This window comes from Xiphophorus couchianus, chromosome 11, assembly GCF_001444195.1.
Source record: "Xiphophorus couchianus chromosome 11, X_couchianus-1.0, whole genome shotgun sequence".
NCBI classification, from domain to species: Eukaryota; Metazoa; Chordata; class Actinopteri; order Cyprinodontiformes; family Poeciliidae; genus Xiphophorus; species Xiphophorus couchianus.
The window spans coordinates 1,026,680-1,098,768 of record NC_040238.1 but is presented as its reverse complement, the minus strand read 5'-3'; the positions used below and the strand labels follow the sequence as shown (position 1 = coordinate 1,098,768).

At 38.6% G+C, this 72,089-nt stretch overlaps 3 long non-coding RNA genes across 3 annotated transcripts; 2 read left to right on the top strand and 1 right to left on the bottom strand.

Annotated features, from left to right (window-relative positions):
* Window positions 1-30,311: 30,311 nt before the first annotated feature.
* Window positions 30,312-31,098, top strand: LOC114153674 (uncharacterized). Its single transcript, XR_003597381.1, has 3 exons — window positions 30,312-30,502; window positions 30,584-30,877; window positions 30,958-31,098. It is a non-coding gene; the product is annotated as an uncharacterized LOC114153674 (long non-coding RNA).
* Window positions 31,099-45,188: 14,090 nt separating this feature from the next.
* LOC114153673 (uncharacterized) lies at window positions 45,189-70,752 on the top strand. Its single transcript, XR_003597380.1, has 4 exons — window positions 45,189-45,198; window positions 49,863-49,871; window positions 55,002-55,005; window positions 70,009-70,752. It is a non-coding gene; the product is annotated as an uncharacterized LOC114153673 (long non-coding RNA).
* LOC114153672 (uncharacterized) lies at window positions 46,069-46,793 on the bottom strand. Its single transcript, XR_003597379.1, has 3 exons — window positions 46,664-46,793; window positions 46,409-46,595; window positions 46,069-46,137 (listed from the first exon to the last, which is right to left on the bottom strand). It is a non-coding gene; the product is annotated as an uncharacterized LOC114153672 (long non-coding RNA).
* Window positions 70,753-72,089: the final 1,337 nt, after the last annotated feature.

Here is a 72,089-nt window from a genome sequence, read left to right as displayed (position 1 = left end):
ATAATACATATTAACCAATAACATAAAAAACTAGACAATCATTACAGTTGGCATTACCCAAAAAAGATGTACAAAATTAAAACTAAAACACACTTTCAGACCCAAGATAATGCCACTTAAAAATATATCATGCCCCTCATCAGTTAAATGAACATTTTCTCTCAGAAATAGCCCCGGCTTGTCAAACACCATGCTTGAATGATGTACAGTTATCCCATTACGAGCCAAAACAAAAGTATCCATAACACTATTTACAAACTTTCTTGCTTTTTCCATCTTCCCAGGTGGGCCATAGCTCCAATGACACCTTTGGTTGATTAAAGAGAACATAATCTTCATCAGGGGAACGTTTTTGTGAAGGTATTGCAGGTCCTTCTTCATTGGTTTGACAAGCAGAACACTTTTCACATGACCCAAGTCATTGCCACCACAGTGAATTACTAGAACATCTGGAGCAGTTCTTCCTGGTACTGGTGGAAAAGGTGAAGTAGGAAGTTCCAACACACACCCTGAACTAAAGGGAGAGGTCATTCTTGTTGGAAACACTTGCAGGCATCCGGTCAAAAACGAGGTGTCTTTATTTGTTCTCGCTCAAATTGCAATTTCTTGGTGCATGGTTCTGTTAAGTATACAAACAAAGAAAAAGTTCAACAATCAGCAATATACTGTATGTGCCATGCACTTGTGGCAACCTGGGGTGGATTTTCTTTATTATGAAACCCAAATGTACCATACCATACCAACTTTATTTATAAAGCACTTTAAAACAACCACAGCTGATACAAAGTGCTGTACATCAAAACACAACATAACAATAAAAAAAAAAACATAAAATAAAAACTTACAGTTTAAAAACAAAAACATACAATTTAAAACTAGATCCCGCTAGAGTTGAAAGCCAAATAAAATAGATGGGTTTTAAGACGAGCTTTAAAAGTATGTAACATGTTAAAGTTTACAATATGGGAAACCAACAGCGCCACCTGGAATCACTCCAGGAAAAATAATGGTAATAAGGACACAGGTACGTTCTACTGGAAATGAGACAAGATTCAGACAGTTCTACAAAAATTTATTAAACTTCAATATGCTCCTTTTGTTTAAAAAAATATTAGCAATAACCTGAAATTGAATAATTAAAACAGTGAATGCATTTTTAATTAAACTGATTATAATACAATGTCTAAATTCCAAAGGAAACTGAGGCTTACCAGTGGGGAGGAAGTAGTGAGGAAAGGGGCAACATTCAGTGAAGAAAAGGGACGACCCTGGACACTACACAACCACGGTGCTCCAACAAAACACACAAGACAAGACACCACCACCACAGAAGCCTCAGTCCCTAAAAGAAAGATAAAAATGAAACAATACAAGTAAAACAGTGATATAATAGCACTACAATATTGCACTTTATCCTGTTAGTAGTGCCATCAATGGACCTTACCAGAGGGCCGCTTTTCATTGGCTGATGCCCATTCTATGTGGTCACGTGCGTGGCCGTCTCACAAACACACTTAGCTTCCCGTTAGCTAAGTACAGCATAATGGCAGCAGTGATACAACTTCTACACTTTGAAGCCTGTCTGCTACACAGTCTGACGTTAGCTAAACAGATCAATATGCAATGTGTTTGTATCTGACATACACTAAAGATTTTATTTTAGCAGAAAAGGCTTTGGACTAAACTTCTTACTCGTGTTAGCCACTCTAGCACCAGGTACAGCTAGTCAATCAACCATCACTGTGTTCAGGGAAGCGCTGATTAATAATCGAGAAATAAATATCAAGCCTGGAAACTTGATATCGTAACGGAGTGAATGTTATGTCTTTAACGTAATCTTTGCTCGTCTTGCGGGGCGCAGGCGATTGCCACGGTAACAGGTGTGCTTAAACTACAAAGAGAGAGAGAGTAAAAAGGTAGGAGTGGTTTTGAGTTGATCACCTGTTCAGGTTATTTTACCTTTGTTTACCTTTGCTGTGGCGCATTGTAGTTTCTAAACGTTGGACTAATTATCTCGTTCGTTTGTGAGTTTACGTCATTCACAACAAACATCAAATAGAACAAATATATTTCATAAAATTTTAACAAACAAATGGCTTCTACCGCGATAATTATGTGAAATTAAATTAATTATATCCCAACTTCAGAAGATTTGCCTTTACCTTTACAGAGCTCTTTGGTTCCCATCAGTCTGTAGCTTCTCATATTGAGGTCATCAAACCAAATTTCAGATCTACCATAACTGACTGACCTGCTGGCCTCAGGTTTGCAACCAGCTTGTGACTGAGAAACCAGTAACCTCCTCCCAGATGATGACATGAACTTGTTAGTTCCTCTGTCCATTGTAGTAGATGATATATTGTGAAAATCGGGTAGAAATGATGCACTAATCAAGTCATGTTTACATAGAAACAACGCGCCATGAGGCTTTGTTGTGAGACTTGCGGTCATGTGGGTCGGTTGTGGGCGGAGCTTGGTAAGGTCAATGCTCCCGACAGCGGGGAAAGTTCAGATAGGTCTTTTAAAACATTTCTTTATAGGCAAAACAGCAGCGAGTATCAATCCAAGTATATTGCTGGTCAGAGACTCATCAGGAGGCTAAAAAAATAGAGCAGATTATTAATACAACTGCTGACGAAAACAGTAACTGCTTACCTGTGACCTGGTAAATTACCACACCGCCAGATAAACAGATCCACAATTCTGCCTATGCAGGGCAGCTGTAACAAAATGCTACGTAAAGGCTTTGTTTATATGGGGTGGATGTTACCTAGCCACGCTAGCGCTTACCTTCCCGGCAGCAAACAAACAAACGGATAGATCGGTCCAGATGTTGGAGGAGCAGCAAAGGAGGCTTAACAGATCAAACCAGTTTGCATTTATGGCTACAATTAAAGCTAACAAACAAAGAAACAGCCACGCTTACCCAGCACAGTTAGCAAACAAAGGAAGCAGAACGATTCGACATCATGACACAAGTAGCCGTGTAGCAGGTGTAGACCTGCTTATATGCAGCAGCCGAAATTGGCCTTAAAGTGGCAGCCTACCATTTATGCTGCTACACACTCATTAAACATCATGTAAAATATTAGTAAACAGTTGAACTTTGTCATTAGTAAACTTTAAGCTAACAATAATAAAAAAAAATACTTAAATATTATCTACTGACAGTTAGCTGCACACGTACATCAAGCCTCCCTGAGCAGCCTTTAACTACTGGAAGCTACTAAAAAGATAGTTCTGCTACACTGGAAAGTTCCAGAACGTTGAAGTTCTAATTTGCTGTCGTTGACCACAATCCAGATCACCTTGCAATAGACAGTCTAGCAAACTTCTAGTGTTTTCCACATGCCCTCTCTGCCAAACCACTCAATATGGGCGCAGACACCAAGGTTGTTCCCCATGGTCTCCCTTGTGCGGTCTTTACTGAGTCGGACATAACTAACACCCAGAATCCAGAATGTGTTCGCTGTTGATAGACAAAAAAGTAACATAAATACTTGTGGAATTTGCATTATAGGTAATGTGTGATGATCATGATAGTTCCAGTGTTTCATTTCTCATTCATGAATAACATCATAATTTACATTAACAAAATGTACACCAAAAAGACTCATGACAAATTTCAACAATTAAACTGCATATCAACTACCAACCACTGTTCAGCTACTGAAACTGTAATTTTCCTTTCAAGATTAAACTTATTCAAAAATATTGTCCAAAAACACATCTTTCTTCAACTGTGTGAATGTTCTGCTAAATTGCAGTTCTTGTTGATTAGGAAGACCAATTTGAACCACTGACTTGACTAAAAAAAAGAGGATTAGGAAGTAAGACATTTTGGCAACATGCTAGACATTTTCATAGGAACCATTTTAAGTATATGTGGTTACTGGTTTCAACATTTTTATACTCTATATTTGTTAACATTACTGTCAACATACAAAGCATTTACATTTGAACACTTACCTCATCTTGTTGAGAAGATCTTCTGTCTCAGAAATTACTTCCAAATGCCACCCAGGATACAGTATGTGTGAACTCTGAGTGGGGAAGCCTATCTGTTTTTATCCAGGTCTGAACAGTTCCAATTAGTATGGAGTATTCAGTCAGTCCCATCACCCCAACACAAAGCCCCATCCAGTCACACATAGAAACCTTTTTGACCTCATCTTGGAACAGCAGCTAGAAAGCTACCAGACACAAATGATTCAAATGCAAGTGAAAGAAGCCACGCCTTTTCACTGTTTATTATTATCATCCTTTGATAATGATAATAAATCATTATTAAAAGATTTGATAATTTATCAAATCATTATCAATGATTGATAATAATTGATAATTGATAATGATCATCAATAATGATGATCAATGATCTCAAGATATCTCTTGAGATCTCAATGGGATCTCAAGGTAAATCCCATTGAGATCTCATTTTCAACGGAGGCGTGGAACTCAAAGCAACTTTTGAATTTGAAGAAGGTTATAAAAGAATTCTAAAAAAAAATTCTCATGAAGTTCTCTGGCATCTATATGGGGGATTTTTTCTGCCATAATCCAAGAGCACACATTTTCAGTCTGAGAGTAGGATTTCATGTCTTTTGTTCTCAAAACTTTTAATACTTTTACTTACATTTTCATTTTGAAACCAGGACTTCATGTCTTTCTTCTCAAAACTTGTAATGATTGTACTCAAAACTTCTCCCCTCACTCAGATTTAGTCTCTGCTCAGACTCTCTGCTTGCTTATGAAACATTGAACTGCCTTTTTGGCAAAGTCGCCTAGCAACCTCTCAGCCAATAAAATGGAAGTGTTGTCCAAGGTGTTTTGAACACACTGTTGGAGGGTAACACAGGGACCCACAGGACAAACAACCATGGACACACACACACCAAAAGGCTGATTAAATTAACAATCTAGTTTCTTTATTGTAGATGCCAGAACTTGACCTTTAACCCTCCTGATGTGGAAACATTCCTCTGACTGGTAAATTCTGGTAAATATTTTAATGCCCGTTAGTAAAGAATAATTTAAGTAATTATTTGAGTCAAACTTTGCAGCAGTTCTTCAAAGTTTGGGTAGTCAGTTCATTTTGTTTTAATAGAATGTGAACTCTTGTAGAATCAGACGTAATCAGCCGTCTTCCGCAACGAGCTGGAGAGGACAAAGAGAAAAGATGAAAACAAACAAAGAAGACTAGTTGTGTTTCCATGACAAATGTGTGCAAAACATGTTTGATTATTTGGTAATGTCAGAAAACCCAGCTGTGGCATTTCCATTAAATAAGAAATGCAAATAAAATCAGATGCAAATATGTCTGTTCACGCAAAAGGTCTTTAAAATTCATAACAGCATTGAATGTAAACACTTACATGAATTATATGAATAATTCAGCGATGGAGATGACTCTCACCATCTACCAGCCATCAGAGGATATGTTGGCGTCTTATTTAGGCAGGCATTGAAGCAACAAGTCCAGAGGACCCCAAAGCACTTCACACTCACCCAATCACACACACATTCACAACCTGATGGTGGTAAGCTACTGGACAGTAGCCACGGCTGTCCTGGGTCAGGCAGACAGAGGTGAGACAGCCATGCTCAGAGCCACCAGGCCCTCTGACCAAAACCAGCAGGCAAGGCAGGGGAAGTGTCTCAGCCAAGGACAAAAAGGGACAGATGTCCCCTTGGGTGAGACATTAATAAAATTACCAACATTTCTTGAATTTGTATAAAATTTATTACTTATGAAAATTTTTAGCATGAAATACAACCGCATATAACAAAAGTATTTATTTATTTATTTTTACCCCTCAGGGGGTCTTTTGTGGGCTCTAGTGTCACTTATATGATAGTAGGCTGAAAGGGGGAAGAAGAGGGAGGAAGACATGCGGCAAATATCACCGGGTCCGGGAGCTGAACCCGCGGCGGCCACGTCGAGGACTCAAGGCCTCCAAGCATGGGTCGCGCTAACCACTACGCCACCACGGCACACCCCACAAAAGTATTTTTTAAAGAAACTTGATATCACATAGTGGTGTAAAGAAAAAATATTTTATTTAGAAATACAGTATGTTCTGATATATTTTCAACATGTGTTTTCTGAAATCTTCACACTAACTGATTATAAGGAAGCGGGTATGAACCTTTGCACCCCCCTGTGCCCCCACCTTGAACCTCAGAACCTTTCCAAAGCGGCCCATAATGCACTGCAGAATATGGGCCTTTGTATTTAGAAAATGTTTCTTACCGACAGGGTCCAGAGCATCAAAAACATGCTGCTATGAAGAGCAATCTTGTTCTCCTCTGTTTTAAAACACTGTATATCTACTGCACATATGTTTTATTTTCCCTTTTTTCATGTTTCTAGTTAAAGCCAAGTGGAAATGAGGTCAAATTCCTTGTTTTGTGCACAAATTAGCTGAAAATTATATAATGTATTTAAATATTTGTTATGGTTAGCCTAAAGAGAAATCAGTGATTGAAGCTATTTATCCAAGTTTAGGTGACTCAGAGCAGTTCCGCTTTTAAAGTACCCCGCTTTGCCTCTTGCTTCCATCCGTAACTGGTCAAGTCTGAATCGAGCCATTAAAATTTACATAATGGATGCCTATGACAAGTAATTGCTTCAATAGACAGATGAAGGCATCAAAAGTGTTCCCTTATTTGAAAGACCTTTAATCTTCTTGTTTATAAGACTCCCACTCATCTAATTATCTGTTATTACCTTCTCTGAAGCGACGGTTTTGCTTTGGTTTGTTTGTTTGCAGCAGAAAAGCAGGAGAAGAGTCCCGCTAACGTCGCCTCGTCAGAGACTTTTTACATATCCTTCAAGTTTAACCTGACTGATTTCCTTACCTCTGAGAAACATTTTTGTTTCAAACATTCTGTAACGTTCGAACATTAAAAAATGTTCAAACAAATATTAAAGAAACTGTTACTTTGTTAATTTGTTTTCTGATGTATAATGATACGGCAGATATCTGAACTCCACGTCCCTAAATATAAAATATTTTAGTTAGAAATCTTTTTTTGATATGTTTTATACTTGACAATGTTTCTCTTTGGAAAAAAAAGAAAAAAAAAAACAGTGGTGGGCCGGAGGAGACAGGTGGTTTGGTTTCATCCAGAGTTTCATTTTATTTATTTATTTGAATCCTCAACGTGAGATAAAAATTGTATCCTACCAATTTTTTAAAAATTGAAACTGGAATAAGTTAACACTATGAACAAACTTAATTCTATAAAATTAGACCATTGAATATCTAAATGTCACATATTTAATCACAACAGGATGAAGTGAGCCATAAGGCTCATTCCTATCTTTATGCTTTACAAATAGGAATAATAAACCTTTAAGTGCTTTATTAGTTATTACTCTTTCATATTTTTACTTAATAGTTTGAGTATTACTGACTTTGTGAGTTTATTAATGAAAGTATTTTAACTGGAAGTTTGATTTATTTTTGTTAAAGTCTATTTTATAAAGCAGTTGTTTATCTTTACATGGGCACCGCTCGCTGTTGGAGGACATTAGTGCTGGACTTATTCCTTCATCTATTGTTGTTTTAATGCCTCTGTTTTATGTTTCTTATTTCTTGCACCTGTTTGGTTTACCATAGCTGGTATTTGTTTTACTTGTAACTTTTTCTGGACAGCCTCCATACGGCGCTTAAAAACAACTATTGACGATTCCTTCTGTCATGTTCTGGAAAAGCCTTGCTTGTTTGAAATGTGTTAAAATTTTTATTTTCCTGACTATCTCATTCCTTAGGGGAAAATTTTTTTACTAGAACATACTTTAAGCAGGTATTAAACATACCTTTAATTAATATGTTTTGATTTTTTTCTGATGTAACATGTTTATATTAACCTTATGCAGGGAATCATCACAAAAATTACAAAACATCTCTCAGTGTGTATTTAATCTGTGTATTTGATAATGTAGTGCATTTGAAAAAGGCTTCATCAAGCCCAAGGACTACAAAGCACTTTACAGTATGGTCAGTCATTCTCCCTTTCACATATTTACATTGTTGATGGTGGTAAGCTACATTGTAGCCACAGCTGCCCTGGGGCAGACTGACAAAGTTTTCAATGAATTCCAACAGGGATGTATACTTGTAAAACATTCTCTTGGCAAAGTAACATCGTTTGCTGTTTTCTTTTGTCTCTCCTCAATGAATAAGTTCTTTCTTCGGAGCCCATAATCTGGACAAACCAGGCATCATTGTGTGGTTCATGATTTGATTTCTAAAGTGCATTGAATTTATTCTCTCAGAAAGTCTTAAAAACACAGGCGGATTTCAGGTGATGACCTGGGTCAGTGACTGCTTGGCAAACAGATGATTTGTGAAACAGTCAGGATGATCAGCATTCCTTGGTACTCTTTACATCTAAAACTTTTAGTATTTTGGTCCTGACGTGCAGAAACACTCACTCTGCTTTCTGGTGTAGCAGAGTCTACAGAGAACAGAGAGCAAAAAATAAAGAACATTTTGAAAATTCGATCTGAGAGAAGCATATGATCATGTCAAAGTCCTGAGAACTTTAATCTTAACATGCTTTCAAGCTTTGCTCTGTGAAAAATGTATTTAAATGTAGTAACAGAGTCCTCCTCAGACATCAGACAGCATCCAGGTGTCTGAGCTTCTACCCAGCCCCATCACAGAGGTGTACACCATTTCATGCTGCTCGCTCTTTCTTTTTGTATTTTCTAATGAAGCAGAATCATCATTGCTATTCTGATCACAGCAGCTGACAAACAAGCATGACACAATCAACTTTGTCAAATAATGAGGCATGAAATATAGTAAGCACAGTTGGCATGATGTAGTTTTTAAATGTGGCACTTGATTTAATTACTTGCTCAATGAGGTGCTCAAATAATTTTACACTCACTAGCCAGGAGAATTGTCAAAATGTACAAGATTTAAGACTCTCTTTCTTGTGTAGCAAGGTAAAGATTTATGTATCTCTGAGTGTCAGGAGGATCTTCTTGTTTGTTCAATTTAAATGTGATATTTCAGGCTCCGGGTAAGACTCTCTAGTTTGTCTAGAGTCCCAATCAGTTGTTCAATTTTCTTTTTAATCATATAAAGCATTTTGAAATTCCCTGTCAGTGAAATTTGCCCTTCAAATACACTTGCCTAGACCTAGACCTATTTGAGTTTAGATTTTAATTAGATTTTCACCAGAGCTTTATATCTTTGTTTTTAAATTCGAGATGTAGAAGAGGGTGCACTTTCTTTTTCCATGACTGTAGTGATCGTCATTCTTCCCCCATATCAGCAACAATATGTTTGATTATAATTGAAATGTATCACTCATAAGTTTTAGACATTAAAAATTATGCATATCATATGAAGGAAAACAAACAAAAACATGAAGCAGCAAAAAAAGATGCATTTTTCCTGAATGCAGAACTTTAACAATCAGCACACAAAACTAGCTCATTAGTAAATATCTAAAAATAAAAAAATGGAGCATATTTAGAGGCATAATTTATCACATAATATTCCAAACAGCGAAGACAGGTGTTGACTTTCTTGAAGCTGACCCATTGTTGTTGTCGCCAAACAGTGTCAATCATGACATTCTGAAAGAGTGTTCTTTCTGAAAGTAGAAAACTGGTTTTACACCCAACTGGCATGTGATTCTTTTCCCCAGATGTTCTCAACTAATATCTAAGCTCTGAGAATAAAGTTGTTTCAAATGATGTGCTTGTACTCACTTCTTCCCTTCTCTTGCTTATTGATATATACTGAAAGCAGCATTACGATTTTACTACAGAAGTTGATTGGGAATCTTATTTCAAATAGTATGCAGTGCAACAATTCCACTGCATATTTGCAGTGATTTTTAAGGTAAAATCCCTAAGGCATGTCGAGAAGTCTTATTGTGCGTCTGAAGCGTTTCAAACATTCCGAGTGTCCAATCCATGTCCACAGTTTTACTGGAGTTGGAAAATCTGAACTTTTGTCACTGGACACAGAGTGTCAACCAATCAGAGAGTCTCCGTTATGTGACGGTGTCCTGCAGGGAGATTTAGGCACCAATGCAAATCATCAGGTCATCAAAATGGGCTTGGGTGAGATGAAAATTGCACTGAAAAAGACCCTGAGCAGCGAGCAGCTAGGTTGTAAAATTCACAACACCTCTGAATTATCTGGTGGATTCAAACCAGAATCCAGAACCAGGATGTGTCTTGTGAATTGTCTTGGTTTCAGCAAATAGATCTGTTAGGAAAATATTATTAAGTAAACATTCAAGGCGCCCTGCGACAGACTGGTGACCTGTCCAGGGTGTACCCCGCCTCTCGCCCGGAACGTAGCTGGAGATGGGCACCAGCAACCCTCCCGACCCCATTAGGGACAAGGGTGAACAGAAAATGGATGGATGGATGGATGGAAACATTCAAGGCAGAATCAAATCAGAGACATACTCACAGGTGTTTGTTTCAAGGCTTTAATTGATAAAAGAGAAGACAATGAGGTACAGTATGTCAGTCATCGAACTTCTAACACAACAATCCTCTCACTATTTATCCTTCTTCAGACATGTTTATAGATACGTTAGGGTGGTGTAGTGTCCTCTCCTCATCATCAGAAACAACCCATGAACTTTAACCTTTATACATACCACATCTGTCAGCTTCCACTTCAACCATCTAAATGTCCATTGCTCTAAACCATGTCTGGAAATAAAGGTCAGCAGCAACAAATAAGTAAATGTTAATTCATATCAATGTAATCAATAAATGCAAAATAATTCCTAGTATAATAAACCAAATGAATAAATGAATGTATAGTGAAGAAGTATTAGATAAGTAAAACGTTGATAACAATTCAATGAGTAATATATAATAATATAATAATGGTAACATTTTCTCAACAAGACTCAAGACTCTCTCATTCACCATTGGGAGAGGAAAAAAGGCAAGAGGCTCCTCCCAAATGCACAAACATTCTGATGTATCCACATAGACTTTAGAAATGATGAATCCAGCAAAATCAAGCTGACTTGCACACAACTTCAATGAAATACTCCTGAATTTGGATGATAAATAAATAAAAGATAAAAAGGCATTTCTCGTATTGGTTTTGGCGGCTTTCACAAGGAAAAACTATCTTTGATTTGTTGCTATGTAAGTAGAACTTTAACATATGTCTTAAAGCTGCATCTCTAATTATCTTCATTGTGCTAAAATGATCATGCAGAGGCAGTAAATGTTCTGGAATTTACCAAATGACTCCCATTTTTTGTCAGATATGGAATTGCTTTAAATGATTTCAGTCCAGTGACTTCCCAAACACAGGGCAGCTCCTCCAACTGATATCCTACCCCATCTTCTAATGATTGCAGGGCTCATTGTGACTGTTGGTTCCCAGCTGCAGGGCTATTATCTTTCACAGAAACTGATGTTCCTTCAAATAACATCCAGCAGTACACACATGCCCGTGTGTGTGAATCGAAGCAAATTAAAGTATGTTTATGAGAGGTCATGGGGGTTGACAGAGTCATGTTCCCACATAGCTATTGACTATCACTGGGCTTGTCTTCCTGTGGTAAATGCAACATTAATAAAGCTTTAGCACAACATCATTGCAGAGATGGTAATCTGAAAGAAAGGGAGGAGGAGGGGGACAGAGAAAGACAGAACAGGTGCTTCTTATAGAGAATAACTCTGGAAATGTGAGTCAATGCAGGGCCTTTCTGAGAAGAACACAACATATATTCCTTGTCTGGAATTTTAATTATATGACATTTAGTTTTAAGTTGCTATTGAATGACCAATTCAATAAATGTCCCTGAGTTAATTGCTGCCTGTGTGTTGTTGTAGAATAGGCCAACAGGCCGTGTACAGACTGTAGCTGGCAGCTGTAGCTATGTGCAGGAATATGTGTTGGTAATGGGCTTATAATTGATAATTCTGGGGCTGCATCCACCCATGAGGCACATTTCATGAGAATTATTGCTTCAGTACATTCTAAAGTTACATTCGTAGATGTGTTCTCAACAGCAAAATATAAACAGAAGCAAACAAATAGAAAGTATAAAGTCAGTCATTAACCATTTAACTGGTTTGGTCTGTTGAAACACTTCACTGTGGATAAAAAGCTGGCAGAAATGGAAGGAACTCTACAAGAATGTGGATGGTTGTAGTCAGGTCTTCAGGGGTGTATTAAGAACGAAGTGGGCTTCTTACTATGTGTGTTAGTGCATGAAGAGAAACACGCTTTAGGGGGCCACAGCGCTTTGTGTCAAATGATGCACTTGGTGCCTTTAGCACACACTAGATGCTTCATGCTGAGTGAAAACACATCATTTGGCTTCAGCTGACGACAGTTTTATCAGAAGGGCCGACCCTTCAGAACAGAACCGGTTGGTAAAGCACTGACAATAATCTGAGGCAATGCCTTGATGCGCAACTCACAGCACTCATGTGTTGCTCTTTACAGTTTTCAAGTTCTCCTTAATATGAAAAGAACTAGGAGTTGATGTAACAGATGTCACTAGTGCCTTGCTACTCTTCCATGATCTTCTATCCTGCAGCCACTTCCTGACACAGTCCAGGCGTGTGTGTGAGTGCAACATCAAGAGAAATCATGTTTCCCTGGTAGGATGGGGATTCACTGCTGACAGAGTTCTGCGAGAAGAAAAAGAATAATGAAGGTAGTGATGTTCAGGCTTAATATCACTACTGCAAATATCAAGGACATACTCTAAGTAAGTGTATCTGTCTCATTATTGGTTTCCTAAAGCAGCTGTAAGCCAGCACCGTTTGATAATTTGTGTAAGTCGCTGAGGCCTTAGTGAGATCTGAATTCTGTAGAATCGCCTTTAGCAGCTATGCACAGCTCTTCATTTATCTTGTTTGTTCCTTTGTGACAAAATGTGAAGCAGTGCAATCAGTACCATCAGCTTAGGGAGGATCAGATATAGTGTGGATTGGTGGTCCATGTGCAGTGGCTGGCTGGCACCAGGGTTTGTAATGTTTCTTTGAACAGAGCTGTTTCACCATGGACCACATCACTCATCTGATGAGCCTCTATGGTGGGTAAAGTTAGAATTTTAAATCAGTTCCAGGGTTTGATAATAAGCTATGAAAACATATAAGCTAATTTTATTAAGACACTGGACTGCAGAGTTAAATGTGTGATGCTTTATCAACAAACTGTTCTTCCCTTCACATTTAAATATCCGTTTTACAGTTTCAAACTTTGCCATCTCCACAAAACTCTGCATTGTATTGATGATTCTGCTTTAACTTGCAGCAATAAATTATTTCCTTTCAACACAAAGTGAGTTATTATGGTGCAGTAAAAACTTTTCATACAAGCAGGAGACAGATTGAATTCATTGGACTACTGAGTTCTGAGAGGGACAAAAAGCATTATGAAGGAAGTGATGTTGAGGTTTAACCTGGGCAGCAGCCTGTAGGAGACCCTCTTATGAACAAGTTCAAAAACTCAAGCATGAACAATACAATTACAAAAAGAACATTTTCTAGATCCCTGTAAATTACATTTTGGTTGATTTACATTAGCTTTCTCTGGACAGACACATCTAGTACATAAATATATACATGATCAGTGACTATAATGTACAAAGAAGACCTGCAGCACAAAGGATAAACACCCCTTCTTCAGAAAATGAAGATTGAACAACACAATGACTAGAGCAAGAAAGCCACAGCGAGAGATAGATTAGCATACTATACAAAGATAACGCAAAATAGATGTCAGAGATTTTCAAAGGAACCTGTCTCTGGAAAGAGAACCATCTGTCTGGACCAGCTGGTTTAAAACACAGTGGTTGTTGGTAATTTCACAGCTTTATATGGGAGTTCAAACAGGGTCTCGCAAAACCTACACCCAGTGGAAAACAGAAACCACCTTGTGAAGATGATAAATATATTGCATCTAATGTTTATTATGAGAAACCTCGCAAGTTCAGCTTTTTTGCTCAGGATTTTTTGTCAGGAACCTGTGTGCATGTGTGTGTGTGTGAGTAACACATCTTCTCTAGCGAGGATCTTGGTGAGGAGCCACAGGTGGAGATCATCAGCCTCATTGGGAATTGAGGGGTTGGGAATAAAGAAGCTGCAGATTCTTCAATCAGTGCTGGAGGATTAACGCTACCGGTAGTCGCTCTCGCTCTCGTTGTTTGCTAGTTTTAGCTTATGTTTAGTCTCTCGAGCTTTGCTATCAGAGTTTCATATCCTTGTGTTGCTGTCTTCAGGTTTCATCAAGGAGATTTCCTAGAAGCAGTTGTCCATCTGTTTTCATCTTCCAAGTCTCTTACCTGCAAAGAATCTTCCTGCCTGCTCTGCCCATTCCCAGCCATCATTTAACTCCATCTGGACCTTTGGCTCACATTACCCTCACCAAACTCCACACGGGTTTCAGGACAACCTTCCCCCCACAGTTCACCAGAACCGTCATACGAGTAAGCAGTTCCTATTGCATCTAGATCAACTCACCTCTGACCACCAATAACACAGCTCTGTTCCAGGTGCCGCCGTTTGTGGATCACTTCCATTATCCAGAGACGCTACGTGGACCTGTCATTGTGTTTGATCTTTTGTTAATAAATCCCTTTTCCTAGACTTGGACTTGTTGAGTCTGCATGTGGGTCAAAAGATTAGAGTCAATCATGTCATTTTTACTACATAGCATTTTTCTATTATTATTTTCTCATTTTTCCCACACAGTTAAAATGATTCATGAAATGGGCAGAAGGTTCATTGACTCCAAGTGAAGTTTAATATTAACATAATCTTCAGCAGCTTGCAGTGATTAGCGCATGAAGGTTCCTGGGTTGTAATCTCTTTGTACGTTCTGCTGATGGATTCATGGATTTTTTTCCTGGTAATCCAAATTCCTTCTACAGTCAATAAATTTTAGGTTACCTGGAGATTCTAAGTGTCTATCACTAACATTTCAAAAGTTATTAAAGGGCTCTAGACTAGTTGAACATGTTGAACTAAATATGTTGTAACCTATTAACCTAAAAGACATTTCTAAAATAAGTTATGGTGGTGGAGGCTGACATGGGAAGCACACAAAATAAATATCTGGATTGAGTCAAACTGCCACAAAGTTTATATGTGCTGGTTAACACAAGATATTGGTTGGAAAAAAACAAACATGATCAGCTTGTGATCTGCCGTTTGATGTATTAGCTACAGCTAATACCATTAGCAGAAGCTAACATAAAATAAAAACATTTGAAGCTATTGAATGTGTGTTTATAGTGACAATGAAGCATCCTTGAGGCTTTGCAACACACCAGACTAATATATCTTGGATAATATTTCAATCCTGATACTTAACTGAAACATCTTGAGTTGGAAACTGCAGCTCTTTGCTTTCCTCATTCAGAAACATCAGCAGCACAAACACCTGCTTTCAGCCCAGCCTCTTCTGTTCAGCCGTGTGGTCCTCCTCGTTTCCACATTTCCTTCTGTTTCAACTCACTCCGTTTGAAACTGAAAGGTCTGAACTTTACTCGTTGCGATACAATTAGTGATCTGGCTGTGCAGAGCTAGCTTATTAGCTCCTCGCATACACCATGTACGCAAGAAGCATTGATTATAAACAATATGAAGACGTAATAAGCAGCTACTTTATTACTTTTATATTGGAAATAAATGTTTCTCAAATAAGATCCAGATAGGACATTTATACTTATACTAAATTTAGCATTAATGAACAATAGCTGGGTATGATAATGCTTAGACTTATATTTGTAAGAGTTATCAAAACATAAGATATATTTTTGCTAAATATTTTGGTCCATATTAGCATAATCTAGGAAAATATATTTATTACATTTCCAGATCCCATGTCAGTCAAAGGCTGGATCCAAAATTAATCTCTTCTGGTAAACAGAAGCCTAGCTTATTCTATAAACATTTATTACACTCTGCTTTTGACAAATCTGAACATGCAAGACTGAAGAGACTAATGGGATTGCACCATATGGACCTGCATATTGTGCACATTAATCTTGAGTCCTTTTTACTGTTTGTGTTTTTTTATTTTTTTTACAGAATGCATTGACTTTCTCACACAACAAAATCTCCCCTAAGCTTTCCAACCTTTTCTATCCACCAGGCAAACAAGGAAGGAGTGAAAAGGAGTAATGGAAAACATTTCTGTTTGTTGTCTTCCTCCAGCCCTGGAGGCTTGCCTGGTTTAAAGGGAGGCTGGGCTGTCTCAGACCTTTCTGGAGAAAAGGTAATGTCGAAGGCAGCATTATCGGTCCCTGCAGGCCCCAGACTGACAACAGACAGCTGAATCCAGTGCTTAAGTAAAACACTGATGTCTAATAGTAACTGGCTGTAAACATCAACCATCCTACTTGTCTGACACTTTCCGAGCTCGAAGAACACCACGCTAGGGGCTACATGAGTTTGATGTGAGGAAAAGAGCGGTTCAAAGCCAGAACTTCGTACTGATTCACCTCAGAGGCCAGAATCAGGGGGAGAAAAAGAAGACTCACCGACGCTCAATCACACCTTGTATATAAGTCTTTTTTTCACTATAAAGTGGGAGAAATGAATATTTTTATCGAGGGTAAGAGAAGAAATCCCACTTTTCTCCCCTGTCTGTGATACTTCTTATGGGCTGTCTGAAATAGAAATGAGCTAAAGTCTGCTGAAACAGACTTATAGCCGAACTGAACAGCAGCCACTTTAGCTGTTATGGTTCTTGGCCAGTTCGCTGCTATGAGTTGCTTGAAAAATGCATCTAAAATGAATCCACACAGATTCCAATTTATTCATGCCAGGGCCATCTAAAGTTCTGCCTAGAAATAAATCAATCGTCTTTAGATACAACCAGAGCTAGATAACTCCTAATTGGTATAAAAGCAGGAATAGGGACATGTTTAGATTTAGGATTTGAGTTTCTGTAAAAATGTTTTCATGTCTATATTTATGCAAATGGCTGTGACTGCTTGAACTATTAGACTATGTGGTCTGAGTGTCATCAGTTTCAAAGGTGATGGGGGGAAAAAAACATCCAACATGGAACAACAAAGCTTATTACAATGTAGTAGTATAAATATGTTCTTACTGTGTATTTCTAATATAGTATCAGATGGTGTTATTAGAACAACAGTTTGGTCACATCCTTTAGATTTCATAGCAAAATGAACCCAAACGTGGGAGAGGGTCTGAACATCCCCTGCTGCCTCCTCTTGTTGTGTGAGGTTGAGGGGAGTGATGGCTGGTAATGACTCCAGCACCTGCTTCCCTCCTCACACAGAGATAAATCTGAGAAGGGAGGCCTCCTCTGATAACACATAACGACTGATGATCATTTCAGACTGCTTGTCAAAACAATGGGAGGTAAATATATAAACATCGGCAGACACACACACACACACACACACGCCCCTCCCACACACAACCTTCCCATTAGTACAGTCTTTTTTCTTTAAATAATACTATTGATGTTTAGGAGGAAGTCTAGTGACAGATGTAGCATGCAGTAGAGATTGGCTTGGTGTTTGTTAACTATCAGAGCACTGTGATTTCTTTGGGAGTTTGACTAAACAGGAAACACATCCTGGGAATGTTGTCAGGTCTTCACACCTGTCATATTATGCCATGTGAGTGATATAATATGGATCTGTTTTATGAAGCTGGCTCCTGAGGTTTCAGTTAGGACAAACACACCACATCCACATGTGAGGAATCAAACACAGGGAGAGGTGATGCACACCAGCATAACCTGTAAAAAAACATCCGCAGTTGACAGCAGTATTAAAATTAATTGCAACATAAAAAGTCAGGACATACAGAATTGGCAATTACTATAGATTTAATAAAATAAAAACATGCTTTATTAATCTAAAAAGAAAAAAAAACTATTCATTTAGAATTTAAAGTATTCAGGAACAAGATTCAGTCAGTAAAAAGATGCAGTTTCTCCATCAGAGGTCTCAGCAGCTCCTACCTCATAGTTTACAGCTAATGAGTTCATCATGTGCAGAGTTCAGTGTGGTGATGTGGGACACAGTTACTTTACATGTCAGGCTGTAGTGTTTTACAGAACACTGTCATGATTACTACCATCAGTTATGATCAAGTCCAGTAAAACTGAACGTTAACACAAAAGGCAGTAGATATGTATTTTTGTTACAATTATAGTAAAAACAGCAGTGTAATGAAGTATGGATTTCTGCAGCAGGAATTCCTAAAAAGTACAAAGCTTGTAAAAAGTTTGTTTTAGAAGAAGCTACTCACTCTGCTTTGTGTCGATGATGTCACACCAGGCGATAAGGAATGACACTTGACAACAAAACTCCACAGCAATGCCTCTTCCTCATTCATGGAGGCATGCAGGCATTTCTGGAGGCTGTAAAATGCTGGAGAGTGAGGTGGAGGTTTTCCTTCCAGTACAACAACAACCTCAGACTCATCCTGATTGGTTCCTTTTTCTATAGCAGTTGAATAGTAAAACTGCTATAGAAGAAACTCACTGCTTAGTGAGTTTCTTCTATATTTTACAGGACACCTTCTACTTTAAATATCTGAGAGTTAATCAGTGTCACTGAGTGATTTTCACTGTCTGTCTCTGTTGAGTCCTTGGGCAAGACACTCCACCTGCCTTGACTGGTCAGAGGGTGGAGGTGGTCAGAAGGCTGATGGCGTCGGTGTGTGGCAATCTCACCTTTGTCAGATTTCCCCATGGCAGCTGTGGCTACTATCCTGTAGCTTTGAATGCGTGCCAGTAAAAATTACAGATTTTATTGTAACGTGTCTAGAAAAGCTCTACATATATCAGATGCCATTTCATTTGATTTCATTTTGTGCAAAATAACAATGAGAGACAAAGTAAAAAAAAAATGAAATGGACATTGTCAGGCTCTTGAGTTATTGATTTGATTATTGATACTAGTTTCATTATTATTCTGTATTTCTGAGTTTCTTATTTTGTTTAGATTCTGTTTTACTTTAGTTCAGTCCTCTTTTAGTTTTTCCAGTTTGTGTTTATTCCTTGTGTCTAGTTCTTTGCTTTTCTTAGTTTGTGAACTCTCTCTCCCCTCACACCTGCAATCAGTTAGTAATCAGCCACCAGTTCTCTATCTAGCAATCAAATTTGTCTGCATATAAGTTTTTCTTTAACCTCTGAATCAACCCTTCCTCTGTCTTGTGTTTTCCTGATCCCATGAGTTTTACGGTGTTTTTCGGACTTCCATTAAACCAGAATGAGACTTCCATATTCCTGTGTTTCGATCTGCCTCTCACCTCACAAAACACGACATAACATCTGTGGCAAGATTTAATGACTGACTATTACAGACAAACCTGAAGTTGGTAAAACATAACTTGAAAGATTTACCACTGTAATTGCAAAAGTTCATAGTATATTGTGTTATTCTAAAACAATAAATCACACTAAGATATGTAGTGTGGATATGACATGTGGAAATGTTGATGAATATTGTAAAGTAATGTTGCCTAAACTGAAGTACTAGGCAGTGGATTTTAAAAAGTAACTGTAGTTTATCTTTCAACTTTTATTCTTTATTGTTTGCTTCTAATGAAGGCAAGCGCATAATGCTGAATCAGTATGGGATGTAATAATAGTTTTGTCAATCTAAAACTATTATTACATCCTGTGAAGGACATCACGTTTTTTCTTCTAGATGAAAGATGGTGAGTGTTGATGGTTTCATTTGATGCAGTATTGCAGTAATGATAAGTGTGCTCAGAGCTGATAGTGTGTACTGAGTTGTCTGCCTTGTTGGTATTGCCAGAAATGTCACCACTCCTGAGGATCAGTTGGACGATCAATAGAGTATTTTTGGTGTTTACATAGTGGCATAGGAAAAAAAAAAACGCTTTTCAGGCATAGCCAGTTTAACCAGTTTAACACAAGGGATGTTTCAAATGATATTCTATTTGCATCTGTGTTTTGCTGAAATAAATGTCAATTAGAATCTGAGAGTTCCAGACTGGATAGAGACTGAGAGCAGCTGCCCACGCTGCTCATGTTGTAATTAAAGAAGATGAGAATGAGTATGTAGAGAAAAGGAGAGGAACAGCTGTGTGTCTGTGTGTGTGTGTGTGTGTCTTTATATAAGTGGGAAAAAAATATTCTATGGCATTTTGCATCTGCTTGTGCATTGCTCCAGTTAAACAAAACCATCCCAGCATCTGTCCTGTAGAGTAAAACTCTCCTCACTTCTCTATAGGGTTAGTGGCAAATGTATTACTAATGTCTAAACACACAGTTTGTTCCTGATAAAATTATTTTCACATTTTCATAATTTACATGAGCCAATTTCATGCAAGATGGTGTAAAATTCCCTTTCAGAAAAAAAAACAATCTGTTTTTCACATCATATATTTTTTTAAGTTTAACTAATTCTTGACTACTTTTGTAAAACCAGGACAACATACAAAGATAGTTTTGACAATTTACACTGTTTTAAATATTATTGGTGGTTTATTATAAGATAATAATCTACCTCTTACTTGAATATGCTACCCTACATTGCCAGAAGTATTGTGTCACTTGACCATGCATGCACAAACTTTTATGACAAACCATTCTTAATGCAAAGGCTTTAATATAGCAGTGGCTCACCATCTGCATGTAAAACAGCTTCGGTTCCTCTGGGAAAACTGTGTACAAGGTTTAGCAGAGTGTTTGTAAGAATATTTGACTATCCTACCAGGAGAGTATTACTGGCTCGCAGGCTCCACTACAATTCATTTCAAAGGTGCTCTATCAAGATAAGGTCTGGATTCTGTGCAGACCAGTCAGGTCACTCCAGACCTTACTGTGGCAGCAGAGGCTCAGGATGCTGGGGGCCAGAGCCTCACATAGTGATGCCCCTCTCACCACACTTGACACAATGCAATCAGATGAGCTGGTCTCCTGAAAACTGTCAAACCCAGAGTGGTCTACTGTGTTTACCAGGAAGAGAGGCATGACTCGACTCACTGCTACGGGCCTGGTGGTGGCATGACTTACACCAACACATTCACCTTCTCTTGGTGATGGAAGACCTGAATGGAACTTCATAACCATAAAAACCTATTTTATGAACTTGTCTACACATTGTTAGTCATCTCATCTGAAAGCCACATAAATTAGGAATCCATAGCTACTGAACTATCAAAAAGCTGCTGACCTTGAACCTATGAACTTCTCTCATGCTGCTTTCATTCTGTGATTTTACATGGCCCACCACTTTGTGGATGTGTTCATGTCATTCTCTATTCTTTTCACATCACTTTGTTCCACAAACAGCTGACATAGAAAAACTTAATGGGTGGAAATGTTATGGAAGGTCTCATGACACAAGCAGCATTGGAACATTCTGGTATCCACTGCAGTCCTGAGAGCAACTCAGTTTTTAACAACTGTTATTTAGAAGCAGTCTGGAAAGCTAGGTGTTGTTTTTTACACCTCCAACCAGGGAAATGATTGCAACAACTAAACTCAATTATTTGGAGGGCTGAACTGATACATTTGGCAATACAGTCTATGTTCCAAACAGTGAACAAGTGTTTTTACTATTCTTGGACAGTGGAAAGAAGCAGAAGTGGAAAGAAATGGATGTGAGAATACTTACCTGTTACAGTTTGATACATTATGATTTATACATATCCACTTCAATATAAGTTAGCAATGTTGAGGACACAAAAAAGTATGTGATGACTAATGGATGCACTATTCACAGGATCATGCTTTTATGACCTGAGTTTCTGAGTATCTGATATCCACTGCAGTCCTGAGAGCAATTCAGTTTTTAACAAGTGTTATTCAGAAGCACTGTTATTTGTAGAGCAGCATCAATTAGTGTTTAAATAAAAGAGAGTATATTATTTTAAACCTGTAAAATCTAATCTGATTAGACAAACAGGACTTTTATTAAGATGCTTTGTAACTCCTGTACAATCCTTCTGCTGCTGTTCCTGCTAAGAAGCTGTAGTAATTTCCCACCAAAGGTTTGTTTCAGGAAATGTTACAAAGTTCAAATTAAAAGACGGATTCTCATTCTGCTGAAGTGCACTCACTATTTTCCCTGGAGAAACATGGCATGCTATTGTAAACCCTCGTGGCATGGTGGTCAGTTGGATTAGATATCATGGAAATATGGAATTAGTATCACTGATACTTTAAAATAATCAATTATCATTGAATAATTTAGTGATTCATCTTCAATTGAATATAGGACAGAGATTTTAGGTAATTAAAACTGGTTTTCATCAACTCACTACAATGGAAAATAATGTAGTGATATAGAAATAATATAACCTTATTACCTTTTATTGCACGTTTATTTGTCATGAAGTGGTGAGGTGAGGGATGGTGAGGCAGACGCAGCGGACCCAGCTATGATGAATAATGATATTTAATGTCAAAAACACAGTCCAAAACAACAGGCAGCTCACACAGAGACGCATCGACAAAACATTGACAAGGACCCGACCAGGAACAAAGAACACAGGTGGAGTTAAATACACGGGAGGGTAATCACAGAAACGAGACACACCTGGGAACAATCAAGGGGAGGACAGGACAACGAAGAGACTTAAGGACACAGAAAACTCTAAATGAACACAGATCCTGACATTATTAGAATAACTGAGTTTGTAAGTGTAATCTGCATATAACCTAAATACTTTTTTTCTTCAATAGTTAATATTCAGCCATATTCATATTTCAGGTTTGAGGAATGTATCTTTACGTAAGTGCATTTATGTTGAGTTCCAATAAGATTTTTTTCAACTTCCTGAATAGATAATAAAACTGCACTGCTCAGGAAATTAGAGTGATTAGAAAGAAAGCAGATTTTTTGAGTGCAAATATTTTAAAAGTTATGGACTCATGCTTTCAAACTGAAAATGGAGCCTTGGCGAAAATTCAAACTGGGAGACTCGACCAGCTTCACCACCATCTAATCACTACGCCCGACCGCAGCCAATTCGGACTGGAGCTTCACGCTCCTCCAGCCAATCGCCGTCCAAAGACACCTTCAAAAGTCCAAGCTACCCTGGGATCTTCCTGCTCGTCAGCCGTGCTTCGACCCACCTCCTCCCCATCTCCACCTTCACCATGAGGGATGTCCTCCAAGATCCCCTGTGCTCTTCCTCTTCAAGCTCCGCTCCACTACCAGTTTCGGTCCCGGGGGGGAAGACTATCCTGAGCTCGCCGAGCAGACCGCCTGCTCACGGCGATCCTCGACTCACGGTCTTCTGCCGGGTCCGAGCGCCAGAGAAATTGTACCATTAAATCTTTTTAACTGCTATTTTCTTCTCTGTGTGAGTCTCTCCAGATTGAAATGTAAGCTCTTGATATTTGACATTTTAGTTCCTGCATAGACGCTGGCATGACCTCTGAGGAAATCTGAGTCATTTGTTGAACATATGGAAGAGAAACTAAACAAAGGTATGGATCCAATGAGGCTATTACTGATCTGATACCAACACTCCCATTTGTATCGATAGTATCGATATTTAGATCGATATGCCCAACCATAATTGTCTGTACTAGATTACAACTATGGCATCTACGTCTGTTTGCCAGACATCTTCACATTTTCCTTTCCATCTCAAAGGATGGAGATGGTTTGTGAAAACTTAGGAGAGCCACATGTCATTTTAGCTCACAGAAATAGGAATCTTTCATTCCTTCCACAGGATGAACATGTCCACATTTAGACCATAATAATACTCAGGAACACGTAAGAGACTGGAGAACTTTGATCTGCGTTTTAAACTCTCCATATACCAATCTAATCTAGCATCTGCAGGGTAGCAACGAGAATGTGAAGGATTCAGAGGCCAATTCAAAGCAGCTTGCAAGAGATTATATTTCTCTTCAACTAAGTTGTTTTCCATCAACAAAGTTATGAGTGTAATTGCAGGTTGAATAAAAAGCAAAAAGTAAATGTGGATGTTTTTAGAAGCCTCACAATTCTCTGATAGAAAAGAAATGCATGAATAATGATGCTGATGAGCTCATGCTGCAGCTGCAAAATAGCTCACTTCATATTCATTTGTCACATTTCACCTGCTAAATTTAATTTAATCTTCAAGGTTTAACCTGAAATGATTGAAGCTCTAGTAGTAATTGAAAAACAGTAAAGGTTTGGCAGATTAATTAAATAAGATTAAATCAAAGCCTTAATGTTTATTCAAAGAATGTAATTTGAGACATTTATAAATTAGCTTCTTGTAATTATGTTAATATGTGTCAGTATTACACAAACCATACTGACTGGAACTATACTGTCTGCACTCCTGTTTTTGGCCTAATTATACACACGATCTAAAGTGACTATCAAGAGCAGTACTACAAGAAACACTTGTGTAAAATCCCTGCACTAAAGAACAACAGCTGTTAGAAACTGTAGAAACTTGCAGTTGCCCTAAATCCACTTTCCATTTTTTAACAGTAAAGAATCAGCTCACATATTTTACATTAGTTATGTAAAACAATAAATCCTGTAGAGGTTACTCACCTGGTTTCTAGACAAACCAAAAAGCATCATTGTGGTCCTGATAGGCACTTTGCATTTTTCTTTGGCCCCTATTGTTACAGTTTTCATCATATTGGTTTGTTGGGATATAGGTTAAATGACTGATATTACTGACATACTTACAATTGATTACTACTGAGTGCCAGCTTGCCAACTATGAGTGTGCTCAGGAAAAAACATACTTCTGGATAGGCGGTTTCCTAAAACCCCTTTATTTTTTGTTATTTTTTATAAAATTAAAATTTACATTAAATGTTTGTTATAACAAACAGTTCACCATTATTATTATTATTGTTATTATTATTATTATTATTAATGACACATTGTGTCATAATCTAATGAGCATTCATTAGCTTAAATGGCTCATTTGTTTGTCAAGCTTAATTTAACCAGATCTCCTGTAAAAAGAAAGAGGGAAGAAAACAGTGATGGTATCAGGTCTGCTTCCATGCATGTATCCTAAATAGTGTCACTGCAAGGCACTTGACACGTTTTTCCACTAGCCCTCCTCCATTAGCAGACCCGGCGCGGTTCAGCCCGGCTGTTCTCAGATTTTTGTGCCTACTTCAGGGGTAACACTACCAGGACCAATCAGGGTATGGCACCAAAAACATTTGATTGACAGCTGACCATATTTATTGATTGGCTCATGATTACCTCATGGCAAACTTTAAACAACATTATAGTTTAGCTGTGGACAGCAGACATGCTGTCTGCTTCCAGAGAACCGCTCAGTATGGAGGAACAGTTTTGAGTTTAACCATGAGCAGCAGCAGGAACACATGCGGTTAGTTAGTTAGTTATTTTTTCAGCAGAATGACCGGCTCTGTTAGCAGCTCGTTTTTTTGAAGAACGGTCAGCAATAATGAAGAGAGAAATGGTGAAGCTGTGGTCAGCTTTCTGATGGAGCTGCAGTTTTGCGTTTACAGTGTGAAACACCAGAACTTTAAAATATTAACTCGTGATGTGAATTTTATTTTTCCTTTGAATTGGAAAAAAAAAAGATTTACATCTCTTGACTGCATTACCTAAAACCAAAAGGTTGCACATTTTAAAAAAGAAAGTGCCACAATTTAATTATATGTATAGTGGAATAATCAACTGATCTGAGTCTTTATCATTATGTTTGGTCCAGCAATGAATTTCTATTAGACAAAATGAAATATCTGGGTTTATTTTACTCCTCCAGAACCAGAACCTTGAGGTTCTCCATTGCTGAGTGTCGCTGCAAACATCAGCAGAGTTGAACACAGTTGTTGCTGATGCTCACAACTCGCCCACAATAGTGAGAAATAGAGAGAAGCATTGAAAAGCTCACTACCTGGTGCAAAACCCAACCGCACATTAACCAGTTAGTGCACAACTTGCCAGTGGAGAAGGGTCTTTATACAAACGTTTGAGCATCCAAACCCTTCTTACATAAATTTAAGCTGCACAGAATGTCAGATTGACTGAATATTTAGGCAGTTGCAGATACTTATCCAGGTGGACAGTGCTGATTGGCTCTGAGAGGCTGGAACTCTGGGCCAGTCAGTTGCATTAAGGCAGTGTCAAGCAGCAGAGAGGCTGGGCCAAAACTACAGCCATTCACACCCAGCAGTGGCAACAAGATACAGAGAACACAGGTTAGTATGAGGAAGGAAGGATCAATCCAGAGGAAAACCAAACGTCCTCCTGACTCTCTGCTCCTTAGTTGCCAACCACCTTCCTGTGGCCTTTCTGAACTGATTCAAAACCCTAGTTTGTTTTTCTTTCAGACTTTCCTTCCTAACCTGAGCAGAGAGTTTAAGGTCCTCTCGGCCTTAAAGGCCCCTCTGCCCACCCTGCTTGTTTTGTTTGTTTGTTTATCATTTTAGTTCAGTCCTTTTTGGTGATTCTAGTTTATTAATTGTCTTTGGATATTCTTGGTTACTCAAGTTTAAATGTGTTTTTTAGATCTAGTTATTTAGTATTAGATTAATTTCTTAGTTCCCTGTGTACTCTCCCTCGCCCCTGAGCCATTCTCTCTCTCTCTCTCTCTCCTCACACTCACAGCCCATTTCAGTCCAGGTCTTCTGTTCCAGGATTCACCCTCACAGTATTTAAACCCTTCTCTTGCTCACACTCCTTTCCCAGATTTTCCTGCAAGCTTTTTGTTCTGGATTCTTGTTTTTGTTTGGCTCTGGTTCCCTGCGCTCCCACTGTGTTTTGTAAGTTTTTTGCTTTCATTTCATTACATTTTTCAACATGCTCTCAGCTCCTGTCTGCATTTTGGTTCATCCTCAAACTCACACACCATGACAGACACTTTTTGAGAACTGTAACCAAGAATATATTTTTCTTAGAGTGATTAAGATCTATTAATGAGCTCAGAAGAGCACTTTAATGCCACATCTACAGTACATATATAGAAAGTTGCATTAATTGGGTCTACACAGCCTTTGGGCTAATGATGACTCCAGAGGGAATTCTAAAAAGAAAGTAAGTCTCCTTACTTAACAGAATGGTTCACAAAATGTATTATTTTATTTATCTATTTATTTCTTAGCTCCATAACATAATTGGCTGCAGAGTTTGTGTTCAATTAAAAAAGTCCATATGGAGTATGTGAGCAACTGTACTGATGTGTACAGAATAATTGGGCTGCAGTGCCCAGATGTGAGATTTTTTTCATATGCACTTGGAGAACTCTAAACAAGAAGCAACAAAACAAAGAGTTTACAAGAAAATATTTTTTTTTTTAAATGGACGTATAGACCACAATCTCTAAAATTTTTAGAAATTAAAGTTTCAGTGTGATTTTCATCACCGTTTCAAAAAAAATGCTGTGGTTGTTTCTGCACTGCAGAGAAATGTGTTGATTCTTTTCCTTCATTTGTCTTATTGTGTTCAGGTTGACTCGCTGCCTCAGACCCTATTTGGACCCTACCATCTGAATGTCGCAGCAGAAATCGAGACTCATCAGACCAGGCAACGTTTTCTCAATCTTCCCTTAAGCTTGTGTGAATTATAGCCTCAGTTTCCTGTTCTTAGCGAACAGGAATGGTACCTGGTTTGGTTTTCTGCTGCTGTAGCCTATCCACCTCCTGTTGTGTGTTCAGAGATGCTCTTCTGCTTACCTCAGTTGTAACAAGGGGTTATTAGAATGACTGTTGCTGTTCTATCAGCTCAAACCAGTCTGGCCATTCTCCTCTGACCTGTGGCATCAACAAGGCATTTGTGCCCACAAAACTGCCACTGACTGGATATTTTCTACTTTTCTGACCATTCTCTGTAAACCTTGGAGATAATTGTGCATGAAAATCCCATGTAGATGATCCAGTAGATCAGCAGTTTCTGACATACTCAGACCTGCGTGTCTGGCACCAACAACCATGCCACGTTCAAAGTTACTTAAATCACCTTTCTTCCTCATTCTGATGCTCGGTTTGAACTGTAGCAGATCATCTTGGCCATGTCCACATGCCTAAATGCTTTTAGCTACTGCCATGTGATTGGCTGATTCGACATTTGCATTAATGAGCAGTTGGACAGGTATACCTGTCAGGACACAACAAATTGTGCACTTGAAGAATAAGGCTCAGGCAGCATAACCATTGCTGAGTATGGAGCAGATAAACAGTGTTTGTAATTACTTGTAATAACATCTTTCTCTACAACAAGGCTCAACGTGATGGTGGGGTGGAAACGTTCCATATAAAATTCTCAGATTGAGACTAGGTCAAGGAAACTTTATAGTGCAGAGATGATGGCTGTGAAGGTAGCATTAGTATGAAAGGAAAATGTGCAAAGGAAAGTTTAATTTACATCAATTTAGAAATGTAGTTAAAATAAGGTTTTCCAAATTTTGCCACAATCCAGCCATTTTAACACAAAGCCTTTGGACAGTCTTCATTGGACAGGAAGTAAACTTTGATAGTCACACAGTATGAAATATTTACTGGGATGGAATCCTTCTTCTATCAGACTATTGCAGTTTCTATCCTCACAACTGATTAGTTATAACTATTTATATTAATCTTTATTATGTGTCAGAAGAGACATGTATAACCTCTATATGAGAGCAAGAGAAGCTGTGGTCACCACTGTCATCTGGACATTATTAGACTCATCCAAAAGAAAAACAACTTCCTTCATATAAAATGTCCACAAAATGTGTATTTTGACAAGACCAAACTGTGACAGTTACTTTATTATTTCTTCTCCTTCCTCTTTAATTACTAAGCCATTTGTGAAGAGGTTTTCTTTCACTTCGTAGGTTTAATTATCTTTATTGGCAGCTGTCAGTGGATATCCTGCAAGCTGTCAAGCAGAAAACAGCGAAGGCTTAACTTCTGCTTTTATCCACCGCAGTCCCACTCTTTAACCACACTGTTTCACTCTGGGTCTCTTTTAATGAAACCCTGGCAAGATGCAATAAACACGTTGTCAATGGAAAACACCATCCAGCTGTCACTCACTCTCTGCTTCTCTCCATTGTGTTCATTCAGTTCCTGCTCTTCTCTGCTAGGTTTCTCTCTGTCATCCAGTGTGGATGTGAAGCAGCAGCATTTACATCTTTATAGTGCAGCGTTTAGACAGATGCCTCTGGCTCACACAGAGCTCATGCAAACACTGCTCCACTCTGACTGGAGATAAAATATGCCTTAGTATGCTAAATAGAGTTAAAGGTAAATATGTACCTACAACATAAAGTACATACTGCAGTTACAGAGATATGGTAAAATCTTATGAAATGTTAAATATTCCCTGTGTGCTTTTAAGCACCGCAAAGGAAGCTACATATACTGTAATAAAGTAAGTTAAACTAAAATGTTCTTTCTTAGCTATGAAGGAGAAATGTGAAAAAGCTTTTTCTTTCCATGAAGAAACATTCATAAAATGTAGCTTCACCATGTTTTTAATACAGATGAGTCTCTCTGTATTGCATGAAACAAGTTATTTTCTCTCAAATTGTGGTTGCACTCATAATAAATGTGTCTCTAACAAGGCATGATCATACAAACATGCAGCCTTGTTACAAGATATTGCCCACATTTATTTCTTCATCAACAGAATGATAATACATAAAATGTCTGGTGGGAGTGAATCCTTATTATATTACATTATGTCTTTGAAAAATATGAAACATTTCCTCACCCATCCCCTCTGGGCTTTATTTATTTATGCTACAACAAAAGAAAATCAGCTGATAAAAACAAAACAAAACTAGAAAACACTTTTTTAAAGGAATGCTCTTCTTTTCTTTGTCATTTAAAAACTAGGATATTACTTCCATTTTAGGAAACAACAAAAACAAGACTTTATTCCAGAGCGCTGTCTGCTGAGCTAAACTAAACCCGTTTAAGAAAGACCATCCTGTGTATATCTTTTGCTGTCTTGAGTTACTATGAATATAGTAACTTAAATTATGCTTCATAATTTAAATTAAGGTATTTTATAAAATCTGGAAAAAAAGGCTAATTCTAGTATTTAGCAAATATAAATATTTTTGACATTTGCATCGACTTTCCTTAAACTGATGGACCCACACAGGAAAAGAAAAATTAAAAAACTTCAGAGGGAATGTCTGCAGCTGCATCAGCAACAGCTCCAAGCATCTGCAGGATCTAGTGTGGACATCAGAGAAGATTGTCCAAGTACCACTAACCCTGAGGGCCCTGCAGAGCCAGCCTCATCCTCTGTGTTTACTGACTGGTAACACCAGGATCCTGTTGAACTACAAACAGCTTGTATCCTAAAGTTAATAAGGACAGTTAACTGATTAATCACTGCTTCTTCAATTTATTTATGTACATGTGATAAAGATTATGTTGGGTTCCTGGGTGTTTCCTGTCTGTGGTTGGGGTTGCTGTTTCCCTGTCCATCCTTCAGGGGGCGCCTGGCAGTCATTCCTGGAGGGCGTGGACCAGCTGATATTCATCACCTGCACTGCATGATCTCATTTGGAGGAGCATAAGAGGAGGAGGCAGCCTACACACCAGTGCCAGAGTGTTTGCCAGTTTTGGTATTACAGGCCATCTGAAGTTCTCCAGTGATCGAACTTTGTGAATTTCTAGTGATTCTTTGTTTTTTTGTGCCTCCATAGGAACTCTCACTACAGAAGCTGTGAACCCCTTAGTGGAAATCCAGCGCAGAACCTCTCCTTGTGACGCCGGTGGATTATTGCCCACCGGATGCCCAAGTCCCTGAATCCCACCTTGGTGATCGGATCTCCACGCTCGCTGCCTCCCTCTCTCCGGCCATAAACGAAACCCGCCCAGATCTCGTCCGCCTTCCAGAGCTGCCCCACCACCATAAGCGAAGCAGCAACACTCGACCTCAAGTAATCCGCCCAGGATCCTTCAGACCTTCCCCCCCGGTCCGTATCATCTCAGCTGAAGTAAGAACGTTAAGGGGTTTTTTTTCAGCAGTTTACCATTTCCTCCAGTCATCGAACTCACCATACTCTCTCACCCTTAGCTCCAACCAGAAGCATCGAATCCTCTCCGGACCAGTTTTTTCCCCTTTTTTTTCTGACTGTCATTCTCTGCAATAAATATAATTTTACTGATTTCCCTTGTTCTGTGGGTGTTCTTGCATGTGGGTCAGACGATTAAAACCCAACATGACAGATTAATCTTCTTTGAATGTGTGCATCTTGACTGTACTTTACTCTGTTGGAGTTTTAAATACAAGAATTCACTGGGAAAATAAAAAGCATTCTCATTTTATGAAACTCAATCCATGAGGGTCATTTGGGTCGTCGTTTTGCCAATTTATCTTTAAGGTCAACATTTAGAGCCTTTTGAGGAGCTCTGTAGATTTCTGCAGTCTTCCTCCTGCTCTCTGCCTCCTTCATGTCTGCCTAATGTAAAAAAAAAGGAAAATAGGCCACTAGATCCAGCAAACAACAGAAAAAATAAATAAATAAAACTGATAAGGAGGGAAAGGTTCATAGGAATGGATAAGCACTGCATGTCACATAGTCCACCAATTACCAAAGAGGAGACGGCATGTCTCCATGACAATAAATATTGTGACATGAATTAAGTTTCCAAATTAAATAGAATCATAATATAAATGTCCCAGATCTTCAGTTTTTCTAGCATTGACTCTTAAAAAACATAAAACTCTGAGGCCTGACTGACATCTTCACTCAGAATACAACTAGCAACAGAAATCACACCACAGAAAATAAAGAAAGCTTTGGAGTCAAAACCACAAACCATTTCAAAACTCATTTCACTTTCAGACTCATTAAACAAATATCACACTATTTATGAACTATATCACTACATCTAAAAACTATAGAACTATATCATATATTTTATAAGCCACTATTACTCTCATCAAACAGGGAGAAGTTTGTTACCATGATACCATAAATAATGACACAATATGTGCTTTTATTTCTGCACTGGATTCATGAAACAGATTATACTAAATACATGCAGACAAAAACACATCCATAAAGTATAGCAGATGCAGCAAATTATTTAATTAATTAATTTTTTTGCAAGGTGGCAGTTGTCTTCTTTCCTGCCAGAAACAACAGATGCGAAAATGAACATAGAGGACATATTTGGTCACACAGAGACCTGTGCTGAGCTGCCCTTGTATTCTTCCCTTTAGTAGTAAACAAAACGTCTGTAATAGTGTATGTTCCCTGCTCAGTTGCATCCTGGCTTCATTTAAAGAAACATGACACCAACATTTTTTTAAGTCCTCTACAGTTAATTTGGGAACAATTTAGTGCAACTGTTTTCAGCGCATGGCTCAGTTCTTTAACACAAATATGGTGGCAGATTACTGTAAATCATATGCAGTGGTAAATTATGCCAGCTAACCTGTTTATCCTCCATATCCTAAGTTATTGCATAGTCTAGTAATATAATATGATATTATACCTGGAAGGGAGAAAATCAATCTCAAGAGTTACAATTTGCTTTGGAATATAGAATTAGTTTAAAGGAACATACTTTAAGGGAGTGTATTGTGTAGGCTTAAAATATGATTAGTCCCTATCATGGTCCTTCAGTCATAACACAAGTTCTTCCTACTTAACAAACTTTTCTCTTTATCCGCTTAGCAACAAAGGAAACTATCCGACAGCTGGACTGACTGAGCAAAAATCATCAACAATTTCTACTGCGCTGATGAGACTGTATAAGTAGAAAAGCAATGGCTGAGTGGAAGCTGTCTTCCTCCTGACAGCTTCTACACATTCAGTACATTTCCTCAAGTCAAGTCTGCATACTTTGATGAACCCTTAGGAAGTTTCTCAGAGTTCGTCTATGGTGTTATGTAACGATGACCTAACTTGGAGGGGATCTCTGAAAACAAGATTTTATCTGTGCATGAACAACATGAAGAAGAGAAGGGTTCAGCCCAGACAGGACATTTTTCTTCACCAGCTCTGATGTAAATACCTGGAGACCAATGAATATGAGTAGATTGATTGAACTGTTAGATATGGGTTGGAAACTAACATCAGGATCAAATGAATAAACAGTCCACTATGTCTCAGACTCTAGTAAACGTCAGTTTTTAATACTAAAATATTTGTGCCTCTGCGGAACATCTGTGAACAGTTTTGGTGTCACAGATCAAAAGCTACTTCTAGGTGTGATTCCAACGTCTGATTTTCTCTGAAAACACTTTAAAAAAGAATTGTTTCAAAGTTTGACAAATTTTGACTTTGAAGCACTTTAATAAAAAAAAAGAATTAGCATATATGTATGTATATTTTTCTCTGGAACTTACACGCCAGTTTCATCTAACAAATTTCCGATGGGAATTGTAAACAGAAACTGCATTTCCTCATCTACATGTTGACATAGTCCCAAGCAAAAAACTATTTACAGATAGGATTTGCTTTCCACTCAGCAACCTGTAAATAGCGTTTAGCAGTGAAGGGTGAAAAGTTGTCCACTGAGTAGCTGCTGCGGCTCATCAAAAAGGCAAATCAAACCTCAGTTTCAACATATTTGTTGCATCTCAGTTCAAACAGGATGTATGGAATAAACAAGTATAGGTCAAAATTTCCATTTTAGACAAAGCCTTTCTGAGCCACCAATTGGTCCATGCAGGAGTAACAACAGCCAGCTGCAGAGGTAGATCCGCATAAACTCTGGAATTTATGTCATTTTGTTCATTAAAGAGATGAACCAAACACTGAAATGTTCAAACACTGCAACAGAGGGCACATTTAAAGCAAAAACAGTATTCCAAGAAGTCATACCAGCTGCAATGCCTGGAGGTGGAAGCTCACCATTGTCAGGTAACGGTCAATGATCACTGGGATTGGCTCTAATATGAGGTCCTTCTCACTTGTTCTCTGCTCAGAGATCAATTCTTTATGTCAGGATCTCTGAGACCTTTTCATTAATCCTGTGGTACCATAAGTTATTCCCTTCTCTACAGACCCCAGCTGTGCCACTGGTCCTTCTGAAACACCAACGTCTTCCTCAGTCTGCATTAATAAGTTCTGGTTCTTACTAAAGTAAATTTATTGTTTGTCACTGTACATATGTACAACGATACAATGATATTAAAGATTATTCAGCAAAGCATTTGGGTCAGGTGTGCTACTGTAGGACGCTACAGCAGCACACCTGGTTTTGCATCAATACTTCCTTCTTTAGCTCTAAGAACCATCGTAGAGTCCACCCTGAACTGAACCATGTTTCAGAGGGTAACTGGAACTTGCAAAAACATTAATGCTGAAGCAGAACTGGACTTTCCTCATGACACAGACCAAAAACCATACCAGAAAATCCTCCAAGAACTGCTGGAGATTTCAGACATGGTGAGCCCAGGTCTTGATCTCACAGGGATGCTGTGGAGTTCATGTAAGAAACCCTTGGAAGCTCTGACAGACCTGTAAGCAGGTCAGGGGCAAGCTTTCCTCGGGCAGACATCAGACGCTGGTGGACAGTTAGAAGAAGCATCTCACTAAAGTTAAAGCTGCATCATGTAGAAAATAAATACAGTAAGTAATGAGACAGACAATCTGTGAAAAAACAGTGCCTTCTCCCAGTGCTCCCAGACTCAGTATAAACTAGAATCAACCAATCAGAGCCAGGAGGCGAGTCTTAGCGCTGTCAGTTACAGTCTTGTGTGCTGTTGCTCCTCCCCCTTCCTCTCTACTACCGCTACAGCTTTTCCCTGTCAGCATAGCATGTTGTGAATGCTCAGGCTAGTTAGCATAGCCTCAGATTGCGGCAGATAAACAGTTCTCCTGTAATGCTAAGTTGTTTTTCCACCATTAGCACATGTAGCATTGAGTGCATAAGTTTGAGTGACAGCGCTAAGCCCCTCCTCCTGGCTCTGATTGGTTGATTATCTTCTTCATGACAAATTGTTATGACATGATGATAGATTTAACTAAAATATGTAAAAAACATATTCTTTCTTAAAGTTACATAATGGAGCTTTAAAGCTGTCAAACAGGGAAAGGCTGGTTCTGGAGATGAAATAAATCACTCTCATTTTCAGAGATAAAAAAAAAATAAGTTGGATTAAACATCAATATTTGAACGTATCGAAATAATGCATAAATATTTAGTGGGGTGTCTAATTGTATGAATGATCTACTGCATATCAAAAAATATATTTTCTAGTTACATGGCCATAACAGACTTTACCAGAGAAAAACAGAACATTTCATGCTTAACTGTATTACATTAAAATATAGACCTTAGTAATGGAAAATAGCAACACAGGCTGCACTCCTGTATTGTACCAAGCCTCCACTTATTCTGAGTCCTAAGTATTATTCAGCTCATAATTTGTTACTGCATGGTGAGGTAAAACAGTCTGCGGCGCTATGATAATGTATCTAATACTGTTGGACAGTGAAGAATAATGCAACAGTAATGGATTTTATGTTAGAGTGGTCTTATTGATATTAGATGCTGCTTTGGAAGATTAAACCATTAGTTTATGGTGATGAGATCAGTGCTGTGGCAGGCAGCTAAATAGCATGGGGGAAGTCTGTGGAGAGAGACGATTAAATAAAAATGAACTTATGCTGATAGTTGTCAATGATTCCTACCAATAACCACTGTGGTGCAATAAGCTCATGCTGTCTGACCTCAAATGGGGTTGTAAGCATTTGGCCTTGATAAAGTCTCTCAGTTCTGCCAGCACATCACCTGGAGCAGCAATTGCCTGGACTGCAGTGAAGTGGCAGCACCAAGGGAATGAACATGTCTGTGCACCTCAGGAAATTTGATTTCTAGCAGTAAGATGGAATATTATTTATGATTCCATTCATATTTCGGTCAGTACAATTTGTCTTTTCATGAGGAGGTGAGATATTTGTACATTTGTGTGTGGGTGTGTGTGTGTCAAATATGAAGATCGAGAGCAACACTGGGAAATTTTACTGCAGTTTTTTTGTGTAAGTAGGAGAAAAACTTTTCTGAGAACAGCTCAGTTTTAGCATAGCATGTTGTGTATGCTCAGGCTAGTTAGCATAGCCTCAGATTGCATGTGATGGCATGTGCTCACTAACACACTGAAATACTAACATATGAACACAATCACATTTAGTTCTGTTGACTGAGTGTGTCTCTGAGTGTGTGTCTCAGACTCCAGAAGGTTTCCTGCAACATTCAGATCTGTTACTTATGGAAGCCCGTTTCCGCCACTCTGTAAAAAAAAAAAAACAAACAAATTATCTCATTATAATGAGATACTATCTCATTATTTTGAGAGATGCTATCTCATTATAATGAGATATTTTTTTTTTTTTTTACAGAGTGGTGGAAATGGGCTTCCATACATACATAGTTACTGCTCCAACACTCACATTAAAAAAGAACTTTGACATTGACTCAGTGTATTGTGTGGTTACTCAAACTGAATTAATTAAAGGCCATTGAGTCAGTTGATCTATGATTGTAGGATATTAATAGATCAAATCTACTTAAAATTCATAATCAAGCATAGGAAATCAAAAATCAAGGAATCAGTTGTTCAATTTCTTGGAATTATTAAAATTCCCCCATGAAAATAACATTCAAGCATTAATACTTACTGTTTTTCATTAGTAACATTTTTGCACTAAGAATATTTTTTATTGGTCTCATGTAATATTTTAATGATAAATGTAATAATTTCATTAGCTATAGGAGTCACAATTTGGTAAGTTGTTGTGAAGAGGATTTGAAATTCAACAGGATGAACGAAACTAAACAAAACATGTTTTTGGATAACATGGTTTTTCAGCCATATTGAAATAGATATATTTTGCAGAAGTTGACTCGTGTTCTGTAAAATGTATCTATTTCAATACCACAACTGAATTATGAATATATCTCCTGGAAGGTTAACACCCGTCGTTGTCATAATTTTTAATGGCTTGTTTTGTGAACAAGCTTACTCACATGTGATTTTAATTTCATTTTTTATTTAATGGAAACACCAAAATAGTGTTTTTTTTTTTATATTAGAACATAGTTCTATAGTTCACACACTGGGGATGATGAAGCTGATGAGGAGCTGGAACCAATTACAGGGGAAGAATGACACACAAAAGGAGGGCTTGTCTGAAGCCTTAGAATGCCATTAAAGAACACTCCCTCAGACTTCCTGGTTCCTGTCTACTTTGGCAAGCTACAGTTTGGTTTTATGTTTTGCTGGCACGGCTCTCCTGAAGTTTAAATTTGTGCAGTCTTTTTCTGCCAGTACCACCATTGATTTTCACATTTATCAGCATCAGGAACCTGCTGCAAACCCTGTAACAATGCTTTGGGGTTTTAGAAGATTTCAGATTTTGCTGTCTACTCTTGTTTGGTGAGATTGCTTGGACTGCCAGAACTGGATATGTTGACAGTTCTCCTGAATGTCTCCCACTTGTCCGTTTACTCAACAGTGAACTCTGACTTCAAATTCCTTTCAGACCTCTTTAAATCTCTCCACTGATGTCTCTTTGATCTCAATATGCTGCCCGCTCTCATTTTAGCAGACTGACAGGAGCAGACCGATGCCGGAGGTCTAAAAATGGTAAACCTATGACAAAATACTAAGTATCAATGTTCTCCCCATGTTTACCAGAACTGATGAGTGTGTGAGAGTTTAAACATCTTAACTGCAAATAAAAGTGGGAGAGGTCAAATATATTTCTTTGTAGAAAATACTTTTTTTAATTACAGCATTAGAAAAGCTTTAAAGTATTGTTTCTTTCCCTCGAATTGTGTCACAATGTTATTTATTTTTTATATCAGCTTTATATTAAAACTCCATTTGCCAAAAGATTTGAAAGACTCAAACGCCTCCACAAGGTGTTATTATTCACATGACTGCATCTTCCAAAAAAACATCTATTTTATGATTGAACCAGTTTACTACAAATACTTTATTACATTATGATTCCACAATATTACACAAAGACAAGAATACAATGTAAGCCACCATCCAGTGCGTGATAGATTTTCATTCAGTGTCTGAGTTGGAGTTCATTTTATTCACAGAATAAAAATGATCACCATGGCAGTTTAAGCAATTCATGATCACAATGTCACTATAGCATGAGGGAAGTTAAACACAAAGAGAGAACGTGTAGGAAAGGTCGTGAAGGTGTCATGATCCTGACCTGTATGGCGCAGTGATTTTTTAAATATTCTTTTGTCTCCACTAATTGTTTGTGTTTCTTCCCGTTGGGAGACCAGTCCTCCACAGAGCAGCACCATTCACACTTCCTGTCATCAGACCTTTCAGCATATCTGGGGCACCACAAGCCAACACCCCTTGCTAGATTTCTTGTCAGTTGCTGAGGTGCTTTCGCTGCATGTGTTCCCCCACTTTTGACATACAGGGGACTGCAAAAGAATTGAACATATCAACATTTTTCTTAGTATGTTGAGAATATTCCTGCCATAAAATTCACACCATGTCAATAAAACCCAAAGTCATCCACACATACAGAGAAATCCAAACAGATTACCCAACATACAGTATAATGTTTTGGGGATAAAAATTCAATGACACAGGAAATAAGTTTATGATATTAAATATAGGATGAGCGAATGACAGACAGCCAAAAAACAGTTGAAATCTATCAATATTTAGAAAGCATTCTTATAACTATGTTCAAATAAGTATTAACTTATATTTTATTAACACTTTCTTAATAGCAAAGTGTTGCACAGTTTTAGGATTCAGTTTCACAAAAAAGGCCTACTGCTGTAAAACTAGCCAATGGCAACGGTTACAAATGCAATTCTAAACTTCTGAATGTTCCAGTCCTGAAACCCAGATGTCGACCATGAACCAGAAACAGACAGGTGATCCAGAGAAGCGTCCTGATAAAATGACCAAGAGAGTTGCCAAAGAGCCAAGGGACACTTACAGAGAGCCTCAGAGATACCTGGAAATAACAGGCAAGGTATTTTTATGGAAACACAAAGTGATCACTCATCTCTAATGCGCTTTGATGGCTCAAAACTCCACAGATGAAGAAAAAACTGTTGAAACTTGTTTGAAGTTTGCTGAAGAAGATTTGGAAAAAATAAAATAAAAAAATCAGTCTGGTCATTCCACATGTCATGTTTAGAGGTAAAATGGTTTTGTATGTCACCCCAGATGGCCATGACAGAAGGGAAGTCTGCAGGTGGAACATTAAAGAGAGGCACTGGCACATTTGATAAATACTTAAGAAAAGAATGAATAAAGAAATTCACCTCTACATTCTTGATTAGAATCTGAAGGTGAAAGTAGATGAGGGTTACTTGCATTTTTGCCAACATCTTGTGTAAACTTCATATAAGTAGAAACTTTTTAAAAGTATTTACAGAGAAAAATGCTGAATTCACTCAATTCTTAACTTGGCTGCAGTGTGTTACATTGTCCTCATTGTTTCCGTATCCACAAAGTTTGTTTTATCAGATATTTTTCTTATTTCACCTCAAACTGAATCATTTATGTAAGCATTCTCTACTGGTCCTTCAGTCTCATTTGCACAACTCACCCTGTGAACTCGCCTGCCGTTCTACACATGGTGACACTCATCCTTAGGATACCTTCAATACTGGGACTATTTTACTGAAATCACTGTATAGCATTTTTAAAGTACTTTTTGCACTTTATTAAACACTTTATTTAGCACGGCACTTTAAGCATAGATTTGCACATCAATAACAATTTGCACACAAGAAGTTTTAATTGTATTTGAGTATTTTTAGAGATTAGCATGTAGCCTTTTGTTCTGGGCTCTGCACAGCTGCTCCTCATTGACGAGTGAGGTGGTTGCCTGTGAAGGGAGGATAATTGTTACTCAGAGCAATGAGCTACTGGTGGGTAAAACTCAGCAAATGTTTGTGCATAATCTGTTAGGTGTGGAGTGCTAATGTAGAGTGACTCACCTGTCTTTTCTGTGTCCTCTCCAGGGTGTTTGGACAAATACTGCCCTGGGGGTCCAGACACCATATATAGTCTCCGGGAGAGGCCATTGAAAAGTGTGGGGGGGAAATGTTTATGGGTTTTGTGGTGCTTCATATGGTGTAATGATAAAACATAAAATATTTATAAAAAGTAAATGGAAATGTTTGTATTTAGTAAAAGGTATTTTAATTAAGTAAGTGGATATTGATGAATTGAGATTCCCCTGTGAATTAAAGGTGGTTTGGTCTGTCACAGCTGGGACTATTTAAGACTGCAGTTTCACCTGTGAAGTGTTGTTGATTCTGTATGAAGAATAAACCACTGCTGTTTTCCACCTGACTCTGCCTCAAAGCTTCATCCTCACTGTAAAATCCAACCGCGAAAGGCTACCTTGTTACAAGGTTGCCTATCTACCTTCATGACAAGCTGCCTTCTCCCACTCTTCAGTCCAGATTTCTCTCAAATAAGCCAAAAGCTGTCAGTCATGAAACCGTTGTTAGTCAATCAGATTGAGGTTTCTTACGATTCCACTGTCAGGAAATAATAAACTTTGAACCCTCCTGTAAACATTATGTCTCTTTAATACTTCTGGATAAATTCTCAATGCCCACCTGCTGCCTTCATGTCCACTGTCAGTTTTTATGGCTTCCTTTTAGTTTTTCCATTTCCAACATGCTGTCTACCAGAGCTCTTATCAGCATTTCATACTCTCTCTAAATTCTACTTTTCCACTTCACTCCATCATTCCATCCCCTCACTATCCCAGCTGCTTGGATGTGGTAACCATGACAACACAGGGCCACTCTGCTGGAGTGGTACTCAGGCTAAATGGACTGAATTGAAAGTATGTGCGTGACCATTTTGGTGTGTGTGTGCAGGGGCGGGGGTATGTGTGTGTAAGGACATCAAAAAGTGCATAAATGCTTGTCTTGCTGCAGGCGGTCTGGTGCTGTATAAAAGAGTGTGCATTATGCAGCACTGGACTGTTTGCCAGGTTATGCAATGAAATGAATGACCTGGAAAGCTGCCTATTTCTTTAGATCCACACTCTGCACACTTCTCTACTTCCTTAACCCTCCTCCAGTTCTCCGTTCTTTTGTCTGTGGTAAGCTAACATTTGCTGATGCTCTGTATAGAGTGAATGTGCCCTGCTGTCTGCTGAGGCACCTATAGAAATGATTTTTTTTTCTCTACCTAAGTGACACGGTGATGATGATGATGAAGCATTTTAGAATCTATAGAAATTTGCTGTATATGCCACCTCTATTTTCATTTATCTGATTTTTCTCTCCTACTGCCCCTTATTTCAGCTTGAACTCAAGCTGAACTTCAAGTACAACCAGCACAACATTTTTAGGCACTTGTAGGTGTATATAAATAAAAATACAGATTGTTTTTTAATTCAGCAAATATTATGTAAGGAAATAGAGTGGAATTTAGTATCTATATATCTGTCTGTCTATCACTCTGTTTTCCTGCAGCATCACTTGGTATTTGGGTTATTTAGATGCATCACGAAAATGAATGATCTTTCTCAGGTGTTTAATCTGTATTGTTCCAGACTGAATATTGAGTCAATTAGCAGAGCTGTGACCTGTGGAGCCCTGCAGACCAGAGTTTCAACAGCTGACAGGGAGTGAGCACGAAGCGGTGCAGGAGAATATCAGTATTGACTTACCAGCATTACATTTACTGCAGACTGAACAGCTACATCAATCACTTTTATAAGTCTGTTTTTCTCATCAGCAATTAAAATAATAAAAATAAGACTTAGGAGAGCACAGTGGAACTAAAATCTATTTTAAAAATAGACAAAAAAAAAATCAAGTGAGAATGCAGACATACCATGCCTTGTAAAGTACTTTTCTACTGTCATATTATAACTATAATATTTAATGTATTTTGGAAATAAGATTCAATGCAACTGATTGCCTTTGGAAGTGACCTAATTACTAAACAGAAACCATCTGTTTGTCATTTTATCTTTAGTACCAGTCCAGCTATTCTGTTTGTTAAGCCTCATTTCCTCTGACTGGTACATCACAGGTTGTGTGGTTCGATATGCTATTTTATGGTCTGGCCTATTCAGTGTTTCTACCACCATTTGGACTTTCACTGGGCAGGTGAAACCCACATGCCTAACGCCTTACTATTCTGACAGCAGAGGTGACATGCTTGTCGTGAGCAGTGACTGTTTTCTGTTCCCAATGGACTGAGGTGTGTGACACCACAGGGAAAACAGAGCGTCTGTGGTCAGAGGCTTCTTCAGATTTGCTGTGATACAGAAATTATTCATGTCCACAGCCATCACTACCTATGATAACTCTTTAAAAATTTTGACTTAGTACAAGTTACAACATTTAATTTCCTTTAGGGATCAATAAAGTATTTTTAAATTTAATTAAAAAATTTAACTGAAAAATAAAATTTTTCAATTAAATTGAAAATTAAATTAATTAAAAATTCAATTCAGTTAAATTGTATTTCTTGTAGAGCCCAGTTGTTTTCTAAGTTACACCAGGCTGATAAATCTAATGCATGTTTTCACATTGTAAAGTGGCCAACAACAAGTAAGTTGATTTCAGTCATATGAAATCCAAATGCATTCCTTCCTGTGAACCCACATTTTGTGGTGGTTGAACAGAAAACTGCAACATGAGCCCATAGCAGTGAAGAATAAAATCTTCCAGTGACAGACTGACCAAGAGCGTTCCAGAGACTGTGAGGATCGTGTTCTCCAGGTTATTTGAAGCAGAACATCCCAGTCCTGTTTGATTTCTCTCATTTACTTGGTGTTATCTGATATTTTACACAGAACACTCCTTGTTATTTTTGTGCAGCCAACAAAAGTAAAATTTTTATTCAAATTAAATTAGAAAAATTTAATTTGAATACTTATATATATTTTTTCAAATTAAATTTGAATTAAAAGAGTGGTGGGATAGCAATTCCCACCACTCAGTCAGCTTGGAATGTATTGGTCAGCTTTGAGTTTTTTAGATGTTCTCCATGGATGAGCTTGACTTAACTTTCTGAATCCTCTTTCAGACAGGGGAACTCATTGTCCTGGTACAACATGTCTTGGAGAAACATGAGTAGAACTTTCAGATCTTTGGTGAATCTTTGGTGCATCGGGATGGTTTGGCCGCCAATTAATGGTTTAGACCAGGGGTCACCAACCTTTTTGGGACTGGGAGCTACTTCACAGGTACAGAGTAACACAAAGGGCTACTTGTTTGATACAGACATAAATTTTCTTGGCTCAGCCTTTATAACAATAATATATATTCAGTGTATGTATATATGATTGCATGTTCCCTGATCATACTAATGTTAGGGACTACTCACAATAGTTATCAGTAAAGACAGCTATGGTTAATTGCTATTTTGTGATCAGACGTTCTTAGTTCAGAGTTTGAAGTTTGATTCTCTTTTGGAGTTTTTCTGTGTGATTCTAAATTGCCCACAAGTAACTGAGAGTATGGATTGTTGCAGTAACACCTGCAGCTGTACAGCTGAACGCACTGAGTACCTTGAAAATTTCTTTTAGATTAAAAAATAAAAGAATAGTTATTGTATGTTTTATTATCTAAAACTCTTTACTATTAGCAAAATTGTGGAGAAAAAAAAAGACCTTTTGTGTCAAAAGATATTGTGCACACAGCTGTGTACAGTCTGTGAGGGGTGAGGTGGGGCACGCCAAAGCCTAAATCTGATTGGTCAGTTTACTTTTGTTTATTTCACGGGTTGGTGTTTTTCTGTAAGCTAAAAATGAATGAGTGGAGTTTGAATCTCCCGTAAGAGCCCGCCTAATGTTTTTATAGTGTGCAGTTCTGGCAGGTTGCCGGTTTATTAACTTTTTTTTTGTGGTTTGGCCAACTGAACAGCTGACGGGTCACCTGCTGGCTGACACCAGCAGATGTCGAAATAAAAAGGTCTGACAGGTCAGAGGGTAGCACAAAACTATCACTGCACCTGACCTGCAAGAGCACAACCACCTCCCCAATGCTCAAAAATCAGCAGAAACCTAAACCACATGAGCAGCGGACTTTTTTTTTCTTCAGCCGATGCTAAATAAAGACATGGAAGTGAAGCCTACCCTTGTGGTTCACGGAAAGAGGAGAGTGTTGATCGCAGGTTCAGGTGGTGTCAGACGTCCAGAGGATAAGAAAGGTGAAGCAACAATATTTGCTTAATTTCTACTCTACTTTGGCTAGATTAAATTGTTTAACCCACAGTCTTAGCGTGACGCTCAGGAAGAGCAGCAGATGTCACCCGACAGGTAACCCATCAGCTCTCCAGTTCGGGAAACATTGAAGAAGCTCATAAACCAAAAACCTGCCAGAACCACACAAGGTAAAAAGCTCCACCGGGATCCAAATGACCGCTCTTAGAACTACGAGAGGTTCAAACTCCTGTCATTCATTTTTATCTTACAGAAAAAGCGAAAATCCGCCAAATAAACAAAAGTAAACTGACCAAAAAGATTTTTAGAACTTGCTTTGCGGGCGACTGACAAGGTCCCCTTGGGCGACCGGGGGCCCGCGGGCAACGTGTTGGTGACCTGTGGTCTAGACCAGTGGTTCTCAAATGGGGGTACGTGTACCCCTGGGGGTACATGGAGGTACTGCAGGGGGTACGTGAAGCTTTTCAAAATATCTTTAAAAAATCAGTAGGCTCCTCATAATAAGTCTTGGGAAAAATTATTGGGTAAAAAGTTCGATAAAATATAAATGTGTGTTCATGCACTGAATTTTATATTCAGTATTTAGTTTCAATATCCTTTAAAATAAAACGGTTTGACTGGTTTTATACCTTCCTGGTGGTCACCGTCTTCTGTTTTTCTTTTTTGTTTAACCATGCAATGTTTGCAATATGGATGTATTTGTCAGGTTCACTGATATAAGTTGTTTGGCTTTAATAAATCAGACAGTGATTTTACAGCACTGTACCTCTTTTTAATTCCAAAAATGTTTTGCCCGTGTCAGGGGGTACTTGACTAAAAATATATTTTTAAGGGGGTACATCACTGAAAAAAGTTTGAGAACTACTGGTCTAGACTATAAACCAGGGAAGTGTAGGTGACTCATAGGCAATAAATGCAAATTGTTTTTGACATTTTTCAGTGCTGTGAGGGACTGGAGCTGCCTGAGGTTTACCTGGGTGTCCTGGCTGCAACTTCTGCCCAGACAGACTGGCTCTGATTTTCTAGAAGAGTAGGTCTTTGAAATCTCCCAAATGTCACCCCTACATGTGTTCTCATTTACCTGTGTGAGCAGGTTGCCCTCATTCACCCATCATATAGAAGGGATTGTTGCTGAAAGCTGTTGGGTCGTCTGACATTCCACTTGAAAACATGCCCATCCCAGCATCTAGTACAAAAATATCTCACAACATATAAATGAATAAAAAGCAGATCTTTGCATCAAAGCTTAAACACTGTCATAAAAATATTTAGTTGTCAAAAGAAAGCAAACCAACATTGGTACCATGTCATAGAGTAGCAGGAAGGTTTGTTGGCAGACTTTTAATACTGTACTGTTTGATGTAATTTAGATCAGAAACATTTGTGTGCCTAACATTAAATGTGTTGTTTTTAGAGAGGAAACAGATGAGCAGCTAGTATTAACAAAACACCAAAATAACAAATAAAAAGGAAACACACAGGGGCCAAATCAAATTACTTAAATGTTGTACTATATCCTTTGTAAATGAAGTTTAAATACTACACATGCATATCAACTGATAAAAGCAGAGATCACTGTTCTTTGTTTTCCTTTTGTGTAAATGTTGTTGGAAAAAATTGAGAAAATTTCAATTCAAAGTAGATTTACAATTTCTGAATTTTCAGGATTCATGTTTCTTTCTATCATGAGCACAATTATATATATATATATATGGCAACCTGGGGGTGGATTTCCTTTATTATGAAACCCAAATGTAAGATGTTAAAGTTTAAGATAAGGGAAACCGACAACGCCACCTGGAATAACTCCAGGAAAATAGAATAATAATAAGGACACAGGTACGTTCTACAGAGAATGAGACAAGATTCAGACAGTTCTACAAAAAAATTATTAAACTTTAATAGGTTGTTTAAATTAACAATAACCTGAAATTGAATAGTTAAAACAGTGAATGCCTTTTTAATAAAGTTGATTATAAAATGTTTAAATTTCAACGGAAACCGAGGCTTACAGGTGTTCCAACAAAACACACAAGACAAGACACCGCCACCTGGGATCACCACCGCCACCACAGAAGCCTCAGTCCCTAAAAGAAAGACAAAAAATGAAACAATACGAGTAAAACAGTGATATAATAGCACTACAACATTGCTCCTCATCCCGGTCGTAGTGCCATCAATGCTCCCGGCAGCGGGGGAAAGTTCATACAAATCTTTTAAAATATTTCATCGTAGGCAAAACAGCAGCGAGTGTATATCCAAATAGAATAGTCGTCAAGGATTCAGCAGGAGGCTAAAAATAGAGTAGATTATTAATACAACTGCTGATAAAAACTATAACTTACGGTAGCTGCTTACCTGTAAATTACCACACGGCCAGATAAACAGATCCACAAGTTCGCCTATGGAGCGCAGCTGTAACAAAATGCTACGTAAAGGCTTCGTTTACATGAGATGGATGTTACCTAGCCATGCTAGCGCTTACCTTCCCGGCAGCAAACAACCGAACAAATTGGTCCAGGAGTTGGAGGCACAGCAAGGGAGGCTTAACAGATCAGACCAGCTTGCATTAATTGCTACGATAAAAGCTGACAAAGAAACAGCCACGCTTACCCAGCACAGCTCAGCAAACAAAGGAAGCAGAATGAGTTGACGTCATGACGCAAGTAGTCTTGTGACAGGTAGAGACCTGCTTATATGCAGCAGCTGAAATTGGCCTTAAAGTGGCAGCGTACCATTTATGTTGCTACATATATATACACACTGCTCAAAAAAATAAAGGGAACACTTAAACAGGTGTTTAACACTTAAAGTGTTCCCTTTATTTTTTTGAGCAGTATATATATATGGCTATCAGTGGCTGATATCAGTAAATCCTACCAATGGCTGGAAAAAGCTGGACTCAAGGACAGCACAGAGGCCCTCATCCTGGCCGCCCAGGAACAGGCCCTAAACACCAGAGCAATAGAGGCCCAGATCTACCACACCAGACAAGACCCAAGGTGTAGGTTGTGCAAGGAGGCCCTTGAGACAGTCCAGCACATAACAGCAGGGTGCAAGATACTGGCAGGGAAAGCGTACATGGAACGACATAACCAAGTTGCAGGCATAGTGTACGAAACATCTGTGCAGAAAATGGACTGGAAACCCCGAGATCAAAGTGGGAAACACCCCCAAAGGTGGCGGAGAACGCCAGAGCTAAGATCCTGTGGGACTTTCAGATCCAGACAGACAAAATGGTAATGGCGAACCAACCAGACATTGTCGTGGTGGATAAACAACAGAGGAAAGCCGTTGTGGTAGATGTAGCAATACCAAGCTACTGCAACATCAGGAAAAAGGAGCACGAGAAACTAGAGAAATACCAGGGCCTCAGGGAGGAACTGGAGAGGGCCTGGAAGGTGAAGACCACAGTGGTGCCACAGGCACCACTGTGGTCATCGGGGCCCTCGGGGCAGTCACCCCCAAACTGGACCAATGGCTACAACAGATCCCAGGAACAACATCAGACATCTCAGTCCAGAAATGTGCAGTCCTTGGCACAGCCAAGATACTGCGCAGAACCCTCAAGAGGACCGGAGCTCAGAGGATAAGAACCACCCGCGGTGGGTGAGAAAGGAATTTATATATATATATATGCCTCATTTCATATATATATATATCACTATATATATATATATATATATTTTTTTTTTTTTGTTTGTTTGTTTTTTTTCCTTTTTTTGCTGTCAACCAGATTAGGATGCATATATGTGACATATGCAGAACAAATTTTTGTCAGATGTGCAAGTTGCAGCAAGACTAGAAGACATTTGAGAGGACTAGTCTAAAAGTGGACAAATGGACACTTGGATGTGTAACAGCATCCTCAGCTAAAAATAGAGTTTCATTCTCACTACAGATGGATTTCCCCCAAAATGTGTTCCAGGGACATTTAAAGGAAGTATTTTTTCTCAATAACTGCAACATCTCCAGCCCCCTACATGGTTCTGTTGCACACAAGCACTTTTTTTCACATCGTGCCTGTTTGATGTGAAACATGAGCTCATTTGCAGGCACTGGCCATGTTTGGACGATGTGCTCCACCAGAACTCTCACAGCATCACACAGTTCATCAAAGAGTTGAGTTTGTCTTTCCAAAGTGTTGAATCCAGAGCTTTTCTGTAACTACAAATTCCTCAAAGTACTGCGCACATTGTCTTTCCCAAGTATGAGCCAATTGCTCCAGTGCCGCAAGAAGACGGCAACATGTCCTTTGATGGCTGATTATGAACACTAGTGTCGTAGCTGAAATATGAATATATCTCATGTAAGTGTTTACATCAGTAAACACTTACTGATGTTTACTGATGCCATAATCCATCCATCCATCCATTTTCTGTTCACCCTTGTCCCTAATGGGGTCGGGAGGGTTGCTGGTGCCCATCTCCAGCTACGTTCCGGGCGAGAGGCGGGGTACACCCTGGACAGGTCGCCAGTCTGTCGCAGGGCAACACAGAGACATACAGGACAAACAACCATGCACACACACACTCACACCTAGGGAGAATTTAGAGAAACCAATTAACCTGACAGTCATGTTTTTGGACTATGGGAGGAAGCCGGAGTACCCGGAGAGAACCCACGCATGCACAGGGAGAACATGCAAACTCCATGCAGAAAGACCCCGGCCGGGAATCGAACCCAGGACCTTCTTGCTGCAAGGCAACAGTGCTACCAACTGCGCCACTGTGTCCTTCCAGACCCAACCCAGCACACTCTGTGTGGGTTGCAGTTTTAAGCAGTGCTACTCTAATCAAAACATAACTCTTTGATTTTAATCAGTGATGATAATCTTTACTTTTTACTTTAACCTTCCCCCAAGACAGCATGTCAACAATGATTACCTTTTCTTCAACTTTGTTTTTCTAAAACCAAGCCATGCATGCAAACACACCCCCTCTAACACCCACACACACATGCAGCTGTGCTTCTGTTTTGTCTTTGGCCAGCAGGTGGGAGTAGTATTCTGCAGCAGAGCCTGACTCCAGCTTCATTCAAGCGAACACAGAGCTCAGTTTTCAGGCTGAGTGACCCTCCAACCATCCAGCAGCTGAGCTGTTCACAGACACCGACTCACAGCTAATTTTCTTTCCTTATACTCTGGCATTTTCCTCTTCAAATCTGACTCACCAAACTGTGACGGACAACAGCAATGGGAATATTCTGCCCTTATTTCCTGTTTATTATAATTCTCAGACTCAATATCCATTGTGTGCTGTAGCGCCTTGTCTTTTCGAGGCATAGGTCTCCATGGTAATAATCACAGTATGTGTGCTTGTTGTGGTTGACGGTAAACATAACTCTCCACGGGAAGCTGACTGTTTCAGCCTAATGAACAGAACGTACCGGCTGTCAGACTCAATCCAATCCTCATCAACTAACAGTAACATTTAGAGAAAGGGTAGCCGACCACTGGGGAGCTGAAACTAATGTACATGATACGTATAATACCACACAAACTCCCACAGGAAACTAGGAAAAACACGGGTCTTTCAGTGCATTTCATATTTGAAAATAAACAGTTCATTTCATTCTCTAACAAAAAAAAAAACAAATATCCCTTTTCTTCCTTCCTTTGTGTGTACCTAAAAGTCTTCCTGCCACACACACAGCACTTGTGTTTTTGCCCCACATAATCCCAAATCCTTTGAGGGACTGTCCGATTCCCAATTAAACCTCTGGAATGCCTCAACTGTCATCGAAAAACCCCTGCCATCCATCTGAGAGACAGACAAGAGGAAGTGGTATGAGAGGGGCAAACATGAAAGAGAAAGCAGAGGTACACATTTGCCTTTGATTCCCACCTATAAGTAGCTGATGTAATAAGATAGAAAACCCTGCTGCTAATAAGGCTGGAAGACAAATGTGACAGACAGACACACAGACCGACAGAAAGAAATGTGGCAAATGAGTTCAAGGTCTCGGCTCTTTCAGGATTAGAGCCGTTTCTGAATCCTCATCCTGCTGTGAAAATGATTAGGCTGTCTTCGTTTAAACAGTTTTAAGTGGTTCCACCCACAACTGCTGCATCCAGCCATATTCTATACATTTTACCCATTTTTCTTCAACACTTCCGAGCATTAATATACATAAATATGTTTTCAAATAAAAATATGGCAACTACAGGATGAAGCGCTGCTCAACAGCCTCGTGACAGCTGCAGGCTGAGGATTCAAATATGGGCACGACTTAAATTAATTTCAATGTACTGTGTAGTGAGTATTAAGCTCTCATACATTTTCTGGTTTTGTCACACTTTAATTATTCACATCAGACACATTTAAAAATAAGACAATAATAACCTGAATAAATACCAGAAGCACTTCTTAAATTATGATTTTATTTACAGAGGTAAAAAAAAGTCATTTTAATTTGATTTTGTGTGAAAACATCATTTCATATCCAATCAATCAGAACATGAGTCCTACTGAGTCCCGTTTGTCAGATTGAAACCTTTTGAAAATAAAATCTTTTTAGCAGGTGTGAGATAAATGTCATGTTTTTATTGGTCTCGTGTAACATTTAAATTTTAAATGTTATGGTTTCATTAACTGAGAGTGGAAAATAATCATGATTAGCAAAAATAAAGACTTTCAAACATCCATCTGTGTGTAATTAATATACATAATATATTTCACTGAGTAATGAAGTTCCTAAAGTAAATAGCGTTTTAATGTATTGAAGGAATCTGTAATTGCCCCATAACAATGGTTTTGCCTCTTTTGGTGGCAGCAATAAGAGCCACTCAGAGGCTGACTTACAGGCACGTTTGCATTGTGCACTTGAGTTTAGGTCACAAAATGATGGCTGGAAAATTTCCTGCATAACATTTTAGTAGAGAGCAGAAAGCGTGGTTGGTCAATAACAGACAGACGAATAAAGGACTTTCTTCTTTAAATGCTTTGCCTTTTTATTCTTCTGTTACATGTAAAGAGGTTTTTTCAGGCTTCTTTTTCATCAGCAGTGGGTTTTTTCTATTCTTTTTCATTTTGCCTTCTGATAGCTGAATCATGAACACTGACCTTACCTGAGGCAGGTGATGGCTGCAGTGCTTTAGACATTTTTTATGTGACCCTTTGTAGGAGTCCTTGATACATTCTTGGAGCAATTTTGATTGGCCTGCCACGTCCGGGAACGTTCATCATTATTCTGTGTTTCATCCATTATTTCTACTCATTTGTGCCATTAGGTGCTCACCATGGTTTGGTAGAGTTCCAAAGCCTTAGCAATGGCTTTTTTTTCTCCTTTGATGTTGAGTTTCCTTAGATCAGGTTGTGAAGTGTTGCCTTTTAGAGACTGTTGAACCTACTGGTTTGACAGACGCTAATTAAGGAATTTCTTGTTTCTACAAGTCTAACAGTAATTAAATCTGAGTGTGACTACTGAAATAGAACTCAGCTTTCTAAAAATATGGTTGATCGTAGTTAATTAATTGTTCATCAAGAGAAAGCAGCTACCTTTCACATAGTGAAAGGTAGAACATACTGCCGTGTTCTTAAAAAAAATATGAAAGAAAAAAAATTGTTGCCTTTTATTCAATCAAAAAAGAAATAACAACAGGGCTTTATTGGCAAAGATTTGCATTAGTTATATTCTGTTAGATGTGGTATTTTTTTGTAGAGCCCAGTTGTTTTCTAAGTTACACCAGACTGATAAATCTAATGCATGTTTTCACATTGTAAAGTGGCCAACAACAAGTAAGGTGATTTCAGTCACATGAAATCCAAATGCATTCCTTCCTGTGAACCCACATTTTGTGGTGGTTGAACAGAAAACTGCAACATGAGCCCATAGCAGTGAAGAATAAAATCTTCCAGTGACAGACTGACCAAGAGCGTTCCAGAGACTGTGAGGATCGTGTTCTCCAGGTTATTTGAAGCAGAACATCCCAGTCCTGTTTGATTTCTCCCATTTACTTGGTGTTATCTGATATTTTACACAGAACACTCCTTGTTATTTTTGTGCAGCCAACAAAAGTTACAATGAGGAAACTTTGAAGACATGGAACATTTTTCACAACCCTATGACAAATATGGAAAACATTGATAACCCAACAGCCACTCAAACCCTCCCAAACTGAGCGATCTTTTCTTTTTATGGCCCCAGCCATATTTATAGTCAGCATGAACCACATTCAATTAGTGCCTCTGCAAGCATCCCTCCTCTTGTGAATTAAATGACACAAATCCATATTCAATGTTTTGTAATGATTTAATGATGAGGGCTTTGCGTGCTGCATGCCGTCTTGCGTTGCTATTGACCCACTCAATTAGCCTCCCATTCAGCCCTCTGAATCCACACATCAAAACCTGAAGGGTTGCTGGTTGTGGGAAGACAAGCATCCATTCTCAGACGTCTTTCTTTTGTAAGTCGTCTGTGCAAAATGCAAACTTAAATGAACTGATTTATAATTAAGAGTCGAACTGGTGTAAAGTCTTATGACAGTTGTCCCTGACCTCTATCCCCATTTTCCCTTGTGGACTTTTTCCATTTGTCTTCATTTGAATGTGGTTCTAATTTTCCTTCCTCTCACCTCTATCATCTGCCAGCCTTACAAATGATGGATGGCCTCCCACTGTGGTGGAGAAGAGCAAATAATCCATAATTTACAATAACATTTGTTAATAATTAAGGGAATTGGAGCATTTGGAGAACTCCAGTGCAATTACCCTGAAGCAGACATTGAGGCTGTGAGGGTTCACATAGCAGTTTAGCAGCTTTAGTTGAAAACAGCAGCATCAGGCGGTGGGGAGGGAAAGAGATACAGGGAGGCCAGCCTGTAATTGACCTACAGGATGTGTGGCAGAATGAATGACGGACTTAAATGAGCAGTGGCACTGGCGCCTGATGTAGGTCTGTGGTTGTGTGTGGTTGATCATAGCACAACCGCAGCTATCTGTTTGCATTTCAGACTGAAGAGGAGATGAGAAGGAACAATAAGTGGGTTGTGGCTTCATGTGACAAGCCGATTGTTGGCATCCCAGATTTGACAAAGCGTTTAACCCAAGGCACCGGGAGTGACAATCAAAATAAAATGTTGACAGGAACAGTTATAAGATGGAATCTGACAGCCAGAGAGGGTAGGGAGACCTTTTCACTTGAACTTAACATTGTAACACAGAGGACATGGGGAAAATCTTACCTTTCAACAACCTTTTTCTGCTTTCAGTCAGAACAGAGACTAGAACTCTACCCTGTGTTGCAATCAGTGCATCCATATTGAATTAATTAAGTCTGTTAACAAGCTTCAGTTACAAGGATCCTGTGGCAGCACTTTCTTAATCAGAATTGTTCCCTTTACTCTCCTCCACCCAATCTACATTTGCAAGAAAGATACTTGAGTGTTCCTCTGGCTAGCATAGGTCAAGGGTCAAGCATGACACGTCCTTATCCTCCCCCCATTCTTCAACTAATCAAACCCTGCTGACCTCTTCCTGTTCAGTGACTCGAAACAGAACTGAGGCCAATTTGGCAAGTTTCCAAGTAGAAGGTTTCACTGACATTTCAATTCAAAGTTCCTTCTCTCAGCCTCATTTCTGTTGAGATGACTGTTTAATAGAGATGTGCTGAAATCACCGGGTAATTAGAAGTAAATGAATTTCAGCCTAATCAGTTTTGTTGGAAAACTGATTAGGCTGTTTTACAACATATGTAGACATATGTGACATAATCACATATGCTTAGCATATGTGCTTAGCATGAAGTTTCCTGCAGTCCTTGAAGGCAGCACTGGCAAAAGCAAACTGGTCCTGACCATATTAACAGAGTCAAGGCTGTACGGACAGCAGTGACACGCAGGGAGGCAGGTTCACGGATCTGAGATACGGAACGATCTTTCAATCGAAGGACAAACAAGAAAAGTTAAAAAAAATCCTAAAGAAACAGACACTTCTCTGAGCGTTGAAATTGATAACGATATTTATTATGGTGCATCAGACCTGCTGTGTTTAACCTTTGAGTTTTAATTTAATGCGTCATATTGAAAATATTTAAAGGCATTATTGCTTGAATATTAAGGTCTAAATGCTTCCTAAACACTGGCAAGCAGGTGTGAAATCAGGAAGTTTTTGAAGAGGACTAAAAGGGGGCCAGTGATAATCTTAGGGTGTTACACCAAAATAATTTTTAAAGTACAGTGTAAACTCTACAAATGTTAGAGATCACCACAATACACTCAAAGAGATAACTTTCTGAGTAAATTGTCTTACATTTCAAAAATGTCCTGCTTGAGACGTTTCCACATCCGTCAGTTTAGCAAAGGAGCTGAAAAGCCGTCTGTCTGTGAATGACATTATGACTCTTAAACAAACATACACAGAAACTGAAGTCTTTATACTTGTGCTAATGGTGCTAAACAAAGGAGCCTAAGGACTGTTTTAAATATCCTCCCAGTAATCATTTTCTCTTTTTTGTAAAATAGTAAAGCCCTGTTTTACTGCAAATGCTGTTACACAAGGGATCTGATTCTTCTTCTGCTCCTAAATAATTAATGATTGCTCATGACAGGAAAGCTGGAAACAATATTTTCAATGCTATTTTCATTTTTTCTTGCATTATGATTCTTAAAGAGAAACAGAAGCTTTACAAAAAACAGAAATCAGCCACACAACTAGGATTAGTATATCTCTAGTTCTTTCTCCATACTCTGTGTAACTCGAGTTATTTATCAGTTTAAACCTCCTATGGATATTTGAACTGATAGTTACATAGAATTATGTAACTATGTTCTATAGTTCTAACTGAAACAGTTCTTGATTTCGCAATGGTATATCATGAATCTTACTTTGTGGACAACATTCAGCTTAGATTTGATATAAAAGCAAAAACAAAATAAACACCACTCTCTAGGTTTATTTCTATTTTTCTAAGACAAAGTAACCCTAAATCTAAACAGATAAACTATATGCAGAGAGGTCGACTAATGACAAGTCTCCTTAAGTAAAGCGGGGACGATTTTTTTTCTCCTGGTTAGTCTAACGTATCAAATCATTTAAATCTTTTCTATTGAAATTTACTTTAAATTTACTTCTGTTGCTATTTTTTTTTTAATTCAAAAGAGTTTTATTTTATTTCCGTTCCATCCATCTTCTGTACACCCTTGTCTCTAGTGGGGTCAGAACGGTTGCTGGTGTCTACTGTATCTCCACCTAACATTCCGGGCGAGAGGTGGGGTCACCCTGGACAGGTCGCCAGTCTGTCGCGGGGCAACACAGAGACAGACAGGACAAACAACCATACACACAGAGAGAACCCACCATGTACAGGGAAAACATGCAAACTCCATGCAGAAAGACCCCGGGCCGGGAATCAACCCCAGGACCTTCTTGCTGCAAGGAAAGAATAATACTTCAATGAAATAATTATTTTATTTCATTGTTTGGATTTAAACACAACTGAAAAAAAATCTCAATAAATCATAAATCAATTATTAAACAGCTCATTAGACAGATGGGGTTTGACACTGCATCTAACACATACTGCATTATGGATGTTACATACCTGGTCCAGATTATGTATATGAAAATTAAATGTAAAAAAACTGAAAAAAAATAAATAAATAACATAAACATTGTTTAGGCTATTGCCACAATTAAAAACTAAAATGTTTAATGTTGGCATCAGAACTAGGCAAGGACTTTAACATATTATTTTCAAATCATTACTTTCATAGATTTTAAAATATTAAAAATTGGAACATAAATAATTGTTTTGTTTTGAACACACAAAAGTGCTGAGCTTTTCCAGTGGCCTTTTTTTTTTCTAAAACCACTGGAAAAATACTATTGTTGTGTTCAGGCTGTGGTAAAAGTAGTTAGCCTATCAGTGAATCTATTCTAGCCTAAAATAGCATCTCTATGCTAAACATCTTGCTAACAGTATGTCAGTGTTCTGTCCACATTTCTACGTAAGTTTCATGAATAATCAGGAGTTCCTGAGACACTGAAAAGATGAATGGATAGAATAATACTTCAATTTGTATTTGCACTTCTATTTTATTTGTAATCTGAACAACAGATTACAAATAATTCATATCTTTGTTGCTGAGCTCATATTCATTTAATAATTTCATAATTTGGCAGTAGAAATTGTTAATTTCGTTGAATCATGGCTTTTGATTAGAATAGGGTTACAGAACCTGCAATCAAGTTTCATCACTTTTCCAAATTTGAAATTTGCAACAACGAAGCCATTGGATGGCTGAGCCTATGTTGAGGGAAAATGCATTCTAAATAATCAATTCCATGGAATGGTTCATAATGTAAGTTCAATGTAAGCAGACAGGCGGCTATGGAGATGCATCATTCCCTACAGACCTGTGTTTAGCAATATTTAGGTAACATTTAAGTAACACTTTCACAGATAACAATATTTAATACATATTACTCAAAAGTGCGTTGCTTAGAAAGCTTTGTACTGCATGTGTGCTGGGGTGTGTGTGCATTTGCGTGTGCGGGTGTGCGCACGTGTGTGTGTGTGAATTGCATCCCATTCTCAGCCATATCAGCATTGAAGAATAAATTGCTTACATTAGGCTAGAGGGTTTTTCTCATACTTAAAAAGGACAAGTTCAAAACGAACGATGTTTCCGTGCCTGGGTTGCATCCGGATGGCTCAGGATGCAGTATCATTTGAATGAAACCCTGGAGAGAGAAAGAAGGGAAAAGAGGTGGGGGAGGGAGCTGCGCGAGAGGGGGTGTCTGTGAGTGTGTGTACAGGAAGCATTAGAGGAAAGAAAAAAGCAGTGAAGAGGGAAGGAAGGGAAACAAATGTGAAAGCTGTCGTGCATGAAATTAAAAGATACCTCGGAAATACTCCTGTCTGTGATGCTTTATGGCGAGCGCTCCTGGAAGTCTCTCCATCTCACTTTCTGTTTGTCTGCAGGGAAGGCAGATGTGAGACGGTGTAACCTTTAAGGAACGTCCAAATCGATAAAGCTCTCCAGTTCCCCAGATCTCAACACTGTTGTTGCCTGAAGGTAAAGACTTGTGTTGGAGAACCTGGGATATGGCATGTTTGCTCTGCCACTTGTTTTCCTTTGAACTCCCTGGTATTGTTGGTGAAAACCTTTGGAGAGACAATGCTTTCCAAATCCCTTTGTCCTTGTTTTTGGTATTTACTCCCAAACCACACTGACTGTAGTCAGAGAAAAAAAACAAAACAGTTCAAATAAAAGGCTCTAATGTAACTACTGGGGAACATAAAAATGTGCCTGGAGAGAAAAATTAGCCTCTCAGAGTCTGAAACTGATATTGATTTGTACGTGTTTAAAACCTCGCGAAATTTGACAGATTTTGACACTTCCTTTATCCAAAGCTTTTAGTAGAGGCATGACATATCTAAAAATGGCGATGCTATGCACTTTAGTTTTATCTGAGTTGAGGCAGAGCAAGGAGTGAGAACGGGAGGCGGTGATGTGGAAAGGAAATTTTCTATGCCTTTCATTAGAGTCTTGAATCTCTAAGCCAACTGCAAACACAGTTTGTTCAATTTGATCTGCGCTGGATTAAATAAACTTAATGATCACCTAATTTTCTATTAAAATTGTACATTGACTACCACATATGTTTATTATTATATTATTGTTTAAACTTTCTTTAATATTTTACTATTTTAAAATGCTAAATACATTCTAAATGCTGTCCTACATATTTATGTGTTCATGTTTCTCACAAATCAATCATTTAAATCAATCACCTTAATTGATCACAGAATCAATTTCTTCCCCTCCATCCCCTCCATCATTGACGGAGCAAAAAGCTGTCAGGGATACTATATTAGATCTACAAAAGACTGAAATAACAAGAACTTTGACTTGAGGCTTGAAGAGAAGTGGAGCAATTATTGGGGAACAGAAGAAATCTGAAAAGATGATCAGCTGCCTTCAGTCTGGATCTTTATGGAAGATCTCGTCTGGCTGTAAGTGACAATGGAAGAATGACCAGAGGAGGCTGGACGGTCATCCGCATGGGAGGAACTGTTTAACAAACTAAAGGCATACAGGGCCACTGCAACCAAGTACACCACAGGTGACATGCTTTTGTTAGAGTTTGAACTATTGAAAGGACATCAAAAGAGGTTAGGTTTCCCAGTGAACATCAAAATTTTTCACCAGTCTGATGAGCAACATGAAGAATATTTGCATCAGCTCAAGCTGCTACTAGTACTGAGTACAACCTGAAGAACACCGTGAGAAACAACATGCTGTACGGCTCTTTTTATCCAGGCGTACAGGGCAACTTCACTACTTTTACAGGCCAATGAAAGAGGTCGTTTACTGTAAAATGCAAGATGTGAATACATGAACAGGTCCTGCATAAGTCTCCTAGTATCACACCAACAGAGACCACCCATCTCTGTTGGTGTGTCCTAGTATGTCAACAACTTACAATGTTCAAAAACAATAGACCAAAGAAGAAGCATTGGGGTCATGTGTCAGTCTCCAGACAACTTTCCTTCAGAAAATACAGAAAACTGAAGCTTTGAGTTACCAAGCTGCAGCTAAGAAATCTGAATGATTTAGTTCCTGTAACCAATGGATGCTTTGCTTGTCAATAAAGGTTTTCCTACAAAGTCTTAATCTCAGAGATCAACCTGTTTTTTACTTTTATCCAAGATGCAATCAGTCTTTGACATTCTTTCTGTCCACAATTATATAAAATTGTCAAAAGACTGGAATTACAATTCAGAGACAGAGGTTTTCTTGAGCTAATTTAGAAAATCAGCAATCCCTAACACTTATTATCCCCAATGCAGTGATTTCCATTTCATAGGCGTATGCACTGACTAACGGAGGGAGGCATATTAAATGCTCTGAAACTCAAACGTCTTCAACATGCCCATGACCTCCATCCTCCAAATAAAAGGTAATGCTGAGATTTCTAAATACATGTTGAATAGCTTCTAAAACTTTTTAGATCAGATTGCTTTAAAAATAAAAAGCTTCTCACTTATAAATTGAAAGGTGTGTTTAACATCCTAATACTGATAAAGTTATCTATTTCATCATTAGCATTTTATCAGAACAAGTGTAATTTTGCTATTTAATGAAGAATGCCCTATGCATTGTCTTCAAAGCAGGCCAAAAGTATGAATATTTTACTCTTCGTTCATGACTGCTCCAGTGTTGAACTTCCTTCTATTAAACTTCTCTTTAATATTCATCAGGATTGTTTAGACATTTATTTTATTTTCAAACATCTGTGCATGACTATTTCTGCGTAATTATACTATAGGTGTTTAAACAGAGAGGTCTTTATTTGCATGTTAAGCAATCCCATCAATAGTGTTTTCTGATCATTTTGTCCTTTTTTTGTCTCTCCTGTCCTTTCAGATCGCAACTATCCACCTACCTCCCCTTTCTCAGCAAACTGAAAAAATAACTGCTTGCAATGCTCCTGCTCTCAAGCCTAAAGTTAGCAAAGTATTTAGGATTTGCACTTGCACCATGTTTGTCCTGTTTTTTTGTTTTACACTATAATTAAAATTATTTGACTAACAAAAAAACTGATGCGGTAGGAGTTCATCCTGCAACCGGTGGGTCACCAGTTCAAGCTCCCGCTCTGCCCGTCTCTGTTGGTGTGTCCTTGGGCAAGACACTTCACCCACCTTTGCTGCTGGTGGGGGTCAGAGGGCTGATGGTGTGATATAGCAGCCTCAGCAAATCACTTCCATCCTACTTTGCAGTTTAGGAGACCTGGTTTAGGAGACCTGGTTGACACAGAAATATTATTTTATATATTTTGTGAGCAGGACTCATTTTTAAATATACACAGTACTTTGTGGGATTATTTGTTTCTCTGTTTCTCTAAAATTCCAATAAAGCAAGCTCTATGTGATGCTGCTGCCTTCCTCTATTTATGGTCCTGAACACACAAAACAGATACAAACCAGGCATAATGTCCCAGGCTCTCTGAAGAGGACATCGGCTTTGTCAACACAGACCTGTGAATATTGTCAGGGGAGGCATTGCTGAGTGAAACACTATGAATAAAAGGGACAGTCAAACTGAAGGTGCACGTGGAGGATGCACATGGCTAACAAATGCTCCGCAGTACCACCTCTTACAAAGCGCTAGTGTTTCCCGTCTATGACCACTAAGGACAGAAAAATCACAGTTTTATAGAAAACTGACTCGGTTCTTTGGGGTTCATAAATTTACTGAGCTCCCAGTCCTTACAAATCTAATGCATTTCAGCTCTGATATGATATGACCCTTAGTTGACGTTTCGGTTGTAAGAAATAAATAAATGTTCTGTTGAAGTTGCTATCAGACCTCGCCACAAAAGCCAAAGTGTGAGTGACAACAGAAGGTGTTATGCTGGTTTGCACTATCCAGGTAGATCAGATTGCAGAAAGTTACATGGGTCTTACACGCCCTCACATCCAAGCCGACACTCTCTGAGCAATATACGTTTGCAAAGGACTAGAATGTGAATGTATTCTTTGTTGAGTTCCAGTGAGCTTATGCATTGCTTTTTTAACATTGAAATTAGGGGAGCTATGTTTAATTCCATGCCACTGTCAGGTTAATAACTTCTCATGAATCAATTTTGTCTCACTTCTAAGGAGACTCTTTATTTCAGTCTTCACTTTTTTTAATGGTTTGCAGTATTTTCTTTATCCCTTTAAGTCATATTTGATAACAAAATAGCATCTCTATTTGTGTAGTATGTGAAGGACATTTTGATTTAAATTTGCTGAATGGTTTTAGTAGTGTGTAAGGAAGTGATGATTGCAATATTAAAAATGAAGGGCTGGTCCAAGACCAGATTTCAGCCCCAAGTTGATTGTCTGTCTATAAACTCTGGTCCCAAAACCAGAGTGCTAATCCTAAATCAGCTCCCCTACTGTCACTGACTGTTTTATGAACGATCTCTGCAGAGGGAGAAAACCCACAACACTACCTGCAAAACATTACACTTCTCATTTATTTACAGGATTTATGTCCCTCTCATTCCCAAATGGGAGTTTGGTTTACAGTCTCCTGGCAACAGTTGTGTCTCTGAAGATTCCACACAGTGCAACATGGGAGAGTCACATTCTATTGACTTCTAACATCACAGAGATTGGGCTGACCACCTGTGAATTACAAAACAATGTGTATCTACAGCTACAAAACAACATTCTTTAATAATCCAATAATTAGCGACTCTCTACCAGTGATAGGTCTTCTCTTCCACCAACCTGAGCCTGAAAATGAAGCAACAGCTCTATCTCTGCCACTGCAACAACAGAAGATTGCTGGACTTTCATGCAGTCTATTGTAACTTATTTCCTTGGTTCAGTTTTTGTTGTTGTTGTTGTTGTTTTGTAAGGTTTTTTGAAAACACAATATTAAAGAGGGAGTATTGAAAACCTGTGGGCAGATGTTGGCACTGTGAGGTAAGCAAACCCTCACATCATGCAGGGCTGTGTGGGGACGCATTCTGGTTTCACATGTCAAGCTCCACTAGGGCCTGGAAATGGCTTGAGATGAGGGATCCTCTGAAAAACAGTAATGCCATCAGTGGTTCCTTCTGCTGCACCAGCTCTTTCACTCTGAAGAATTTCATTCTCATCGCTAGTCTGCATGTATACCAAGTTATATTAAAATGTGACAGTTCCTTTACAGGGAACAACAGTAATAATAATGATCATTTATATGGTCACAGATCACTGGCCTCCTGTCTCCAATTCACTCTGCCATTTTGTTCATATGAATTGCCATTTCATCCCCTCTCACTGTTGTTTCAAACACACAAACAAAGCAACTGACCACTGCAGTGTTGGTTGCTTTAAGCCATCAAATTAAGTCGCCTATATGGTGAACTTTGAACCCTGTTTTGTGAAAGTCTGGCTGAAAAAGCTGTGAAACATAATTTATAAAAAATTCACATAATAAGTTGAACAAAAATTAAAACTGGCTCCTCTGAGAACTGAATCTAAATCTATAATAAACTAAAACATAGAACCACAATTGTATTTTTTTCATACCTAGACTTTGAAAAGTTTAATATTATTTTTCAGTTATCAGTGCTCTGACCCTGGACAGAACATAGGTAGCATGGATAAAAAAAAAACAGAAAGAGAAAGAAAAGTTCAAGTTGTCAGAATTCAATGTGACAGAACAAGATTACAAAGACTACCGATTTATTTATATCCATGTGTGGTGAAAAATGAAGAGAACACATATCTAGTGCCTTTCATCAACCAATGTTGATGTATAGCTTTAAAACACTGTTTCTATCTAAAACAGGTGAGTAGAAACTTTTTAAACTACTTTGAACACTATATAAATAAACTGAACTGAATTAAATGTTTGATCACTTAGAGACAATTGTAGCAATATCATCTTGAACTGCATTAAAAACTATTTAGTTTTCTTTCTTTTTCTTTACAATTTTGCTATGACATTGCATCAAAACAGAAAGACACAACTGAACATTTTGTTTAATCTTTGTAAGATCCAAAGTGAACAACGGAGACTGGTGATTAGGGACGGAAGGGAAAGCCTGAAAGTGGCCTGCAGGCTGCTCTCTCTCCAAGCCCATGTGTCATGGTGACAAGCCCCTGACTTCCATCATCAGATGAAGTGGCTCCCAGTGGAGGTCCGGGGCAGCAGGGATCTGAACGATCGATGGCTGGGGAGCGATATGAAGCATGGGCTCACCTATGATGATAAATCTATCAAGGTGGGTGAGATGAAGCATGCACAGCCCATACCTGATGTATATGACTGTGCAGGCTTCATGCCCAGGCTAAGAGACTGATTAAATGGCTGTTTGGCTCTGTGTGTGTTCTCTGTGTCATATGCACTAAAACCGACACACACACGCAGCCTCTTGTCATTTTGACTGAAAACTTCTAGTTGTTTGTCTGAAATCACATCTCTCAAAAGCCGAAAACATTCCATCGTTAACTCAGGGGACGCTCTTCCTCCTCCTCTCTCTTTATTGTAGGAGAGCAGCTGTTTCTCCAAGTGTCATGATGCCCACTGGGAGCTTTTGTCTGGACAGGGATTTCATTTTCTTCCAGCACACACTATAAGCCTCCTGTTGACGCTATCCCCAGAAACACAAACTTATGCATCCCCACTTTTCAAGGCTTTACTTATAAATCCTCCTTGCAGTGCTCAGCTCCCTGGAAAGTGGAATAGAGGCTGCCATCATATTTGTCTGCTATGAGATGGTGCTGATTAAATTCATTCATGGTTTTTCCCACATAAAGGGTGAAAAATGATTCCTATATTAGATTTTATGGCATGGAATTAGAGGCAACACATTTACAATAACTGAAGGACCTTTGGCTAGTTCTACATTGTTCTTCTTGATTTGATTGGAATCTAGAAGCTAACGCCGGTGAAACAGGTGAAATTGGGGCTAATTTTGTGGCCCTGTCATTGCTACAGCAGCAGGGGCCCACTAACCAGACAAATGGAAAAATAAAGAAGTAAAGCTGATGGAACAAAGAACTATAAAAAGGAGCATGAAGTCAGCCAAACTTTACCTCATTCATGAAACATCATTATGAATATGACAAACTCTGGCATGGGCATGATCACTTTCTGCCTCTTTACATTATAGATATTTGCAAATGAGCATCCCCTCACAACCTGGACCCCCACCCCATCACAGGGATCCCACTATCATTAGTCGCACTGTAAATGTGTTCATGTTGCTTATACAAAGTTTGCTCATGACTGCTCCCAATTTAAATTCATTCGCTGAATATCATTAACTCTGAGTATATCAGATGTTCTGTATGCTGAGGCGATGCTTGTTCAAATACTGAAGAGAAACTGAAGGTCAAAGCCAAGTCTGATTGAAAGATTAACAGCATAACGGCACAAACACCTCACCCTAAATGTAAAACACAACCAACAGCTGGTGATGATTTGGACTGGTTCTACATGATGAGAAGGCATTGCAATTCAGCTACAAACTCTGGAATGTTTTTTCACTGTTCAGACTGACAACAGTTTTAACAAAAGGTTCACACTATTCTTGGTAAGAAGTCACTCGTTTTCTGCTTTCCCTTTTAATTTCAGAGACATTTGAGATTTTGCAACCAAAACTGCCAATGCAGTGAAAAAGTATTCTACATCTTACAGAATTTATCTATTTGACCACATCTAGATATTTCAGATTCTCAAACAAATGTTGATATCCAATAAGGATAACCTAAAAAAATACAAAACGCAATTTTCAAATGATGTGAAGGTATTGGACCTGATTTGACCATTTTATTTGTTCAAGCACTTGTGGTGTGTGGTGGTGATTGAGAGCCCAACATTAATAACAGGAGTAGGTGGCAACTGGAAGATATTAAAATATGTATGTGTATGATCTGAAACACATAACCTTAACAAAAAAAGATTAGTATCTGTAAGAGGACACTCACTTTTTGCAGTAACTATATTAATCTATAATAAGCTGTGGACTTTTCAGTGTAATGCTTAGGTTGAACTACCTCAGAAACATTATGAGCACATGTTTGAATGTAAGCCTGTTTGTGGACATAGTAAGTAAGCTCCAGCACTAAGAACTGGGCATGAACAAACATGTTATCCTTTTATCACTTCCAAAGATCACATTTAAGGGACCAAGGAGAGAAAACATAAAATGTGTGTAAATGTGTGTGTGCTGCCTGTAGTTATGCCAACTCAATGCACTTTTATTCTAAAGAGCGAGTGACAGGTAATGTTTTTTAGGATGTTTTACAGACTGTAGAGCTGGTTCTGACTTGAGTGAGCACTGAGGTGATGGTGACAAGGAAAACATTTGTTTTACTCAGAAGCCCTGAACTGAAACTAATCCATGCAAGTAAAAGCTACCTGATGAAGAAACTAATGAAAAGCACCGTTCCTACCTATAATACCAACCAGCACAGATTCTATACTACTTTTATACTTGAAATTCAAACAAGAACCAACAAAGAACCTCATCCACCCATCTAAACATCTTTTTTTTATTTTTTAGACTTTGGATCAGAAGTGAAACCCAGATCAGTTCTAATAGAGGAGTCTTGCTTGGCCCTGATTTTCTTACCAGTGGATTGCCTGGTGAAGCTCCTGATCAGAAGCCTTTACCTCCTCTGCTGAGTCTTTTTGATATAGAAGAGCATCACTAACACCAGCTTATTTCAATTTTACTATTTCAAATCATAGCTTGGAAGGAAAAGCATAACAGAGTTTATTCTAACAAAACATTTTAAATAGTTTTTAATCAGCTTGTGTGTTTTTGCCAACTTTTATCAAACCTTTGATTGACATATTTACTGCTTGAAGTGCATATAATCTGTGATTTGAAGTGATATGCATGACAAAAATTGACAATTTTAAAAGTAAACAAAAAAAAGGAAAATTTCACTCCTGTAAATGTGGGCAGTAAAACTAATGAATATGCTTAAGATGGACAAAATGCATCATGCATCACTAGCTGTCTCATTTGGCAGAATGTAGATACACTATAAACTATGTCTTGATATCAGTTACTCCTCCTTTTGGTTTATATTGGCCTTTAAATCCTGAAATTTTCCTTTCAGATCAATCTTTTCTTCACCAGGACAGACTGGAGTCTGAAGACCCATTCTGTTCCAACATAAATCACCAGGGCTTTACACTCAGGGTTTCTTACTATTTTGGCCTAAATCCAGTCTGTTCTCCTAGGTTAGGCAGAATTTAGCTCTGTTTGCTGACAGAACCACATCCTGACTGGATCTTTGTTAGACCAGACCTCTAAACCAGGCAGCCTCTTCATGGCATCTAAAACAAGAAGTAAGTGCGTTAGTTAGAATTTATTGTGGATCATCCCTAATCCCTAATGACAAAGTTATAAATATATTATCAAATAAATATATTCAGTCAACCTATTTCTCATTAACAATAATGGTTGAGTGCCACTCTAAACTTTGTTTTGCAGCATAAAAATATTTTGGTTGACCTGAATCACTGGACGGACCAATAGTCAGGAATTTAACATTAATAATAAGAAGGTTAAGATAAATATTGACTTAAGCAAACTGTAGATTAAAGTTTAGCAGGTTGTTTGAAGCCTTTTCCTTAAAAGTTGAGATTCCAGCATCATCAGTTGAAACAATCTTTATTTATTTGGATGGGTCACCAGCCCACTACCTACATTTAGACAAACAGCTGTGTTGCCTCCTCAGATTAAAAAAAAAAAAAGATTGATCAAGATCACCACGGGAACCAACAATGCTCAGGACTGCCTTGAACTGGAAACTGTAGCAATACTGTCAACTCTATGGTGAAGTGATCTGGCATTACTATGAACCGAGAGAGATTTCAAACAAATAACATCAGCCCGCAGAGAGGAATCAACGTGAAGCTTTTCAAACTAAGAAGTCTGTAAACACGGTGAAGTTCATTCAGTGGAGCTCAATATCATGAAAGAGAATGACTACCAACATTTTTTTCTTCTTTTGCATTAGATCAAGAGGTATTTGAATGAAACTTGGACACAATTGGATGTTCCAATTGTAGACAATGATCCCAAAATTGTATTAAAACAACAAAGGTGCTGTATTGTTGATAGGTATTTTCCTTTCGAACCTAAATAAAAGAAAGAACCACAGACAACGTATATGAATTTTACGTGGAGCTTTTGCAAAACGGAAGGCTCTGCCAAACTTCTCCTCCGAGCAGTTCTACAGAGCGTTCTGATCTGCTCTCACATGAGCTCCTGTTTTTATTGTCAAAGAAGAACAGGCAAGGGGGCAGTCAGGAAAAACAACAGAGGTCGTAAAGCTTCTAACCCAAACATCTAACAACCCAGGTCCAGATGTGATATCTGATCAAAGGTCTGAGCCCGGTTCAAATCTCGGTCAGTACTGTCAATAAAACAAAATACGACTGTTCACAGGTAGTTACTAAATTAGGAGGTGCGTAAAGTTGAACCGCTGCGACAGACTGGCGACCTGTCCAGGGTGTACCCCGCCTCCCGCCTGGAACGTAGCTGGAGATGGGCACCAGCAACCCTCCCGACCCCATTAGGGACAAGGGTGAACAGAAAATGGATGGATGGATGGTAAAGTTGAACCGACAGCAGTGACCTCCATACACACGTAAGGAAGAGAACACTTTAAACAGAAAATCACAATGATCTATAGGCTGAATGTTCACTAAAGTAAGAATAAAATGATAATACCAAAAAATCTCTAACAATTGTACCTTTAGTACAATACAGCAAGTTAAATTAAATTCCTGCTATTATTACCTTAAAGACCAAGACCTCAACAACAATGAAAACTTGTGAATATGCAGCAAAATAATGCCAGAAGCTTGTTGGTGGTGAATCCATCTTCCTATGAAACATTCAACCAAATACAGGTGGAGATGTATGAATAAATACAATATTATGTGTTTGTAAGAGAAAACGTAGCGTACAATAAATCATCAAAAGTCTGAAACTGAAGTGGCAGTCATGAGGTTTATAATTATGTTTATTCTATAACAGCAACTTGACTTGACTTTCAAGGTCAAATCACTTCAGTTCTTAGATGAAGATAGAAAACATTCAAATCTTAGAAAGAAATTATGCATCTACATGATGTACAGGGTGTGTAACAGTCCTCTGCTCAGACACACTTATATTATTTCCTGTGTGACACACCCACACGGAGCTGCTAGAGGGATTTCTGGAACATGAGTTGGAGATGCAGAAATGCGTCTTACACAGTGGGACGCTTTCAGCGACAGGCTGAATATATTTTTGCTAACTTATAATAGTGGCAGTAATTACATGAAAAAGGGAACATGCTGGTGTCAACCTGGCTGATGCTACCACAACACTTCTAATTATTAGCTGTGGGTGAAGATCTCCTCCCTCCCCTTCAGTAATTAGCCTGTGTAATGTCAGCCTGAGGAGCACCATTAGGGCATAGCAGGGGATGATGGTACTTTTCCAGCCAAGTGTCTCCCAACATCATGTAGAAGCAGAAAAAAAAAGAAAACACCCGACCTCCTTGTTTGTCCAAAGCATGTGAAACTCACAGCTCTAGCATTTATAAGAAACCTCAGTTTGCTCTGCGATGATGAAAATAAATAAACCAGACAATCTGAGAGGTCCTTATGATTCCTTAATTTTACCCACATAGTGAATGATTTTTATAGTTTTCCACTGTGCTGCTTAAAACCCCACATACTGAGAAAGATTTGCAGTAATCTACAGCTTTCTCAACAGCTTGTCGTATCTCTGTCAGAAATCCACTGGGAGCGTGAGTGAGAGGGTGCTGTGCTTTTACTCCAGGCTACAATGAAAGCAGACATCGCAGTACATCAATAACTGTAATGACAGAGCCGAATATTTCAGGGAAATTACTTGGGTGTCTTCATATTCAGAGGAAACTGAAGAAAGGAAGTTGTCTTTCACTGCTTTTTAATGTTCTACCTCTTTGCTGTTATGATATTTCAGATTTTTCTACAAATGTCTCTTATCAAAAGTTTGATTCTTCTTTGATTTTTTTTCAATATAAACAAATTAATTTTAGGAATCAAGGATAGACATATGAATAAATCAGCTGGTTACTGTAATCAGCCAGTTTCCAGCTTGATCTTTTTCTTATCAGTGAACACAGAACACTAAGTGCAACTAGACTATGCTGGCAACAAAATAAATTTAAATGATGTGACTGATGAAATGAGATTCAAAGTTCAATATTATCAGTACCAGGGAGTGCTAAAATTCAGGTCAGAGGAAGGAAAATGAAACTGTACGTTCCAAGACATGTGTGAGGTTCATTCAGGCTGCAAGAGAGCAAGAATTTTAGCAGATAACAGGAACCTTGAACATATTAGAGCAAATCTGCTCTGTTTTATCCTCTTGAGCTTTCATCTTGTGTCTGTCATGGAACATGGAAATGGAAAAGCTGGCAGCCTTTTGGAAATCTCACAGTTATGGTAGGTGTAGAAAAAGCTCCAAAATCTGTGATTTACAGTGTTCAGTTAATATCTGTTACATTTTAATTGTTGTTAATCTGTGTTTATGAGCATTGATTTGTGGGACTGATTGGCTCCTATGTGAGAAACATCACAGGGAAATCGTTGAGTTGATGTTCTGATGCTGAGCAGCAGGGGATCTCATTCCATCTCATTCATGTGTGCATAAATAGAAACCATACAATTATCTGTTAAACTCTGAGTACAATTAAGTACTGAAGCAATCCAAGATCAACCTCACTGTCTTTTCTGCAGCCATACTCTGGATCACTTTAACCCTCCTGTTGTCCTCAGGCCAAAATGACCCGCCACTGTGTTAAAACCCCCCCAAAAATCCACTAAATGTTATTTTTTTAACTTGAGATTTTAAGACTTTTCCTAGATTGGCCAAAACAATAGAAAAAGTTAAATGTTGCTTTTATTCACATTTCCATGTAAGCTGTACAAAAAGAAGGTACAAAGATGGTCTTCGGGTCAAAATGACCCATGAGGCAAATAGAGTTGAAATCAAGGTCACAGAGTTATTTACAAACCACAGAATGTTACAAAGTTTTAGATGTATCTCAGATCAATCAGTAGCAGAAGTAAACAAGGCAAATCAGGTGGTGTTCTCGCAGACTTCAGAAGACCACCTGTTATTTCCACAGGTTATAAAGGTCCTGCATAACAGGACCCTGAATTGTGTCTGTGCTGAAGCCATGAGTGTGCGTTACAACGCTGAAGAGGCTTTAGAGGTGATTTTCTCACATGTCCAGCAAGACAACTCTGATTCAGAAGAGGAAGTAGAGGATGTATCCGAAGAAGAAGATGGAGAGGAATACAACCCAGAGCATGATGAATCATCTTCAGAAGAAGAAGAAAACCCTGAAGCTGAAAGTGAGACTTTCCTTTCAAAAAATGGCAAAATAACATGGTCCTCAGCGGCATATGACCAACACGGCAGGCATGCAGAACGCAACATTATAAAGATGACATTATAAAGGTCTTCTCCTCAAAGTTTGCCTTCACGCCCACCACCACTCTAGTTTCCTACCTCCCAAAGAAAAACAAGAATGTAGTTCTTCTGAGCACACTGCACAAAGACGGCGACATTAGTGATCGTGAGGACAGGAAGCCAATCATCATCCTGGAATACAACCACAACAAAGGAGATGTGGACAACCTAGATAAGGTGATTGGAACATATAGCTGCAGAAGAATGACTGCCCGCTGGCCCCTGGTCATCTTCCACAACATCATTGATGTGTCCTCCTACAATACCTTTGTGATTTGGAGAGAGATCAACCCAACCTGGATGCCTCATAAGCATAACAAAAGGAGAGTGTTCCTGGAGCACTTAGGAAAGGCAATCGGAACTCCACTCATTGAAAGAAGGAAGCACATTCCCCGCACAGAAGCCTCAGCAGCAGTTGTGAAAGCTATTCAGAGTGCAGCAGCTCCTGATCAACTTGGGGATCCATCTACCACAGCCACTTCCCCAGCTAGGGCAAGTAAGAGGAAGAGATGTCAGTTCTGCCCTCAAAAGAAGGACTGTAAAACACGTACTGTGTGCTGCAGGTGTAAGAAATATATCTGCAAAGGCTGTGCGCTTGCATACTGCCCTACATGTGCTAATTAGTTGAATGGGTTATTTTTCAAATTTTTGTATTGTACATTCTCTTAAATTGTTCACTGGAGAAAAGTAAAAGTAAATGAGTCATTGAGATGAATAAAAATGCATTCGAAATTCCTTTTTGCACATTTTTTTCTTTTCTTAAGCTATAGAAATTCAAGTGGAGAGGGAAAACTCATGTATTCACACATTTTGTGGTGAATTACAATATACAAGATGAAATTTGGTGTTTAAAATTCAATTAAGCTGCTTATATTGGGGGTTTAGCGAAGACGGGTCATTTTGACCCAGAGGACACAGGGTGTATACAGAAAATGAGGTCAACACGAGGGTTAAGAGGTGCTCTTCAGGCACGGTAGTGTGATATTTAGTGGCACCACCACAACATCAGTGTTTCTGGTAAATAACAGAGTTTCCTTTGAGCTGAATGTAATTGAGTTTATGGATCAGCTTTCAGAGTTTGAGGCTTGTTGGTGCATGTGTGGAAAGGTGGCCATTTCTATATGCATGTTTTAGGTTTAGGTTCGTGGTGCATGATTTGTATTTTTGGTGTTTATGCACATTATTGAAGGAGCCGTGTCTCCCATCCCAGGCTTTCCCATCAGTTGTGATGAATAAAAGATCGACTGGAGAGAGTGAGATCAGGAGAGGAGAGAGGCGGAAGTGAAGAGGGCTTCCATCCTGATCTCGCAGGAGACTGCGACAGCGAGGCTGTGGTGGGACCACAGAGGGGAGCATCCGAGCTGGAACCAGTCGTTGGCTGGATGGAGAGCAGGGATTGCCCAGGCTGGGAACAAGGACAGGATGCAAGGAGATTCGGGAGACTCCAGGATCCACCAGTAGATGTGCTGGGTCTACGATTTGGGGGTAAATCATGGAAGAACATTAGACAGGGCTAGCGGGCTCTCACCACCATCTTACTGCTTCTGGAAGTTCTTGAGTGCACTGTGGCGTTTTTAATAAAGGTTTTACACATCTTTTATCGTACAGTTTTATGATTCCTTTTATTGTTAAATCATAATAAATTTCAATCTGTTTGGTTTTAATGCTGCTCAGTCCGGTGATACTGAACCTTTTTTATTCATAGTCTAACTAGGTGGTGTTGCTGGTTCATTTCACTTTCTGTCCACTGAAATTAATGATAGCACCACTCGGCTGCTGTACATTCCCTAGGCAACATATTTGGCTCGCTGTCCAATATGCACATTATCATGTGGATTAGCAGAGCTACATGAATCAAAGATACAGACAAGGACATTGAGGGTCTTTGTCAAAAGGTCAGTGTCAGAATGAACCCTACTTTCATTGTTTATGAAGCTGCCACATTTGACCACATGCAGAGACATAATGCTATTCCTCAAGATGTGAACTGATGCTGTGGTGTAGAGACCCTACAGCTTATGCAGGAGAACCAGTTGTCACCACAGTGTAGTCTTAAGATGCTTTTCCAG